Source organism: Schistocerca americana, chromosome 8, assembly GCF_021461395.2.
Source record: "Schistocerca americana isolate TAMUIC-IGC-003095 chromosome 8, iqSchAmer2.1, whole genome shotgun sequence".
NCBI classification, from domain to species: Eukaryota; Metazoa; Arthropoda; class Insecta; order Orthoptera; family Acrididae; genus Schistocerca; species Schistocerca americana.
In genome coordinates, this window is record NC_060126.1 from 127952793 (window position 1) to 128024881 (window position 72089).

Consider the following 72089-nt stretch of genomic DNA (forward strand, 5'->3'; position numbering starts at 1 on the left):
TACCAACAACATTGTGAATAATCAGGTTTATGCATAGATGATTGACTTTCATGGAAGCAGCAAGCTGATTACATCTGTAAAAAATTAACACCGTCTTTATTTTTTTTTAAGAAGATTATCACCATATCTTAATTCTCAAACCCTAAGGACTGTGTATTTTGGATTAGTGTACCCTTTCTTGTTTTATGGACTACTACTGTGGGCTGGAAGAGGCCTAACTAATATGAAAAGGGGTTTCATACTGCAGAAGCGAGCGTTGAGGATCATCGCAAAAGTAAAACCAGGAACTTCTAGCAAATTCCTATTCATTATACACAATAGTCTCATAGTTTGTGCCATTTATATACAACAACCTAGAACCTCTAATCCTAGTGAAAGCAGACACTAAGATTACAAAAAGGAACATAGATATTCCCAACTGTGAAATACGGCATAGAAAAGACTTTCGAATGGTTAACAAAAGATTTTTTGCTTTACCAGCAAAAAGCTCCTATGTCAAATATGTTTTTCATAATTTGTAACCAAATGAAGTTAATATATTGACAGGGGATACTTTCAAAAAGCGAGTCAAGCAGTGGCTTATCCAAAAATTCCCTCATAACTTGAATTTATCATGAATTATAATTTAATAAGAAATAATGTATTCACAATGAAATTTTCAGAGTGTGCACCGATATAAACTTTCTGGCAAATTAAAACTGTGTGCTGGACCAAGACTCAAACTCAGAACCTTCGCCTTTTGCAGGCAAGTGTGTACCATCTGAACTATCGAAGCACGACTCATGACCTGTCCTCATGGCTTTAATTCTATGAGTACCTCGTCTCCTATCTTCCAAACTTCACAGAAGCTTTCCTGCAGACCTTGCAGGACTAGCACTCCTGGAAGAAAGGATACTGCGAAGACATGGCTTAGTCACAGCCTGGGGGATGTTTTCAGAATGAGATTTTTCCTCTGTAGTGGAGTGTGCGCTCATATGAAACTTCCTGGCAGATTAAAACTGTGTGCTGGTCCAGTACTCGAACTTGAGATCTTTGCCTTTCGCAGGCAATGGCTCTATCGTCTGAGCAGCCCAAGCACAACTCACGACCCCCTGTGAGGATGGGTTGTGAGTTGTCCTTGGGTAGCACAGATGCAGGAGAGCTTATGTAAAGTTTGGAAGGTAGGAGACGAGGTACTGGGGGAATTAAAGCTGTGAGGACTGGTTGTGAGTCATGCTTGGGTAGCTCAGATAGGCCAGCACAGTAGCTCAGCATGTTCAGTTAGAGAGTTAGCTGCCATCTGCAACGAAAAAAAAAGTGAACGGATCAACGATGGGTGACATACGACACCTACCCCAAACAAATGCAGTGAACAATATCAAACAAAATGAGAATTACAGGGAAAAAAATGGTAGAGCAGTTGCCCATTAAAGGCAAAGACTCTGAGTTTGAGTCTCGATCTGGGACACAGTTTTAATCTGCTAGGAAGTTTCAGAAATAATGTAAACTAAAAGAAATTGTAATTGTAAAATCTTTATACTTACTTGAAAATGCACATGCATGTAAAACTACGGTACATGTTATGAACAATAAATTGAAATTTGCAGTTTAAGTTGATCAAGGTACTCAGTCTTCCCAGAATGTTTCCATTTCTTCCACTGTTTTATTCTGTCTGCAACTGCCTTTTTCACAGATTTCATTCCAGCAGACTTTCTTCTCATTTTTGTTGATTCAAATTCATTCTTCACTGCCCTGTTGATTTCTTTAGATAATTGTTCCAATTACTCTGATTTAGCTATTTTAATTTCTTCTTGAAAATGTTTCATTGCCACGTTTGTGTCGTTTGTGATGTTGAGCTTGTCTGCGTTATATTTAATCAATTTTTGCTGTCTCTTACCCTTTTTATTAGGGATAAATTTCAGTTTAATTTTAGTCAGGTAATGAACAGAGTAAAATTCCCTGTTTCTTGTTACATTTACGAGTTCTTTAACATTACTTTGAGAAATATCCACATGATCTAACTGGATATGTTTTTGCTTTACTTAGCAATTTTTTTTTAAGAAAGTTGACATTAACAACAAAAATGTTTTCCAAAGATTCATTAGTCTTGCATGTTTTTTCTTTTTTTGCTCATTCATGGGTCGGACTATGATTTTAAAATAGCTTTTTGCTTATCCTACATGTACGTTAAAATACCCCAGTAAAATCACAATATTTGATTTTGGAATTTTTTACATTTAGTCTGCCAAAAGTTGCCAGAATGCTTCTACTTAACTCAGATTTATCTTAACTGTCATCATTAAATACAGCTTGGACGTTAACAAAGATATACTGTTTATTTTTGCATTTCACTGTGAGAAGAGAGTGTTTCTGAACTGGATTTGAATTCTGTAACGTCATCTACTAAATTTTTATGAGTATAGAAGCTGATACCAAGTATTGGTATGCCTTTCATAATTTTTGCAGTTGGTTTACCCTTAAAAATTCTATGATTTTTGGTTTCTGTAGCAGTTTTGTCCAAAACTCGCGTTTCTTGTACTGCTGAAACTTGTATTTCATGTTTATCTTAGGGAATTTTCAGTTCTTATTGTTTACCAATTTTTACATTCAAGATGGCTGTAAAGATTTTCTTTTGAACGTAAGTTTGGAATGACACCGAGGTTTCTTAATCTCGTCCTTACTGCACATGTTGGGGCTTCCCAAACTCTAGATCCCTAAGCACTGCATAAAGCAAATGGTGGATACCTCTTTTGAGTTACCAACTGGCGTAGTGCTTACTTTTACCAGCCCTTCCATTCTGCAATTGAAATTGTATGTTGTACATGGCAGGAAATAAATTCCAAGATAAGAACGGATTGTTAGTCCAAAATGATTTCTCATGGTTTTCTCCATTAGGTTCTTCCGCTCTCTCTACTGTTGGGAATTAGGATTCCTTTCTGCCTTTGAGACTGTTGACCGGTTTCACCTGTAACCCTAGGTGGGGGCCTCAAAGGATACTACCATCCAGAGCCAGATGGATTCAAGTTTTTCTATGGGGTATATTCCTCACCCTCTTCTTTCCTCATAACTTGCGCGATGAGGCCTCGGGAATGGGAATGGCAGTCGCAGAGTTAGCCTGGTTTTCATGTTCATTAAAATTTTCACTAACATGGCTGAAAAATGGAATCAATGATCGCAACACATGATACCCGCTAATTAAATTCAGTCCAAGCCATTGTAAATATTTGTTAGTTTTGTCCACTCAAGACAACATGGCATCGCAGAAGACAGCTAGTACTGCTTGCTGTCTTCAGATTTTTCAAAAGCGATTCTGCCCCATTTCTTGTCGCTGCATTTTCTTGTTCTCAATAATTTCTTTAAAGAACACATAAACGGCATAGAAATTCTGTCGAATAGCTGATATTGCTTCCTCACAGCATGACCATCTAGTATCACACAATATCTTAAGTCACTCATTCTTCCTCACAAGCATGTGCCAATGGTGAGTACAAACTACAAAAAAACCATATAGTCATTGAATAACTTGGAAAAAAAAAAACAGCTGTTTCTGACGATTTCTCAGCACTGTTTGGAACACCAGGTTTAACAGGTATCAACACAAGGCACATAGAAAGCTAATTAATTCAGTTCCTTTATCTTTGCACTTAAACCTGAATATTTCCCACTCGTGTTACTGGCAACGACAATCTTCTGTCCTCATACGGTACTGTATTCCCAAAAGAGATCTAGGTAAACTTTCCTAAGACTTTCTCCTGTGTGTCTGTGTTGGGAACAAAACATAAAAATCTTCCTCATAAACTCTTCCCTCGAAACAATACCTTCTACAAGGGCTAGCTGATCTTCATGTGTTGTGTCTACTGTTGAATATACAGCTAACCTTTAGAATTTTGCTGTTTGAATTTCGGCAACTATTTTACTCAATACCTTGACTCCCACAAGACCAATGAATTCTTCACAATACCGGTAGCCTTGGAAAAATATGACTGATGGCAATGACCTTTAGAGCAACGCTCATGGATGTGTTGTTTCAAAAACGGGTCAAAATGAGCAATTAATTCAAGGAAACCTAAATAGTTACCATTATTTTTGGTCCAAAAAATTTTGTTATCACCATTAAAAGCAAATCCTCTTATTTCCAAATGCTTAACTACCTCTATCACGCAGGGAAGCACTTCTTGCCAATAATTTTCCTCGGTTTAAATCGTATGCTGCAGTTCACTGTCGATACAGCACGTCTCTCATTCTTCCAAGGTAGAAGCCGCGTCACTGAATTTTTGGGATGAATAGCATTGTTTTCATGAGATGTCACTTTTTCTACCTCTTTCTTCCAGACAGAAAGCCCACAAGTTGAAAATGGAGAACTCATATCATCTAAGTCAATGCTGTCACTGAATAATTTACGGAAAATACAAAACACATTTCTTGTAGATTCGGAATACTACAGCCATTTCCTTTCATTTTTCTCTCCATTTAGCAATTTTCTACAGAACAAGGTGTTGGGTGAGTACATTTTTTGTGATTTATAGACACGTTCAGATTTACTTAGATCATCTAAATTGTTCTTAACATAGTCTAAACCATTCGCTAAAATCAATTCCACCAATGATTTTTCACGTTTTTCTATTTCGCCGAATGTTTCTCCAATGTTGGGCACTTCACTAATTCACTGTAAGTTCTGTCTCCGATTTCGATTTTATGATCGCTTAGTTCAACATTCGCTTTCATTGCCACCTCAATTACAAAATACTGCCCGACTACAATTTCAGTTTCACCGGGATCTATAAAACACTCCTTAGAAGAAATATATACCAATGTAAAAGGTACCGGTTCAGTACAGACTTCACTAACGTTACCAGTGGGGCAATTTTTTGTTCGTATGACTATGCAGTCACTTGTGGCAGTTTCTTCATAAATGTAGCTCCTTCTTTCTGTGCTTTTCTTTTGCTCGAATTAACAATTCAGCTCTCCAACAATAGACGAGGAATATAAGCAACGAACAGAAGAAGGAAAGGGCGATGGGTGAATGGTGAGTGCATCACACAAAACACAAAAGTGTTTGAAGTAACTCGCCTATTGTTAAGGTCAAAAATTCTGCTCGAATACATGCATACGGAGTTTATAAATAGATGGAACTTGTTGACATGAAGGAATGTTGCGCAACTGCCCAGTAACTTAATTTTTTGCTGGATTTGGACTAGGTATTCTGTGACTACATGAGACTGCAGAACATTTCTGTTCAACGAGAAAATATGAATCATAATTATCATGTACTATATTCGACCTTTTGTTTTAAACTGATTTATGATAGTTTTTTAAGATGGTGGTTGTAACAAACAAAGAAATTTGTTTTATATTTTAGGGTCTTATTTTATCCCATGGTGATGGTTGTATCTTGAATGATTCTTATTAGAGAGCCAGATGAGGAAGATCAGAGTGGAGGCCCACCGTCCACATGGAGTCCTGGGTCTAGAGCCCCCCTTTTCCCTTCCCTTAATCTGGCACTGGAGGACATAAATTAGAATAACTCATTCAGCACAGAAGACTGTAACCATGACTTTACCAGTTGAAAGTTAGACTTTGAAATTTTTCTACGGAGCAGAGCTGGTGTAGCACCACTCAACGGGTCACCATTTCGTTTCCAGTTAAAAGTGATGAGCCCATGTTTCATTGCTTGCAATGATGTTCGAGAAAAACTGTCATGCCCAGCCTCATAACGTGCAAGTGACTTCACACAAATCGTCCTTCATTGCTCTTCATGGTCTTCTGCTAGGTAGCAAATAATCCACAGAGCACACACTTTTATGTACCCCAACTGGAGGACGAGAGTACTAGGCTACCAACAGAGCCATCCAGTTGTGCAGAGAGTTTGACTGTTATCCATTGATCACCTCAAATGAGTGTGTCTACACATTCCAACATTGCAGGAGTTGCAGCCGGCTGGCACGCAGGGGATTGGGCATGTTTGCGCAACCTTGTTATGATAACAGACTCAACACCCAATGACTCACTGTTCTTTTGTTCCAGGTCCCCATAGATATTCTGCATGCGACCATGAATATCTGCAGTGCTCTGGTTTTCCATAAAAAGAAATCAGTGACAGCTCTCTGCTTGGAATGCACATGCATTACAGACACTATTTCGAAGGCTATGTATAGTGCCACCACCATTCACAAATTCATGAAACTATAGGAGCTGAAGTGGAAATATTCGACGAAGTTGCACAACAAAATCCGCATTTTTTCAACCAAAACCGGCCGAAAGAATGTGTTGCATTACTTACCGAACGCACCTTCATCTCCGTTATATCAAGTGCCAAAGAAACTGATATAAGTATACATATTCAAATACAGAGATATGTAAATAGGCAGAATACGGCATTGCGGTCGGCAGCGCCTATCCAAGAGAACAAGTGTCTGGCGCAATTGTTAGATCGATTACTGCTGCTACAATGGCAGGTTATCAAGAGTTAATCGAGTTTGAATGTGGTGCTACAGTTGGCGGACGGGTGATGGGAAACACCATCTTCGAGGTAGCGATGAAGTGGGAATTTTCCCATATGACCGTTTCACGAGAGTACCATGAATATCAGGAATCCGGAAAACATCAAATCCCCAACATTGCTCCAACTGCAAAAAGGTCCTGCAAGAATAGGATCAATGACTGAAGAGAATCATTCGACATGATAGAAGTGCAACCCTTCCACAAACTGCTGCAGATTTCAGCGTTGGGCCATCAACAAGTGTCAGCGTGTGAACAATTCAATGAAACATCATCGATATGGGCTTTTGGAGCCAAAGGCACACTCATACACCCTTAATGACCGCATGACACAAAGCTTTACGCCTTGTCTTGGCCTGTCAACACTGACATTGGACTGTTGATGATTGTAAACATGTTGCCTGGTCGGACGAGTGTCGTTTGAAATTGTATCGAGAGGATGGACGTGTACAGGTATGGAGACAACCTCATGAATTAATGGGCCCAGCCTGTCAGCAGAGGCTGGTGGAGACCCTGTAACGGTGTGGGGAGTGTGCAGTTTGAGTTATATGTACCCTGATATGTCTAGATATGACTCAGATAGGTGACTCATACGTAAGCATCCTGTCTGATCACCTGCATCAACTCATGTCCATTGTGCATTCCGACACACTTTGGCGATTTCAGCAGGACGATGTGACACCCCACACTTCCAGAATCGCTACAGAGCTGCTCTCCTGAGTTTAAACACTTCCGCTGGCCGCCAAACTCCCCAGACATGAACATTACTGAGGAAATCTGCGATGCCTTATAACATGCTGTTCAGAAGAGTTCTCCAAGGCCTGCAGGATTCATGGTGTCAGTTCTCTCCAGCACTACTTCAGACATTAGTTAAGTTCATGCCCCATCGTGTTATGGCACTACTGTGGCGTGCTCTCGGGGGCCCTACACGATATTAGGCAGGTGTATCAGTTTCTTTGCCACTTCAGTGTAGAAGTTATGTACTGTTCTTATCCTAGTTTCTGCCAATCCCATAATATGAATTTTATATTCCATTTGGAAATAAACCAGATTTTTCCCTATTAGAGCAGGCCAAATGAATGTTCCATAACATAACTCTGTCCAAATGATTACTGTCCATTATTTTGTAGGAGATTAACGGAATGTGCCTCACTCACTCTCGCAACATGATGTTTCGAATCCTTTTGAACTGCACCCAACTGCACCATGCTAATGATAGACATACACTTGTGATATAAATTATCTATGATGTTTGCGCTAACAGATGACATGGGTCAGAATGGTTTATGTACAGTCAGGGATATAGGGACAGGCACATTGTAGTACAAACCTCTGAGCACTGACCGCTGATTGAGTTCTCTGGTTCTGACTTGTTGTTGAGTGGGACAAACTGTGGGGCTGGCTGAGTCTATGGTGCCTGCATTGCAGGGGCAAAAGTAGCATCTGGTACGCAAGCCAGACACGGTCATATGGGACAGTGTTTGAAGAAGTGGACTTGGATTAAGGCTGCAGTCGTAGCGGCTCCGATATCGCTGGATTCTGCCGACGACCGACATCGTCTGGAGACGGCCGATCTTTCCAAATCAGTACGTACGCCACTATGTGCACGACCACACTAAAACTGATCCCTTCTCCTGAATGTACACATTTCGAAGGGCAATCGGTGAAATTCAAATCAGTTTGTTTCCTTTGGTCAAATCGGCCGATATCCTCACACACGAGCTATGGAGCATGAGAAACCGCCAAAAGAGAATGACTTTGTGGCATCCTGAGGATGAAAATATCATAATCGGCACATAGTTCGGAATCTATGGACTAAAATCGCAGGTTTATTCGAATCCTCATATGCAAAATCGGTATTGGAAATTTTAGGAATAGATTATAACCTCAAAAATGTATTTTTTGACTTGAAGAGTGTGGCGTATGTTTTATGCGCATAGCTACCGTGCTGGATCTTTCTTGTGGTAGGATGTCATTAGTTGTCTACAAATTATTATTACTGCTTACTGGCGTTTCATGCCAGTAGGTTAGTGATGCTGTTAATATGAAGTGGTTTGAAAATGCAGTGTACGGTAAGTATTTCCACTTTTAAGTGCTTCAGTTTTTCAGAGTACTTTATGCTACACCTTTTACTTGTCTTTCACTCGTGTGTAAAACGACAATCACTAATTGATGTACGTCAGCACAACTTCAAATAAATACAGCGACACAGTGTGTTTATAACTAGCTTTTCAAGGTCACCACGAATTATCTCGAGTATAGAACAATGTTTCTCCCGTCATCTCATATATTCGTAAAACTTGTCTGGTTATTCCGATAACTGAGGACAGAAAGCATAGTACTTGCCACGTTCTTTACGATTCACGAAAGCTCATTCCCATGCATTCGGTGTCTCTTTAATAGCAGAAGCTGCTATGCAGCCCCTGTATCCACAACACAGAGGCGTCGTCGTATCCACCCCACCTTAAGAGATTAAAATCTAACCCACATCATACACAGAATAGATTCTAACCTAACCTTCTTGACCTTGACAAAAACAGACGGAGGAGATAAGACGCACTATGACCACACTGTCGGCCAATGTTATTGGGCAACATCTGGCGACCGTTGTCTGTGTCACTGTGATGCAGACTACGGCTGCTTTCACACTGGCGACTTCGTTGTGGCGTTTCAGCCACGCGGTTCAATCACAGCAATGGGCGACTACCGCACTTTTGAGCAGCGTGGTCGAATTGCCAGACATGCAACTGTACCACGCAGCAGAAGCTCTGTGGCAAGAGCTGTCTGTATGCTTCTGCTACCTACTTAGCGACGAAACGGACTCTGATGAGAAAGTGTTGCTTTTCGTTTTGTTATTGAAAAGAAAACACAGGCGTCAGAGACATCATCCAAAGTACCGGATTCATCCTATGTTAACTACTGGAGAAAAACATGGACTTTTTTTTATAATTTATAAGAAATTGAAAGAAAACTCTAAAAAATGCTTTAACTGCTGCAGAATGTCTGTGACGTCTTTTGATCAGTTATGTGCTGTGCTGAGGGCTAACAAAATAAAAGAAAGTACGTAAATGAGAAATAGTATATCATCAGATGAAAGACGAATGATTACTTCAAGGTAAATAAAATGCCTTTTTTACATATAAATTTATGTTTAAAGTAAATTCGACAATAATTTTTTTCGATGAAATACGTTAAAACAGCTTCCTAAAATCTACGCTACCCAGAGAATAAATCAGTGGTCACTGATGAATCAGGTGATATAGGTGAAAGTGATTTGATGTACTTGGACATGGATTGAAAGCATGAACAGTTATGGTGTATTTGAATATATAGGTACTGGTATGTGTGAAGTGATCTGAAACTTACAGTTTTCTAGTGAACTGTAAGACCTGCTGTATTACCACAAAACTGACATTATTTTAAAATTATTGTCCATCTTTAAACGCTTTGCCACAGATTTCAAATCATCTAATAATGACAGTAGAAAATGATTATCAGGGTAATCTCCTTCACGGTTTGATGAATTTTCTTTTTCTTGATGTTTGCTGCAAGTACCTGAAACAGTTTCTTCCCTTCTGTCATCCCTTGTCTCTTACGGGAACTGGAGGCAACTCCACCCTCTACATCAGAATCATTTGCCACGTCAGTACGAACAATACCTTCTTCCACCTCTGCTGGTTTGTTGGCAGTTACAGGTAATAAGAAAGTTATTGTTGTTGTTGTTGTGCTCTTTACTCCAGAGACTGGTTTGACGCAGCTCTCCATGCTACTCTATCCTGTACAAGCTTCATCATCTCCGAGTAACTACTGCAATCTACATCCTTCTGAATCTGCTTAATATAATCTCCTCTTGGTCTCCTCCTACAATTTTTACCTTCCACGGTTCCCTCCAATATTAAACTGGTGATCTCTTGATGCTTCAGAATTTGTCCTACCAACTGATCCCTTCTTCTAGTCAAGTTGTGCCATAAATTTCTCTTTTCCCCAGTTCTATTCAGTAGTATCTCCTCATTAGTTACATGATCTACCCATCTAATCTTCAGCATTCTTCTGTAGAACAACATTTCGAAAGCTTCTATTCTCTTCTTGTCTAAACTATTTGTCCTCCATGTTTCACTACCATACTAGGCTACACTCCATACAAATATTTTCGGAAAAGACTTCCTGACAGTTAAATCTGTACTCGATGTTAACAAATTTCTCTTATTCAGAAACGCTTTCCTTGCCATAGCCAGTCTACATTTTGTATCCTCTGTACCTTGACCGTCATCAATAATTACACTCCCCATATAGCAAAACTCATCTACGCTCATGCTTATAAATTAAGGATAATGCTGATACGCGGTGAAACAATGCTCTGGTGGGCGGTTTGCGGGTTTAAATCACCACGGGGTATGACAATACGGTGCATTTGACCTGCGGTCGTCGCACGATGGCGCTGGCAGCAGTCCACATAAGCAGAGGTGTGTTGGTGCATGTCAGAGTACGGTGCAGCGAATAAGTGCGCAGACGTTTTCAGACGTGCTAATGGTGACTGTGTGTTGAAAATAGCTCAAATAACTGATATTGATGATGTTATGAGGGGTAGAATACTAGGGCGACTGGAGGCTGATCAAACACAGCAGGTCGTAGCATGGGCCCTCCGTGTGCCACAAAGTGTGATATCAAGATTATGGCAACAACTCAAGCAGACAGGAATCGTGTCCAGGTGCTACAGTACGGGATGTCCACAGTATACGACACTACCACAAGGAGACCGATATCCCACCATCAGTGCCAGCAGATGGCCAAGGATTACTGCAGGTAGCCATGCTCGGGACCCTACTGCAGCCACTGGAACAGTTGTCTCCAGACACACAGTCTACAGACGACTGAACAGACATGGTTTATTCGCCCAGAGACCTGCAAGGTGCATTCCACTGACCCCTGGTCACAGGAGAGCCCATAAAACTTGGTTTCAAGAACACAGTACGTGGTCATTGGAACAGTGGTCCCAGGTTATATTCATAGACGAGTCCACGTACAGTGATTCTCGCCGGGTTTTCATCTGGCGTGAACCAGGGACCAGATACCAACCCCTTAACGTCCTTGAAAGGGACCTGTATGGAGGTCGTCTTTTGATGGTGTGGGGTGGGATTATGATTGGTGCACCTACACCTCTGCATGTCTTTGACAGAGGAACTGTAACAAGTCAGGTTTATTGGGACATCTTTTTGCGTGAGTATGTCAGCCTTTTCAGGGGTGCAGTGGGTCCCACCTTCCTCGTGATGGATGATAACGCACGGACCCACCGAGCTGCCATCGTGGAGGAGTACCTTGAAACAGAAGATACCAGGCGAATGGAGTGGCGTGCCTGTTCTCCAGACCTAAACCCCATCGAGCACGTCTGGGATGCTCTTAGTCGACTTATAGCTGCATGTCTTCAAAAACCTACGACACTTCGGGAACTCCGACAGGCACTGGTGCAAGAATGGGAGACTATACCCCAGCAGCTGCTCGACCACCTGATCCAGAGTATGCCGACCTGTTGTGCAGCCTGTGTACGTTTGCATGGTGATCATATTTCATATTGATGTCGGGGTACATACACAGGAAACAGTGGCGTTGTGTAGCATATGTAATTTGGGATAGTTTTCTCAACTTATCAGCAATACCTTGGACTTACAGATCTGTGTCGTGTGTGTGTGCCCTATGTGCCTATGCTATTAGCGTCAGTTTTGTGTAGTACCACGTTGTGTGACGCAAGATTCTGCAATTATCCTTAATTTATGAGCATGAGTGTACTACTTTAAGCATCTCATTTCCCAATCTGATACCTTCAGCATCACTCGATTTAATTCGACTATATTCCATTATTCTCGTTTTGCTTTTGCTTATGTCCATCTTGTATCTTCCGTTGACTTACGGCTTGCCATTACTGTAACACTGTTAGTCAACTGCGCCGAACTGTGATTTCTACCTTTCTCAGATACTGTATTTACGCGAATCTAATGCACACCTTTTTGTTTACCATATGCAGTAATCAAAACTGGGTTGTGCATAAGAATCGTCGGTGCATTACATTCGAGTACCAACCTGAATCCGTCGTTCAGGGACAAGATCATTGAAATTTACGTATGGTTCCTTACATCTCAATGCATTGTTGTAATTTTCAACTTACGTTTTTGTTGGGCTATTACTGCGTAGTGTGTTCGTATTAGGTAGTCACGAAATGGAAGGCAAGCACGGAAGAATATCGTATAATACTACTATAGAGCGTAAAGTAATTCCTTATGCTTAAAAATACGGTAACAGGAGGGCGGGACGAGAGTTCGATGTAGCTGAGAGTAACGTTTGCTTTTGGAAGAATTAGAAATTGGCATTATTTGCAACTACCAGTACTAGAAAGAAATTCACTGGTCCTCACAGTGGAAGACATCCTGACGTTGAACCAATATTTTTGGAATTCGTCCGTGGAAGGAGGAAAAATGGACAACCTGTAAACTAATTACGCTATAAGAAACAAAGCAAAAGGAGGTGGCTGCAGTTCCTATAATACCGAGGTGAGAGTTTCAGGCTAGTCGTGGATGGGTTGATCGCTTTATGAAAGGGGCGGGCTTATCTCTACGATGCCGTACAACAAAAGCTTCCACAAGATTTTGAGGGAAAAAAAATCAAGAATTTCAGCTCTATGTCACCACACTTCGGCAACGAAGGAATGTTTCGATGAGCCAAACAGGCGACTTTGTTGATACGCCAATTTGGTTTAATATGCCACATGATTACACGACTGATGAAAGGTGACAAAAGACGTTACCATCAAAGCATCGTGGTGTGAAAAACAGCACGTAACTATAACGCTGGCAGTCACAGCAGATGGGCGAAAACTTCCTCCTCTCTTAATCTACAAGCGGAAAACAAGTCCCAAGGCTTCTAAAAATGAAAAGCTGTTCCCTGTTGACGTCATTGTTCGAAATAAAGAGAAGGGACACGTGACAAATTCTAACGCTTGACTAGCTGTGAAGCGTATGAGAACTCCAAACTACAATTAATGCTATGTCTATACGCATTTCGTGGTCATCTTGCTGATGACGTAAAAAAGAAGATGCACAGTCTAGGCAGTGATCTGTTATTATTCCTGGAGGAATGACTTTTGTGTTAAAACCATTGAACGATAGTGTAAGTAAAGTTTTCTGAGGTTACTTTCAGGAAGAGTGCAAGACATGGTTTTGCGAACCAAACTGTAAACTGACTCCGATACGAAAAATTAAGATTGCTGCACTCCACATTATTACACGCTTGATTCCGGCCTCATGGAGAAAAATCGAAGCACCAATGATAGTAGAATCATTCGAGAAATGCTGCATTTTATATACTCTGGACGATCATGAAAATGGTGTGCTCTGGAACGAGGACGACGGGGGAAAGAGTAAATGAAACTGCTTCTGATGTAGACTCCTCCGAGAATACCGGAAATGATGACATTAGTGGATAATGATGAGTAACGACCGTGATTTATGATCTATTTATTTGTATGTCATGTAGGTAATCAATTTAGGACATATTTTTTAATAATGACTGTGTCACTTAAGAATGGGTGGTGGCTTAAAATTGTTGTTTTGATGCTTCATGTATACATCCACTGACGTGTAAATAAACAGAGCCTACTAGTGATAAGCCAACAAACTCTTTGTTTACAACTTTAACTTGGGGGGTGCATTACATTCCACGGTGCATTAGACTGGCGTAAGTACAGTATACTGATAATGGCATCCTGTATTCCGGGCATAGTCTCTCGGACTAGTTTGCCTACTGACATGGGGTGCAGTCGGGTTACGCTCGGAGTTACTCGGAGCTTGAGAGTTCTCTTGAGTGAATACATATTAGTGGGCGTCGTGTCGATTCCCAATTTCATTATTTTTGTGTATTCTTGTGGTATGTTCCTTCTTCAAGTTATCAAAACTCCTAGGATTGGTACATTGACTTTTTCCTTAACCCCCAAACTGTCTCGATGTTTTTGATCGTCAATGTTGACAGTTGTTTTTACACTGACAAAAAGATTGGTTTCTCGTACACGTGCTACAACAGAGTTAGTGCTCTCAATGTTGGTTACTTTAAGCTGCGACTTATTGTTGGCCCTGACGCCATTTCCTTAGTTTTTCTTACCACGGTATATGTAAGCACCTGTTTCGGGTCCACTGCTAGCCCACCTCGTTTCTTCGGTATTACACGCCAGTGTGCAAATGTTCACCGTCTTCATCCACATCTGTTCCCACACTGACATCTTTCAGTCCTGTATTGTCCTGGTGAACATAACACTCATTTATATCGTTCGAAATAATGTTGCCCATCGCTGATAACACATTGTCTTCTGTAACTATGTTTAGCACTAGTCTTCCAATGTCAGTTTCATGCTCCGACGTCGTCACAATAGATTGTAGGCACAGACGTGAAAATACACTACTGGCCATTAAAATTGCTACACCACGAGGATGACATGCTACAGAAGCGAAATTTAACCGACACGAAGAATGTGGTGTCACCGCCAGACACCACACTTGCTAGGTGGTAGCCTTTAAATCGGCCGCGGTCCGGTAGTATACGTCGGACTCGCGTGTCGCCACTATCAGTGATTGCAGACCGAGCGCCACCACACGGCAGGTCTAGAGAGACTCCCTAGTACTCGACCCAGTTATACAGCCGACTTTGCTAGCGATGGTTCACTGACTACAGACGCTCTCATTTGTAGAGACGACAGTTTAGCATAGCCTTCACCTACGTCATTTGCTACGACCTAGCAAGGCGCCAGATTCAGTTACTATGTCTTCTGAACAGATAATGTTGTGACTCATGTACTGTCAAAAGCGACGTTCATCATTAATGGACTAAAGTTAAGTATCAAACTAATTACGTCCGCTTTCTGAATTCTAATTCCTTATCATGTTCCAGACCTCACGTCAGTATAGTCCTTCCCTTTTCACGCCAGCCTGCGTGAGCTAAAACGGGTGCATTTCGGCCTCTACTAGTAACTCGGTGTTGGCTCTTCTGCCAACACAACAAAGAAGATGCTGTGATATGCAAATTATTAGCTTTTCAGAGCATTCATACAAGGTTGGCGCCGGTGGCGACACCTACATTGTGCTGTCATGAGGAAAGTTTCCAACCGATTTCTCATACACAAACAGCTGCTGACCGGCGTTGCCTGGTGAAACGTTGTTGTGATGCCTCGTGTAAGGAGGAGAAATGCGTACCATCACGTTTACGACTTTGATAAAGGTCGGATTGTAGCCTATTGCGATTGCGGTTTATCGTATCGCGACATTGCTGCTCGCGTCGGTCAAGATCCAATGGCTGTTAGCAGAATACGGAATCGTTGGGTTCAGGAGGGTAATACGGAACGCCGTGCTGGATCTCAACGGCCTCGTATCACTAGTAGTCGAGATGATTGGCATCTTATCCGCATCGCTGTAATGCATCATGCAGCCACGTCTCGATCCCTGAGTCCACAGATGGGGACGTTTGCAAGACAACAACCACCTGCACAAACAGTTCGACGACTTTTGCAGCAGCATGGACTATCAGCTTGGAGACCATGGCTGAGGTTACCCTTGATGCTGCATCACAGACAGTAGCGCCTGCGATGGTGTACTCAACGACGAACCTGGGTGCACGAATGGCAAAATGTCATTTTTTCGGATGAATCCAGGTTCTGTTTACAGCATCATGATGGTCGCATCTGTGTTTGGCGCACATTGGTGAACGCACATTGGAAGCTTGTATTCGTCATCACCATACTGGCATATCACCCGGCGTGATGGTATGGGGTGCCATTGGTTACACGTCTCGGTCACCTCTTGTTTACATTAATGGCACTTTGAACAGTGGACGTTACATTTCAGATGTGTTACAACCCGTGGCTCTACCCTTCATTCGATTCCCGCGAAACCCTACATTTCAGCAGGATAATGCACGACTGGATGTTGCAGGTCCTGTACGGGCCTTTCTGGATACAGAAAATGTTCGACTGCTGCCCTGGCCAGCACATTCTCCAGATCTCTCACCAATTGAAAACGTCAGGTCAGTGGTGGCCGAGCAACTGGCTCGTCACAATATGCCAGTCACTACTCTTGATGAAATGTGGTGTCGTGTTGAAGCTGCATGGGCAGCTGTACCTGTACACGCCATCCAAGCTCTGTTTGACTCAATGCCCCGGCGTATCAAGGCTGTTATTACGGCCAGAGGTGGTTGTTCTGGGTACTGATTTCTCAGGATCTCTGCACCCAAATTACGTGAAAATGTAATCACATGTAAGTTCTAGTATAATATATTTGTCCAATGAATACCCGTTTATCATCTGCATTTCTTCTTGGTGTAGCAATTTTAATGGCCAGTAGTGTATAAAAGCTCTGTACTTTACTATCGTATACATCCGGTCGCTGCATGAAGGATCCATGCGTAAAAGATGGAAAGTTGCTCAGGTCACAGGAAGGAAGTAAGAGTAATCCGACAGATTACAGACCCGTAACACTGACGTCGATTTGAAGTAGGATTTTATAACATGTACTGCATTCGAAAATCCGCCTCAGTAGCTGAGTGGAGGCCGGCACAGTAGCTCAGCGTGTTTGGTCAGAGAGCTACCTGCCCATTGTAATAAAAATATAGAGTGATTGGATCAACGAACAACCTGAACGAGTGTCATCGGACGTCCGCCACGAACAAATTCAACGAACAATACAGAACAAAATAAGGTCAAAGAATAAAAGTAGTGGCCAGCGCGGCCGAATGCTGTGCAAAGGGGCCCGGGTTCGATTCCCTGCTGCGCAAGTCGCTGAAGTGGCGTCAAATCAAAAGACTTGCACCAGGTGACCAATCTTCCCGGCAGGAGGCCTTAGCCACACGATATTTCATTTCATTTCCGTTCCAACATTATGAATTACCTTGAGGAAAACGATCTGTCAGAACAAATGCAGGAAATACCATTCTTGACAAGCACAACTAGATCTTTATTCTCATGAAATAGTGAGTGCTATCGACAGGGAGCCTCAAGTTGTTTATATGTTCCTAGATTCCCAAATGGCTTTTGACACAGTTCCTCACAAGCTGTTTTTAAACAAATTGCATGCCTGTAGAGTATCGTATCTGTTCTGTGACTGGATCCATCATTTATTATCAAAAATATCACAATTCGTAGTAATTGAAGGAAAGTTATCGAGTAAAACAGAAGTGATAACTGGCATCACCCAAGGAGGTCCTACTGGCCATCTGCTGTTCCTCATCTATATAAAAGGATTGAGAGACGATCTCAGCAGCCGTCTTAGATTGTTTGCAAATTGTGCTTCATTTAGTGTCTAATAAAGTAATCAGAAGATCAAAACTATTTGCAAAGTGATTTATACAAGATATGTGTATGCTGAAAAAAGTGGCAATTGATCCTAAATAAAGAAAAGTGTGAGGTCATCCACATGACTACCAAAATGAATCTGTTAAATTTTGGATGTATGAATTCAACTACCGGTCTAGGAATTGCAATTATGAAAAACTTAAATTGGAATGATCATATAGACAATGTAGTGGGGAAGGCAAACCAAAAACTGTGTTTTATTGACAGAACACTTAGAAGACGAAACAGGTCTAGTAAAGAGGCTGCATACACTGCACCTGTCCACTTCCTGTTCGAATATTGCTTTGCAGTATTGGATCCGTACTAGATAGCACTGATGGAGGATATCGAAAAAGTTAAAACAAGGGAACCTCATTTCGTATTATAGCAAAGTAGGGGAGAGAGTGTCATGGATATGATATTCGAGAGTAGTAGGAGAAGGGTGGCGTCAGTGCATTTGGTTAATGCGGGTTGTCTAAATCAGGGGCAAGGATGCACTCAGGGGCAAACCGATTGTTCTCCTATGACTAACAGGTCATTAACCTACTGTTCTGCTAACAGGCTCCTTCCTCTTGATTCACAGGCCCTTAACCTATTGTTTGCCGGCACCTCCACCGAGCCCTCCCCAAAAACCCTCAGGAAACCCCCAACCCATCCCCTCCCCCTCGCTGATGCAGGTACACTTTCAGCTCCCAGTTATTCGAATAGCCTCCTCTCATTCTTATCAATTGACTGACTACTTAATTAAATTTATCAATTAATTAACCTCTCCCCCTCTGGTAAACCCCCACATCCCTCCTTCCCCCTCTCCCTGCTCCACCCACAGCTGGAAATTGATGGCTCTGCGGCGGAGAGAAATGATCTCATAACAGGAAATTCAAGGGTATATTCTTTATTTATAAGAAATTCTGTTTGCGGGGTTGGATTTCTCTTGCTCATTGTTCTCTGCTGTTTGGGAACATGCAGGTCTTGTAGGAAGTATTTCATCAAATGCTTTCCTCATTTTTTTCCAATCGTGCAAGGAATACTGTCATGAAACACCTATGACATGTAATTACACTGGTAAAAAGTTTTCAAGCGCGAAGCATGAAGCATCCACTGGACCACGCAGAATGCCACCGCACGCACTGCCAGGAGTCAGGGTGCACTGGCAGCCCCTGCAAACGCGGCCATCAGCTGCCGAGCCACGTGCAGGAGTCCATTCATGACCCGCAAGCATGAGGCTGTGGCATCCCTTTCACGCTTGACACCTGAGAAATTCCTGTCAAAACAAGTGTTTTCCTAGCCACCAAAGCTGATGCATGGCTTTCATAGCTGTGGGTCCAGTACCGATCGAGATGTTTGCATAGAGGCTCACCCTCGCAGGATGCAGCTAACAGGTTGTCAGTGTTACACTGACGTCACACGTCTATGTAAATAACAGCCAAGTCTCCCTCTGGATGTACTCTAGAAATCTGATGCAATGTATTCACAAAACATTTACGAAAATATCCCAGAATAACAAAGGTTGCATTGTTGCTAGAGATCCTTACGGGATAGCCCATTCGTCATGCATTATGCTGTACTGCCTTCAACATACATCTCAGAAATGGTAAAAGTTCTCACCACTAAAAGCTTTCATCTTGTCTGTGCATGGTTGCGAAAACACCATTTATCATAAGAGCATTCTTGTTATTTGGGAAGAGAGCACTGTCTAAGCACAGATGGGAAATTAAGATGTGGATTTAACTTAATAATTAAAAATCAAATTGGACACCATTAAAACTACATCTAATAAAAATAAGGAAAGAGTTGTTTTCTGTATCTAAAAGTGTATGCTAAAGTTAATAAAGACTTAGTACAAGAATATCTGCTTCTCTTGTTTGCTAATCTACCAAAAATCCTAAGATATTTCCTAAATACAATGATCTGTGGGCATGAATTCAGATGTGGAAAGTGGGTAGCTGAAGACCTTGAAAAGTTGTTGAAACTAGGTAGCTGAAAGTATAGTGAGCCCCTTTTCGTACCTATATGAAGAATTTAGCTGTCAGTGCAATATGGCGACCGGTACAAAATAGGTTTGCCACTGAAAGTCTCGTCTGCAGAAGAGAATGGCAAACAGTGCTGCCACACCGGCAGTAATTTGGCGGTTGAATTCAGGAAGAGCTAACCAGAATGCTCCATTCATTCACAAGAATTCCTTTGTGCTGGGACACAATAGCCTCTACAGACTGGTTCAAACAAGATGGGGGCAAGGTATCTACTTAAAGTTCAGAGAGTAATGTGATGTCTTGTTTGTTCAAGTGTTCAAAGACAGGATGAAGCATACCATCCGTCCCTGGCAGGATTGTGGCATTAGGACATCTCCACTGTAGGTCAGAGCTTCGAATTCTGTTTGTGAAATTGTTCTGAATTTCCCATCTTTGCTTAGACAGTGCTCTCTTCCCAAACAACAAGAATGGGTTTATGATAAACGGAGTTTTCGCAACTACGCACAGCCATAATGAAGGCTTTTAGTGATGAGAACGTTTACCATGTCTGAGACGTATTTTGAAGGCAGGACAGCGTAACACGTGATGAACAGGCTGTCCCACTAGGATCGGTAGAAAGAATGCAACTTGTGTTATTCTGGGATATTTTCATAAGCAGAGGGAGACTTGGCTGTTATTTACATAGACATGTGACATCAGTATAACACTGTCAGCCTTTTAGCTGCACCTACAAGGGTGAGCCGCACCTATGAGAGCTATGCGTCAGCCATGGTGGGTAGGAAAGCAATTGCTTCGACAGGGATTTCTCATGTGTCAAGTATAAAAGGGCTGCCACCATCTCATGCTTGTGGGACCTAAACAGACACCAGCACATGGCCCGGCAGCTGATAGCCACATCGTTGCTTTGTGGGGCTGCCAGTACACCCTGACTCCTGGCAGTGTGTGTGGTGGCGTTGTGTGCAGTCCAGTGGAGAGCACATGGTTCGTGTTTGAAAGATTTTTACCAGTATAATTACATGTCATAAGTGTTTGATGACGACATTCCTCGCACAATCGGAATAAAAAAAGTAAATCAATCAATGTGATTACTCCAGAATGAGATTTTCACTCTGCAGTGGAGTGTGCGCTGATATGAAACTTCCTGGTAGATTGAAACTGTGTGCCGGACCGAGACTCGAACTCGGGAGTTCGAGTCTCGGTCCGGAACACAGTTTTAATCTGCCAGAAAGTTTCAATGTGATTACTTCTTGCATGGCCTGCATCTTTCCTAACAGCAGAGAACAACGAACGAGAGAAATCCAACCGCACAAACTGAATTTTTTATAAATAAACAATATACCCTTGAATTTCCTGTTATGAGGTCCTTCCTCTCCATCGCAGAGCCACCAATTTTCAGGTAGGGAAAGGGTGGGGAGGGGGGGGGGGGGCTGGAGGGATGGGGATGTTTACCAGAGAGGTAGGACTAATTGATCAGTTTAACTAAGTAGTCAATGATATTGAGAAGAATGAGAGGGGATTATTGGTTCAAAAATGGCTCTGAGCACTATGGGACTCAAGAGGGGATTATTCAAATAACTCAGAGCTGCAAGTGTACCTACATCAGTGAGGGGAGGGGGTGGGTTGGAGGTTTCCTGAAGGCTCAGAGGGGAGGAGAAGGAGAGGTAGAGGTGGGGGAACAATCTGTTAAGGAACTGTCAATCAAAAGGAAGGATCATGTTAGCAAAACAATAGGTTAATGACCTGTCACCACAACAGGTTGACCCTGAGTGCCTACTAGCCCCTGATGTAGGCAACCCACACTAACAAAATGCACAGACACGGCCCTTGGCCTACAGCTTTTGAGTTGGGGTGACAACCAGTAAAACAATGGCATTTTTCATTGCAGTGAAAATTTCCCATGACATTTCAATAAACTGTGTTCTGCTCCGAGTGCAAGAATATTTTGTGAACACCCACACTGATAGGGAGAAATGATCATTGTAATAAAATAAGGACGTCAGAGCTTGCACAGAAAGATTGAAATGTTTGTTTTTACCATGTGCTGTTAGTGAGTGGAACGGTAGAGAAATAGTGTGAAGGAGGTTCGATGAACCATCTGTCAAGCACCTCAGTGTGAATTGGAGAGCAGTTATATAGATATATATGTCGGATATCATTTGAGGTGAATGGAGGGTTAAGGTTCTAGCAAACAATGATAGTTTACTTCTTCTTTTCTGCTTAGTGAAGAAAGTGTTCCGACTCTAAATATCGTTCAGTCGACCAAACTTCAGTCTATAGTCTTCCTTCCTTGAAGCAACAATGGAAGGATCGTTGATATTGCGCATCCCTGAAAGTGCTGTCCAAATAATCAATCTCCCTTATTTATTTCCACGCATCGGAAAAAGAGATACTGACTGGGATTCATTTCACATGTGGCGAAGTATCAGATGCTAAGGGGAACTGTTCCTACAAAAACTGTTGAATAAAGAAATAAAGACACTTAACCTAAGTCCCACTGACTGCTGTGGCTTGAATTGTTACCTTGAGTAAAATAAATATTTGTCTCCAAGATCAAATCTTTTCCCAAACTGGTTCCTCTGAGGCTACTGACAAAAATTTATTTAAAATAACGTTTGTCTGGGGGAGATGAACAAGTCACATAAGACTCATCCCTGGGGAAATGAGATCTACATAAATGTTAATTATTTTGCCATAGGTATCTTAGGAAGTAGGTAGGTGCTTGAATATACAAATATACAGTATGCTGAACTGTTTATAGATTTTTCTCATGCACAGTATTGATGTGTCTCACATATAGGCCAACTTCTACAGCTTTTACAATTAAATTTTACTTTCATTTTCAAATCTTCTGTTAATTACTAAATGCCCTTAATATATGTAAACGTTTATAAATCAGAAGGGATGATGGTTAAGGTACAGCTGGAAGGGTGGTTTGAGTTTTGTACTTGACAAAACAGTTAGAGGTGTGGAAGTCCTTCCCAGTGTATGAACAGGCGCCGACAAGAGAGGTGGCAGCCTCTTTGCTGCAGGAGCTCCTCATAACACAGACGGCAGACAGCAGAAGCAGATAGCAGGGCCGTACAGAACAAGGCTGGCCACACAGCCTGCTCACACACACAGTGACACGGAAATACTTGTCGCACCCACTGCAACACACTCTGACTGTCTTGTGCTTACTGCAGTATACAGTCTAATATTTAAACTTCTCATGTTTCAGGTTCCTCTGGTGGACCTGTATCGTCCTGGATCGGTAAGACCCATTTTAGCTTTTTACTTTTACTTTACATTATCCATAGATATTTCTAAGTACTTTGCCTGGTCACAGGTAAAGTACATTTCTTTTGATTACATTCCTTTCATCATCAAAATTAAACGAGTATGTGGACTTACTCTGGGGCCCCAAGTCCCTGACTGTACCAGATGTCAAAGAAATGATGATATGTCCCAGGATGATGTAGGCTTCAGGACTCCAGAATGTGGTTAGGCCACTACTGGGAAGGGATATCTTCTTCACATACATTTGCAGCAATCCTTGTGTATGTGCTGTATCATATGAATTTGTCTAGTGCAGAGGGTTGTAATGAAGCTGTGTAGAGTGTAGAGGTGACTTTGTGTCCTTGATGGTGAAAGAGGAAGTGACAGCAGATATCACAGCTAACTTATTCTTCTCCAGTATCAAACCAGAGGGCAATAAACATGAGGTCACAATATGACCAACGAACCACAACTGACACTTTTGTACCCAGTAATTCAACATGTCTCTGCAGAATGCCTGGGCATTGAAACCAGGGTGCAGACATATAGTTTGGTGACCAGAGAGTATGTCTGAACATCAGTCTGATGGAAACCTATGGAAACATCTTGTATCATTAGGAATTATACGGAAAAGTCATAGACTGAACGCCTACACATCCTGTTCATCGCTACAGCCGCAGAGGCTGGTTCAAAAGGCGTGTCAAAATTCTCTGAATCTTCATGTATGTAACGTCTATATAGGCAACATTTATAAAATTATTAACAACTTTTTGCCTTTTTGGCCCCGGTTTATTTTCCAGAGAAACACAAATACGTCATACAGTTTTATTTGGAATGAGAAGCTCTTACGTGGAAATGAGCTATACAGATCTCTACCTGCCCTGTGGTCCTCCAGCCCACTGCTGGATGGAGTGTCATTGTATCTTTAAAAACAATGCTTCGTCTAACAGAGAGAAGGTTCTGTGAAGTCGAACTGCTACCACAACTGGAGTAGATCAGCTGGAGTTTTCTCCAAGACATAGACATCTCGCTCGATGCTCTCCCAGGTGTACTTAATAGGACCAGTGTCATATGATATGAAAACTTACACAAGTGGCCTCATGTGTGTGGAGTGTTCCTCAAAGCATTCACACTTAACTGACAAAAGTAATGAATTGGACTCCTGAAACTACAAGTCAACACTGGGCGCTAAAGGTGGTGAAACAGATTTACGCAGTTATAATCAAACAGTACGTTAAGGTACTGATGGCCGGGAGAAGATGATAGCAGTGCATCAAACACCTCATTTCATCCTGCGTACTGAACATGTGGCTTGAACAAATTTGATCACTGCCATTGGTGTGCACCAACTTATATCGTGACACGTTACTCCTGATGTGTATTTTCCAAGCTTATAGGGCAAATATTCTTCCAATCTCCAACACTTCGACCACTGTCGGCAATTCAGAGTACACTACACACCTCTCGATAAGATAGTTGGGACTGAATGAGCTGGTGCTGTGGTCAGACACTGGACTTGCATTTCACAATACAGAAGTTCCAGCTCCATCCCTCACAAACCTGTCTTGGGGTTTCCGTGATGTCCCTAAATAGCTTACGGTAAATTTCTAGATGATTCCCTCAGAAAGAAAGCAACCAGTTTCCTTACCTGTCCATCCCCATCCTTTCCCAATCCAGCCTTGTGCCCAACCTGCAGCACTCTTAGCATCAAGGGGACATAGAACCATAACATTTTTCTTGTGCCCACAGCAATTTCAGTGCTTGTTTTGTGCAGCGAGTGTAGGTACACATGTGGAGCGATGAATTGTCTGTCACAGGTATATGGCAATATGGCTGTTGGCAGGATGCTGTCGTCCAGCATTAAAATGGGTAATAGTCGCTGCATTATTATCCATCAATCCACAGCCACAAGCCACGACAGTTGACAATAACAAATTACAGTATAAATACAGTGTTCACATGTCGACGAAAGGCTGTAGAGGTAGTGATTTTCCTTGAATCGGTGCTGTGTCCTCACAACATTGGCTAAATGGTGACATATGTACTGATATCACAGATCCTATGCCATGTATGCTCTTCTGTTCAGTGTATCCCAACCATGGGTGCCAAGTCGAGTGGTATGATTTATTTTGCTGTGTCCAGAGAGTAAGTTTGAATGGAGTGTCATTCTGTGGACCCGACATGGCAGACAGCCCATATATGTGACTGCTGTGAGTGCCACTGTGGTCGAGCTAGTATCAAGCATGTATGGTGGTATAATGAGTCAGCTGCAACTAGAGGAACCAGCAATGTCTTCCAGCACGATCACCAATTTTTAAGAGGCGAACAAGCCTACAGAGAAGAACCAGTGGCCAAAATGTCATGGTGGCCAATGTGTCCATACTGTGGGGCGGACCTGAAGATGTTGGAGTTACTGGGCAGCTACATGGAGACGAATGTGCAGGTTCTGGGCAGAATTGTTCCTGAGGGCCTCAAGAATTTGATGCACTACACTTCTGTCACCTGAATGTCACAACAGTCTGTGAGGGGCATGGCCACTGTGTGGACATAACAACTTGGTGGAGTGGTTGGTGCCTGTTCACAGCCAGATGGACAGTGATCCCAGTTGAGGCAGAGAACCTGGCTTCAGCATATCAAGAGGAGCACTAACTGAGAACTTTTGCAGCTGACAGTTGCATGCTGGTGACTTTATGGTTGGTACAGTGTATCATGTGGTATACTAGCTGTACATTTGGTACATCTGATAGCAAAAGCATTCCACTTGCAAGTTTTTGGTTGTTGTGTGACAAGGTGTGGTTGGTTATTGATTGCACATGGATGTGTGGGTGTGTGTGCAGTGAATGAGAGCACTTCAGTTTGTTAAATACATGATGTGAGTGTGATTAATTGTATTGATCCTAAAATGTTAGCTTAAATTATGCTGTGAACATAACTCTCTTGTTGAGACTATTCTGCTTGAAATTCATCTTGTTACCTGTTCTATGTCAAAAATCAATTCGTTGCATTATTAGATAAATTGTTTCTGAAAAAAAAAAAAAAAAAAACCACTAGCAGCTGCAAATGAACTTTTACAGAGCATAATGTGTAGTTCGTTGTGGTATTATATGGTGACAGTGGTGGTAGTAAACAAATACGCAGTTTTGTGTTATGATCCTAGTTAGGTCCTAGAGTGTTTTTATATTCTGTCTTTTGCTACTGAAGTTGTCTCACATATTATTACTCGTTATGTGCCAAGCATTGTAAATTTTTGTCATTGTTAGCTGTGTACGATTGTCCTAAGGTAAGGTTATTTGATGGAAGATACTTTTTATTGGTTGTTTGGAGCCCAGTGTTGGGATCTTTATAGGCTACAGAAATATCTTACTTAAGGAAACTGTATTTCTAATCTGTTGATGTTAAACAAAATAAATTGAGTCCCTCATGTACACAGCTCTCAGTCCAAACGCCACTTCATCTAAATCCTAGGCCACACATGTGACTCACTTTTTTCTTCAATAGCATGTGTCAACACAAGTAATCTGGAAGGCAAGCGTTAAAAATTCCAACCACTGTTAAGGAATGGTTCCTCAAGATATAACGCCAGCAAACAGTCCTGGAACTAGAGTGGAAGAACCTTAGGGAAACTCAGAACAAGCTAGGCCAAAGACATTCTTCAAAATTGGGCAGAGCACTAAGAGCTTTTGTTAGCTGTGCTAATCTAATGAGTATGACTCTCTTTTTTATTACCAGGGTGTCCATAGTAGTGGAAGTTGTAGAAACGTTAGTCAATGTGCAGTCTGGTCATATACTGAAGCATGTTTCTCGTCCTTGCAGCAAGTCTGATGAACGGGTAGCGAAGAACGAAGATTGGTCTGGGCCACCTGCTGCACCACCACCACCACCACCACCAGCAGCAGCAGCAGCAGAGGAGGGTGCTGCAAGAGAGATGTCCGTGGACAGCCTGAGCCTTGTCGCTGGTAAGTGGGGCAACTTCTTGTATGCAATTTAGTAGGCGCCGCTACTTCCTGCGCACCTGTACCACACCCTGGAAATGTCACAAACGTTCATGTGAGGCAAGCACTGTATGTACTGTTTGGGCCCAATCCTGTGACCTAGCCTTTGCTTCAATCCGCAGAATTTTGCCAGGGAATGCAAAAATTATGGAACCCGTTTTGAGGAACTTCAGAAGTTTCATCCAAAGTCTATGATCGTATATAGCTATAGGTCTCAGAACTCTAGTTGGCTTCATGGAGCTGTGAAGGTTCGATAGATTCTTACACTTTTCTGTGCCGAATAAGTTTAAATGTGGATGAAACATGTCATTTGACTGTAGCAAACGCTTCTGATGAGATTTCCTCGATACCTCTTTCTGAGTAAAGATATTGTTTGGCAGATGATAAAATTGTCGCAGGTTCTTTTTTTGCACTCCGGTTTTGACCCAAGCACATAGTGAATTAAATCAGAAACGAGCTTTGGTTAATGCGGTAGCAAAAGTATAGTCAACCGCCCCACATTAAGTAGCATATGATTTTTGTGTCAACCTTAATGAAGTTCTGCCACTTCAATCATTAGCAAAACGGTATTCACCATTTTCACAAAACTACTGTTTTAAGTTCACTTTTTTTTTTCTCCAGGGAGTAATGATTGATCCATGACTAACCTACAGAAATTCAACAATGCTGAGAGACCTTTGAACTGACTTTGAGCTTTTTAAATGCACTTTTGAAGTTTCTCCTTAGGGCATTTCGCTTCTACATTGACAACATTGAACACCCATTTCGAAACTGGTTCTTAAGACAAAAATTCATTTCCTGCGAGATGTCTACCTTTTTTCATTCTTTATTTATTTCTTCCCTTATTGTATTTTGATCCCCCCCCCCAGAAGGGGGGCAGGCTGGCAGCAGCATAATACGCCACTCTGCAGCCTACAGATAAATTTAAAAAACATAATAAGAAGATATAACAGTATAAAGAGGTGATAAAATGGTGACTGTTTAAAACTTGTACATGGCAAAAAAGTTGTGAAGAAAAATAAAAAACAAAGAGGTCAGTGATGCTGATTAAAAACGCTTAGGAAACAGACAGGCACAATTAAAAAACATGGTGACAGTCTGGTTTCTGTTCGCAACACTTTAAAAAGGGGACGTACAACACTGAACACTCACGGAAAATACTGTAATATAGAGTACAATGGCATATGGGTATGGAGTGGCGGGGGTGGGGGGGTGGGGCAAATAAGGGGGAGGGGGAAGCCAATAGAGGAAGGGGGCACAGAAAAATGGGGGGGGGGGGGGTGCAGGGCGGGCGCGACAAAGGAGTTGGGAAGACAGTGATGTCTACCATTCCATCAAACTGTAGAATCTTAATGCAGTACTCTTCCACTGTGATATCAACAGTTAGGTCGACAGATAGCTGATAAAGCACATATTTAACAAAATCACTTCCAAACTGACTACAAATTATATTGCCTGAAAATAAATAAATTAATTAATGAAGCACCCAGAAGACTTGGCTGGATGTCAAGTGTGACTTTGTATACCTGTACACCATCGATGGTAAGTAAACGATTAGAGTGGCAGTTCTCTGTGACTGGTAGAATGGCCCACCAGAGTGCTCTAGTGTTAGAAATCTTACAGACACAGCTACATACAGGCATTGTATTAAATCCCATGGCGACATGTGAAAATTTGTGTTGGACCAGAACTCGAATCCGGATGCTCCACTTCTCTATAGCAGTTCCTTTAATCACTTAAGGCACCTGAGCACAGCTCCTGCCCTGCCCAAATTCCTACATGCCACACACTACAGATGTAGTGTCCTCTGTCCATTATCTCCCATCACATGAGTCGCACAAGGATTCAGACAAGTAAGTGCATCCCCACAGAAGATATTATTTTGAGGTGTCTGTTCTTTTGGACATGTTAGAAAGAACAGACACCATACATACATACATGCATTACTGTTGTTCATATTTAGTGTTGTTACTAGGCCTGGTAAAATTATAAGAGGCAAAACAGTGTCAACATTAAGTGATGACTGTGAAGGGCACAGAGACTCTGTGAACTGATGTGAAACGGAGTTATAGCGCCTGACAGAGATTCAAAGAGTCCTCATGGCAGGTGTAAGTTTTTGAAACATTCAGATGTGACAGTGGCCCGATGGTGGACTGCAAGGGAATATGAATGTGAGTAAAATGTGTGTGAAATCTTATGGGACTTAACTGCTAAGGTCACCAGTCCCTAAGATTACACACTACTTAACCTAAATTATCCTAAGGAGAAACACACACACCCATGCCCGAGGGAGGACTCCACCAGGACCAGCTGCACAGTCCATGACTGCAGCACCTTAGACCGCTCGGCTAATCCTGCATGGCAGGGAATATGAGGGCAGGCATACTCATCGTCATGGTTCCAATGAAACTCTTATGATTACACCACAAGGGAGATTCTCCTTATTGTGCATGAAACATATTGTAACCCTTAGATATCCTTGTCTGCTATCTGAGAACAATTAATGGACTCCCTCTACATTCTGTGTCATCCTGCAACATTGGTCAGAGACAACCAGCAGCCAGACTAGGGGATTACTACGCCAGGTGTGGGCTGGCATCAACACCACAACACAAAAGGCTGCATTTAGAGTATTGCTGTGTTATTCTTCCAGTGGAGGGAAAAATCGGGTATCACTTCCGGTCGTGGCTGGTATTGACCAAGGTAACTCTGACAGCACAATAGTACGTCACTTACATCCTGCATCTTCATGTGGTGCCTTCTATGAGACAGTACCATGGCGCCATTTTTCAAGAGGACAACGATCATCCACATGCAACATGCGTCCCTATCAGCGCTCTGTGTTATGTTTAGCTATTAGCTCTGTACCCAATAGAATATATGAGACATCAGCTCGTATGCCATCTCCATCCCAGTGAAACGATCCAGGATATCAAGGACCAGTTAGATCAGCTGTGGACCAGCTAGCTTGTGTCAGGACTGGATCAACAGTTTTATGACACAATTCTGTACTGAACCAATACATGCACCCAGACCAGTAATCTGGCAACCCCTTAAAATTAACCCACAAGAGGTGCACTCCTTTGTCTAGAATTGAAATATTTACGATGAAGTTTTAGGATGCTCTTGCTTGCACTGTTTCATGGTTTATTCACGTCGCAGGCAGCTGGGGTACACTGATTCCATCCCGGAGGGGGGACGGGGGTTATGGGGTGGTGGCAGGAAAGTAATCCAGCCATCCCATAAAATTAACAATGCCAGTTCTGTACTAAACACTGCTGACCCTGTGCATGATGCAGAACAAAGCCAGTCTCAAAAGAAGAAGAAGTAATTAATGAATAAAAGTGAAAAATTCATATTCATGAAAAGTCAGTTTTCAAAATGCAAAGATGTAAGGAGAGAAATGTCTTCTGAAATGTTACTGTCACTGTCAATTGATGCTGCAAGAAGCCAATTGCATTTACACATGCAAATACTTTCATTTCCAAATAAGTTCTTGTTAGTTCCCTTTCTATAAATATTCGTCACAGAGGAACTAACACCACTGATAAAATTTACTGTTTCAGATATACTTCCTCCAATGGCCTGAAACAATATTTTTGTTCCTTTTTGCAGATAGGATAAATAGTCATCCTAATTGGCCTAACATGGTTGAGAGGTTAGCGAAATAAGAGATTACCAGGAGCAGTCAAGAGTACGATGAGATCCACAACATGTCATCTGTAATCGAAATAAAATGAAGCATTAAGACACAAACGGATAACATCTTCCTCTATCAGAGGACATCGCTGTAGTGGAGTCCGAGTTGCAATGTTTAACTAAAATAGAGAAATGCCCAGAAAAGGTGGAGGAGACAAAATGAAATTTCATGAGTTGAGAGGATACATGATGCTATTTCAGTGATTAACACACTGAGTCAAAATTACTTCATTTATCAGCAAGATGCTGAAATCCCTCCTGCCTGGATGCATGATCTAAATTGGTTAGAAAGGGTTTCTCCTGAGGCATCCCAACCCACAATGATTGTAATCGTACTTGATATTCTGGATACAGGAATGACGACGTCGTTGATGTTCGAACTGGTCTAAATCATGCACCATCAGAGATAGATCTAGGGATCTTGCAGGCCATAGGGGTATCTCAGTTACGCAGACGGGATATACGTCCATGTGTGGATAGGCATTGTGCTGTTAAAAAAATGCAACATGATAATGTCACATGAGAGATAACGCATGATGGTGCAGCATGTCCATGTCAAACCAGTGTACTATCACAGTTCAGTTAATCTCTACCAGCCATGACCCGAAATGATATCTGATAGCTCCTCTCAATATGAGACCAGGTGCAAACAAATTGTGTCTATCCAAACCAGTGGATGAATGGGAGTGTGTGTGTGTGTGTGTGTGTGTGTGTGTGTGTGTGTGTGTGTGTGTGTGTGTGTTCAATTTTAAACCAATGTGACATCTTGACACTGCATTATTTGACCATCCAACCCAATGGACGCCCATTGTGAGGCTACTTTCAGTACAGTCAGGAGCTGGTAATGCTGTCTCTCATGTGTACGCAGCATATCAATGTCATTTACAGTGAGCACTCAACATTTGAAGCTGTTCACGTTCCTTATATATCCTACCAGTTCTGGTACAACACCAAACATGAACACCACTAACACAGTTTGGTGACCATTCTGTCTTAGAGAATTGCTACACTAATTTTTTAGAAATATGTGGATCCCGAATGAGATTTTCACTCTGAAGAGGGGTGTGCGCTAATATGAAACTTCAAGACTTCGAGTCTTGGTCCGGCACGCAGTTTTAATCTGTCAGGAAGTTTTAAATGCATGGATTGTGTGAACATAGACGCAGTTACATTGTTATCTGACCGTGGTTTCTGGGAGTTTCACTCTTTTTTTACAAGGCAGTGGATATACGACAACTCCACATGTATACTAGGTGAACTATACTGCAAGGTGCTTATGAAGCATTGGCACTTCTAAAATTCAAGCAATAACAATTTAAACCACATGTTTACATAAGTAGGAGAGTGGGCTCACTATATTGCAATACAGAGTGTGAGATGACGTTAACCACATCGTGTTTGCCTACCAGCGACGGAAATACGGAACATGCATACTACTTCATCAGATTCTGTATGTGGGATACAGGAGACCTTCCACCATCCCGCCGCTTCTGCCTGATACCAATGTAATTGCCTTGAACCTATTATTGAGCATCCTCATTGCAGACAATATGGAAATAAGACAGTTATTCCTAAAAAAAATAAACCCACTGTGATGACCTATGCAGTCAGCAACTCTGAAATTAATGTGTGTTTGTTTGTTTGTGTGTGTGTGTGTGTGTGTGTGTGTGTGTGTGTGTTTGTGTGTGTGTGTGTGTGTGTGTGTGTGTGTGAGAGATAGTGTAGTCGAGGGATGAAAATTTTCTGAACTTATGCTGCAAAGATAGAACTGCTTGAATGGTGTGTTGGATGGCTGAATGACTGTCTTAACCAGCATTAAATAAAAGAAAATTTACAGCAATGGATAAAATGCTTACAATCCACTCTCCAAAACACTACAAAATTGCTCCACCACTGCTCAGCATGTAACACAAGAACTAAGCTATTTGCTGTAGATACTCACGCGACATTTGTGTTTTGATCATAATAACATTTTACCTGATGTTTTCTACACTGTAAACTTACAGCTCTCTTGGTGTAAACAGTTGAGATTAAATTTACTGCACAACTAACTAATCAGTTTTGTAAATTTTATTGTGTTCTTACACCAGTTTATATTTCTTACCTTTGTAAACAAGGGTGCATTTTCATGAAAGTTAATCTTTTTCTTTACAGTGCACTCAGGCATGTCAGATATACAGGAATTTGTTTTGCCCCATGCGGAGCCAGCATTCTGCTCGCTAGAGGTTGAGCATGAGAAGTAGACTGGTTAGTATACAATCAACACTGCTGTGATGTTGCATTCATAAACTTGTTTATATTGTTTTAGCTCTGTCAATTTGGGTACATTTTGATAAACTTTATCCCTTTTGTTCACAGTCTTCTCAAGCATGGTAGCCAGGAGTGTGCCAATTTTGGCCCCAAGGAACACCTGTTCTGCACACTCCACAATACGGCCCTCAGGGCCAGCACTACTCAGACCTGTAGGCTGGGAAGAAGCTGGATTTAGTCCAGAGCAGAAAGAATTCCGCTCACCACACGAAACGCCATTCAGACTAGAGCACAATAAGTAGGATGGTGAGTATATGATCCAGTCTGCTTGATATTTTGTACACACACTTGTTTATATTTTTTACCCCTATCGATATGGGTACATCTTGATAACATGTAACCTTTTTGCTCACAGTCTACGCATTCCTGCTGGACAGAAGAGTGACTATACTGGCCCAGAGCAGCAAGTGTTGTGCTGTCTAAACAAAATACCCTTCAGGACCAAGCACTGGTCAGGGCTGTTGGCCGTAAAGGATCTGATTATAGCGTGGAGCAGCAAGAATTCTGCTCGCCATGCAAAACGGCCTTCGAACTCGACCAAAGGAGCTAAAATGGTGAGTACACAATCCAGTGTCCTGTGATAATGTCTTCTTACACTGGTTTATATTTTTCACATTGATCAACTGGGGTTTATTTTAATGAAACATAGTTCTTTTGTTCACAGTTACTCAGGCCTGCTTGCTGGCAGTGTGCTGATTTTGGCCCAAAGCAGAAACTGTTCTGAACACTTGACAAAACGGCATTCAGAGCCAACCACTACTCAGATCTATTGTCCGTGAAGAAGCTGATTTCAGCCCACAGCAGGAAGCATTCCGGTCACCAGGCAAGATGGTGTTCAGACTCGACAACAGGAAGTAGAATGGTGAGTACATGATCCAGTCTGCTTGATATTTTGTTCACACACTTGTTTATATTTTTTACCTCTAACGATTTGGGTACATTTTGATAAAAAGTAACCGATTTTGTTCACAGCCTACTCAAAGCTGCTGGCTGGAGGGCGACTATATTGGTCCAGGGCAGCAGGTATTCTGCTCGCTAACAAAACAGCCTTCACAGCCAAGTACTACTCAGGCCTGGTGACTAGAAAGGAGCTGAATTTGGCGCAGAGTAGCAACCATTCTGCTAACTAGATAAAACAGTCTTCAAACTCGAGCGCAAGAGATGGGACTGTGAGTACATGTTTCAGTCCGTTGTGATACTGTGTTCTTATATTCTTTTACAATTTTACCATGATCTATAAATATACACTTTGATGAAATGTAACCAGTTTCTTCACTGTCTAATCAGGTCTACTTGGCGGTGAGGAGCATTTTGGTCCAGAACAGCAACTACCCTTCTAGCTAGACAAATTGGCCTTCGGTGTCTAGTACTACTCAGAAATGTTGGCCAGGAAGGAGCTAATTTTACCTTGGAGAAATCAGCATTCCACACACCATGCAGAACAGCCTTCAGCCTCGAGAACAAGGAGAATGGTGAGTATATGTTCCAATCTACTACTTTTTTGTGATCTTACACTTGGTTATTTATTTACCTTCATCGACAACAGTGCAGTTTGATGAAACTTAATGCTTTCATTCACAGTGTACTTACACGTGTTGGGTGGGAAAGACTTTTTGTTGACTCCAGAGCACACACAGATTAGTGTCAAACGTCTTCCCAACTATGTTGGACTATTCTTATTTCCTCCCATATCACCATTCTACATTTCTAACACTAACATGCGATCACACATCTTAGTAAGCACCTGCAGACCATTCCGTTTTTTGTTTCTCATTGCTTAACTTTTCAGTTCGGGCTAAAACTAGAGAGTTGCTCATTCACAAATTTGGTCCGTTTTTCACCACAGTTAGCGATGTTACAGATAGAAATATTTCGTTACAACCTTTTCTCTCTCAGATTGTCACTTTGTGAAAGCCACACTAATAGACACAAACCATTATTTACCGGTAACTTCCGACTGTTGTTTGTGTTAGCTACCTGTGTTCTACTGATCAACAACATTCATTGAAATTTCAACTTAAACTGTAACATAGTTGACCTTCTCTCGGTTATTTTGTGAACATAGTTTATCAATTTGATGTTAATACAAATAAATACATTGGACTGCACTGAGAGAAAGAACCAAGGCAATACACAGCACGATAACATAATTCGGAACAACTTGCATGTGACGGTAATCGACGATCTAACAGGAGTGCAGGATTTCATTTTGTCGTAGAACTACGTTGAGTGACTGCATGCCTTAAGTCCAGCCACACAATCCCTACCTATGATGCAGTTCTTTTTATGCTGCACTCCGGTCTGCACACATTACTGAATCTTGGATGACTACAATAACACTTGGAAAAGGGTCAGTGCACCAACAGAGAAAGAACAAACTGTCTGGTAAAATCAACTATTTTGTCGAGGCCCCTTACTTGCCAATGAAGTTGACGGTAAGAATGCAAAACATTTGTGCAAAATTGACAACAGTACTTACCTGAGTTCAGGGAGTTTGGGAGACAAACTAATGTGGATACAAAACAATCCCGTTGTGTCATATTTATTTACTCATAGATAACCTTAAAATCTCTTTGATGTTGTGCCATGTAGCTCTTAGGAAAGTTTTGGACTTTGCCTTCAATAAAATCACACGATTTCTTCAGAATAAAAATCACACCAACAACCTAGACTCAACCACACAGCGATCTTCAACATCTTGTTACAACAATGAGCCAGTATACCAATGAAGCCCTCAACCCACTGACCGACAGTTGGTTGAGTCACGATGTATGACCTCCCATATGCTTTGTTCACTTAAACTACCTCCATCTAAGTCTGTAGATATTGCCACCAGGAAAAATAAATACTGAAACGGCAACTAAAAAGATTGCCTATGTGATTGTATCTATTTAGTCTTATTTAATATGAAATGAACAAATAGAAAGCATATGATGTAACCATGGCGGATTACAGTTCCAAGTAGGTCTGACATCAGCCAGGCCCCAAGACTTTTCTTCCATTCAATGGCCTGTCTGTCTTACCTAGAACTTTTGAGGCTGCTGTGACATCAGGCAAGCCACTTTATCAATTATTTGTCTATCAAAACTGCAGTGTCCTATATTGGTTTCTCCAGTGGATACTCTTTAGCAGCACTCTCTGAAAAATTTTCACTTCATTTTTATTGCCTTAAAATGCTTTTTTCGGAAGTAGTATTTTTTTTCCTTGGTCGTCCATTCCTTGGACTCGTCCGTTCGCTGATTTCCAAGGGATATCTGCCCTCAAAAATTCAATCTTACGAATTGTTTGTGCCTTAGCGAAACCTTATGTCAGCTCTCCGAAACTTTCTGCAACTATGTTCTCCTGCCTGCCCTAATGACATGGTGCCCTTGTCCCGCCCTTTCGTCCCTATGCAACAATGGTAGCTTCCTCCCTTCAGGTGGTCCTACAAATTCTAATTTCAGTGCTTAGTTGCAACTGATATATCTTGAGATCTAACACTCAAATCACAAAGCATGTTTTCACAGGGCCCTCTCTAATCAAATTGTATGTACATCATCCTGTGATTGCATATACTAATCACTCTCCTTCATTATTTTAATTTATCTACAGATTAGCTATGAGTGTGCTGAGCATGCAAGAATCTACCTCTGCCATGTCTCAACCTTCTCATATTGTTTTTGAAACATTCATGAGCACTGAATATCGGTACATGATAAACTTCACTTTCTTTATTTCTACGTCATGCAGGTATATTTCATTTTCTCACATTTTCTCCTGCCCCCAACTGGTCACAGTATTCAATTCTGGCCTTTTCATGTCCTTTGCAAGTCTTACCAGTTTTTAGAACTTCCCCCCCCCCCCCCCCCCCCCCCGTCCCCCAACTTTTAACACTATATATTTTAAAGAAAATATGCACTGATAGTTACATCATTTTATTTGTCATGAGGATACATATATAAAATTTTTAAGTTAATTCTAATACAACAAATTTCAGTAAGAGTATCTATGCTATGTATGTAGTGTTATCACAGTTACTTTGTCGTACCACTTAACACTTCACATCTAACTTCACCACACAGTTTCACATGCTAGTGCTGGTGTGTTAACCTATAAGATATGAGGTAAGTGATTATGATCCTCCACCTTGAGATCTAACCCTAGGCATGGGACAAAAGAGAGTATTGCTGTCCACCATGTCTCCCATGACACCTTCTTCCTCATCAACGCCATGGTCCACTCCAATCCCTACTCCAGAGCCATCTTTCTCTAATGTGAGATAGGTTCATAAATCTCAGAATAAAAGCCTCACAATAACACCTGAAGGCCACCATTTTCCACACCATGTAACAAAGTTTGTATTCTAACTACACACAGATTAATTTGTTACACTACTTTTTCCAAATATTTTCAGAATAATTTTAGTCATGACTTCAGTGATGGAAGCTTACCATTATTACTCATTATGATTTACTCTGTCCAAGGAATACCACTCATGACTCCATAGACTTTTCCCTGTCCATTATTGTACTTTTTTGGTTTTCATACACTGAAAATCATACTTTCTTGATTGCATTTGCTACATTTACTAAATCATTGGACCTTTTTATATTTATACTTCTAAGTCCACCTGTTCTGGTGCTCCACACTGCTCAGTCTCTTATTTCCTTAGCCAAATACATAAAATATGCAGATCACACACCTGTTTGTGACACGAATCACTAATCTTCTTAACATCAGATTCTTGCCCTCGTGTATATTACACATTCCGCACTGTTACTTTAGTTCCAAGTTACATTTCTATTAGATTTATTCCTCTTGTAACCTATTTAACTTAAAACATAAAAACACTGTTCATACTTGTATATCACAGAGCGTTACATCCAATATCATGGTTTACCCAGAATTTTGTCTTGTTTTCACTTCATGTCCCCCTTGTTATTTTCTCTGTATTTCAAAACCCTATTCACACTGTTCTACTTTCGGGATTTTACGTTTATCATGATATCTTCATGACATCCTGTATCCAACCATTGACTTACTTCACATATTCTCTTGCATTTCAATAACTTCCTCACTTCTCAGTTGTCTATATGTACATACTGAAGACTACCAACAATAGATTAAACAAAAGGGGAAGAGAATAGAACAAGGAAAGAATGCATTGTTCTACCCGGCTCAAGTACGCACAGTCGCCTCGCTGTGAAGTTTCCCATAGAGCAGGAACCCTCGTACCCTTTTTAATGTGCCTCATCTACCATCCCTTCATCAACTTTCCATGCATCTGTTTCTGGTCCTCCTTCCAGAGGATAACTCTTACATCCTTTTTCTGCTTCCCTTTGAACTCTAAAACGATATAAACTTATATTTCATATTTCTTTTTCGTTAGAACCTTTGGTCCTACTTGGAAGTTCAAAATTGCCCAGAAATGGCTCCTTTTGCTACAAAAATTGTGTTACTACTGCCTTTTCCTAACTAAACTCTGCGTGGACAGGCACCATGAAGTTCTAGCGGTACCGACTGGGCGCCATGTCATCCTCAGCCCACAGGCGTCAATGGGGATGTGGAGGGGCATGTGGTCAGAACATCACACCACTGACCGTTGGTCAGTTTACATGACTGGAACTGCCACCTCCATCGAGTAGCTCCTCAGTTTACCTCACAAGGGCTGAGTACAGCCCACTTACCAACAGCGCTCGGTAGACCGAATGGTCACCCATTCAAGTCATAGCCCTGTCTGACAGCGTTTAACTTCGCTGATCTGATGACTGCCTTTTACTGCATGCTGAGATTTTGTTAGAAAACGAATATTTGCATACTTGGAAATACACATGGTTTATTAGGTACTGGTTCAACACAAAGCACATACAACAACAACAACATACAGAGAAACCACACACAGGTGCGTATTACCAACCACTGAACATGAAATACTGACTTTAGTTATTTAGTTATTAAAGAACACCAAAGATGTGAAACACATTAACGATCTTCCTTATTTAATAACTTGGAAAGTCTAATCTTATTACATAAATACTGATATCTAATGTAAAACAGTGGCTTTTTTAGTATATCAGCATGTTGTTCTATAGTGTCTACTTTTGCAACTGTGATTTCATAAGCGTTGACTAGTTCACAGACAAAGAAATGCCTTATATGAATATGCTTCATTCTTCAGTGAAACTCAGGTTTCTGGGGAAGCCAGATAGCAGTTTTGTTGTCAGCCTGCAGAACTGGTGTTGCCTCCAATTGGTCCATTTCTGTCAGAAGCTTCTTGATCCAGACAATTTCCCAAGCAGCGTCACTGGCAGCCACAACCTCAGCTTCAGTTGTGGCTATGGCAACAGAAGATTGCCTTTTGACTAATCCAGGAAATAGGTGCCCCAAAGTACAGACAAAGGACACCATATGTTGAGAGCCCAGAGCCAAGATCACCTCCAATGTGGTCAGCATCACTAGAACACTCTAAAACCTGCTTCTTAGAATTGTTTTTATATAAAAGTCCATAATTTGTTGTGCCTCTCAGGTATTGTAAGATTCTTTTAACTTTCACTACATCACAATCCGTTGATTTCATGATACAACACTGACAGCATATGCAATGTCAGGGCGTCTCCCACACATCAGAAACATCAGTGCTCCAACAGCTTGGCTGTATGGAAAATCAGAGTTGCGAGGACTTTCTTCTGTATCATTGTCATTTATAATGGGTGTAGTTACAGCCTTGCAGTTCTTCATGTTGAAACGCTCTGGTATTTTCCTGTGTAATGAGTCTGACTTACACATACAGTTCCACGTTCTTGTTGGTCAATTTCCAGACCTAAGAAAAATGATGCAGGCACTGAAGTAATTTTAAATTCTTCTCTTAAATCACTGACAATGTCTTCAAGTTCCTGTTCACTGTGAGCTGCGATCAGACCATCATCAACATAAAGCACAAGGAATATTTTCTTACAGCCTTACTGTCTCACGAAAAGACAAGGATCAGCTTCACTCCTCAGAAAGCCCAATTTAGTGAGATGATTACTGAACTTCTCATTCCAGCAATGTGGAGCCTGTTTCAGTCCGTATAGACTTTTCTTCAAGTGACATGCTCTCCCAGACCCATCGTCACATCCTTGAGGTTGTTGCATATAAATTGTTTCTTTTAAATCACCATAAAGAAAAGCCGTTGAAACATCAATTTGTAAAAGTTTCATGCTCTCACTTGCAGCAACACTTAGTAATGCTAAAATGGTAGACACTCTAGCTACAGAACTGAAAGTCTGGCCATAGTCAGCTCCTTTCTGCTGCGAATAACCCTTAATCACCAATCTTGCCTTGAATTTATTGACTGGGCCTTCAGCATTTGTTTTGACTTTATACACCCGTCTATTAGGAATGGACCTCTTTAGATATGGTAGGTCAACCACAACCCACATTCTATTTTCTTGAAGAGCTTTTATTTCAGAATCCATAGCTTCCTTCTAGAAATCGTGTTGAACAAACTTCATGGCATCGCTGTCTGTTTCTGGTTCTTGGAAAGATAGTGAGAGGTTCATTACATAATCATTAAATTTTTGTGGACGTCTGAGGGTTAACCAATCACGCAGACATGGTAAAGCTTCTCCACTTGTGACTTCCTGATCTTCCTCCTAAGCGTCTTCATCTACATCCAAGGAACTGCCATCCTCTTCACTCTCACTATCAATACCATTGGTGTTCAGTCTGAGGTGCTGGATCCTGATGATTGAAAACACTCACTGGAAGAGTTGAACTTTTCTCACTCTTCAGTGGCCTCTCCTCGAAGATGACATCTCGTGACCTAATGAGTTTGCACACCTCTCCACAATAAATTCTGTAACCCTCATTGTGATCATATCCAATGAGGACACCTTTCAGTGGTTTTCGGTCCATCTTCCTTCTCTGTTGTTTTGGAACATGAGCATAGCAAGTGGAGCCTATCACCTGCGGATGTTTCAGTCTTGGCTTCTTTCCATACCACAATTCATATGGAGATGTTCCTGGAATACTGGAAGGCCCTGTTCAGATAGAATGTAGGTTGTGGTGTTCACCATCTCTGCCCAAAGTTCCTGTGGAGTGTTTGCATGTGCATGCATTATGGCTCTGGCAGTTTCCACAACTGTGCAGTTCTCTCCTTCACTGCACCCATTTTGTTCTGGAGTGTAAGGCATTGTGAGGCGTTGAATTACACCCTCTTTGTGAAGAATCTCTTTTGCTTGTTTGTTGTCAAATTCTTTCCCATTATCACTCAGAAGTTCCTTGATGGTATGTCCAGCAGCTTTTGCTTCAGCTATGAACTGCCTTAACTTTTCTGCAACTCCAGACTTTTCTTGTATGAAATGTGTTGCCCTAAACTTTGTATAATCATCTTTGAAAAGAAAAAATACCAGTGCCCTGACACAGAACGTACGTGAAACGGAACACATACATCAGCGTGAATAAGCTCACCTAGTTCTGCTGTCCTCTTTCTGTTGCCAAATGGTAAACGATTAGCCTTGCCATAAATACAGCCTTCACAAAGTTCACTGTCCATTTCCACCTCAATATTTAATTCGCTACAAAGTACAGACTTCACATCGCGCTTGTATGGTTTCCAAATCTTTCGTGATAAAGCTGCAACGTATTGTCTCTGCTAGTGGTGTTAACTTCGCTGAGGGAGCTAGGTTTCACATTTCTTACAGCAAGTTTAAAAAGGCCTACAAAGCAATCACTGTCACCTACCAATCTAGTGACATTATCAATCTTAAGGTGACAAAATTCTGCGCTTGATGTGAATTTACTTTCTGGATGTTTATCCTGTGCTGCAAGAACAGAGAATAAATTCTTGTGAATCTGGGGTACATACCATACATCTGTCAAGGTAATTCTGTTCCATTTTCCTCCAACTGCTGCTTCAGAGTCTACTGAGCCTTTTCCAATTGCTTCAATTATGTCCCCATTAGCTGTAGTAACTGAGTGTTTTGTTAGAAAAGGCTGAAATGTTTTGAAACAATTCCTGTCATTTGTAATATGACTTGTTGCACCATTGTCTGTATACCAGTCCTCATTTCTACATTCAGAGTTCATCACAGAAGATGTCACAGAAAGAAGTAGTATATTTGTATCTGTTGTAGCTGGTTTTGGAGGTTTGCCATCTGCTGCCCACTTTCTGCACACTTTAATTGTATGGTTCGGTTTCTTGCAGTAATTACATATTAATTTCTTATACTTCTTTTTCTCCATTGGATTTACTTGCTGAATGACAGCCTTGATGAGTCTGTAGTGAGGACTTCTTGTTTACTAAAATCACCCTCCATTGTACTCAGAGCTTTTTCATGTGCACACAATTGATTTGTTAAATTATCAATTGTTCTGTATTCTCTAGATGTTAGCGTCCAACTAGATTTAAACAAAAAATAGTCTTCTGGTAGTGTACCTAATATTTTACAAATCAAAAACAAATAAGGCATTTCTGAATTATTTACGATATCTTAAGTAATTTCCTGTTTCAATTAACTCCACAAATTTTTCAGTTTGGAAATGTGTGTCACAATATCATCTTCAGGAGCCTTTTTGTAACTAAAGAACTGCAAACAAAGGTTGTACATTTTGTCCTCAGAAACACCTTCAAATATTTTGTGTAATTCTGTCCACACTTCACATGCTGTATTTAGACGCATTATGTTCTGCAAAGTTTTTTCCGACATATTTGTAGTCAAAACAAGTAGAGCATTGCTGTCTGCTTTGTTAAAAGTTTCTAAAGCACTTTTGTAGATCGCTCTTTGTTCAACCGTAGCACTTTCTGAAATAATACTAGGTTTCACTAAACTGCCTTCCACAAGATCAAGTGCACCAGGAATTCCTTGTAGACAAATACTTATTTTGTATTTCCAAGTGCTCCAATTTGTTTTGCCTTCCACAACTCCGATGTTGATAATTCTCATTGAATCCATCATTGGTTGCGTGGAATTAACAACTTCAAAGACGTCTTCTTGGAGATAACTTTACAAACCTTTCACACAGAGCTACGTTATTATTTTCGTACAAGTGTCCTTTTAACATGCACCTGGGCCCATAACCTGCTGAGATTTTGTTAGAAAATAAATATTTTCCTATTTGGAAATACACATGGAGGTACCGGTTGAACACAAAGCACATACAACAACAACAACAATATACAGAAAAACCACACACAGGTGTGTATTACCAACCACTGAACATAAAATACTGACTTTAATTATTTAGTTGTTAAAGAGCACCAAAGATGTAAAATACATTAACACTGCACGTACATTATTATACAACACCACTTGAAATTTACATCACAACAATTCATATTAAAAAATCAATACCTGTGATCATGTTGACACTGAGTTTCTGAATTCTCTAATGTGTGTAATTCTGTGACCACAACTTTGAACTGCAAGAGTAGTTTGACTTCATGTTGGATCGTTTTTGGACACCATCCCTGTAGCATCATAAATTTTAACGTTACAGATCAGCAGTAGTACTTTGTCCATTTTTCTGGGTGAAGTCACTGAAATCTGTGAACAGCTGTCAACCAATACCTCATTTTCTAAGCCACCTACTGCTACTCTTACAATTGGATTGACATCAGCTGAAATGGGCACCAACTCTCCTCCACAAAACAACTCTTTTATTTGGCTTTTTTTTACCAAACTCAGTCACAGGCATGAATTTCTATCTTTGCTCTTCCTATTCACCATTGAGCCTGGGAGTCGAAAATCACACTGCATGAGCACTGTCCAACCTAGATGGCAGTTCATATTTGGAATCTCCATCAAATACGAATTTATAAATCATACGAATTTATAAATCATATTACTTCCGTCCGGAGGCACTCTTGCGTTTTGTAATGAACATGCTTGTTTGAATTCTCTCACTTGCAGTTCAGAAGTGCTTGCTTCCTTGCAGTCTTTTATATACTGTTCTGCAGCCTGAAGTTCCCAGACTTGCCACATCAATGAATTTTTACTTCTTATTGTTCCAGTTCCAGTCAATTGCTTTTTGTCAAACTGTCACACCATCCCTATAGTACCAGCAGTGTTTAATTCGTCACTTGTGTCATAATAATAACTGGTGTGTAAGTCCGGTGGCTCTTCACACACACACACTCGGTGGTGCAGGAATGTCTCCCCCACTCATCAGTGTCTCCATTCCTACCAAGTTCACTAGAACTTCCTATCAACTGCCCAACCAAGCTATTCAGCAATCTTGTTCCCTCACTGAGTGCACCTCCTTGCCACCAAGGTAATCTGTGGCAGCTGCTATCCACACTCTATTTATGTTCTTCACTATTACTTAAAACTGGTCATCACAATGATTGATATTCTGTTGCCTGTCGTGCACATCATCATAAGGGGCACCAGTCTTCCACCTTCCCGCATTTGCTGTGGTATATTTTGCACTATACTGTAAGGGCCATGAGAATATTAGACTCTTTCGAGAAAACGTTCATAATTCTCATAATTGTCATGGAGTGGTGCTACAAGATCTCACCAAACACAGTATGGTAACAAAAGTTTTATACCCTCAGCAACAACTGTACAGCCACCCCCACATCAGTGCTTACAGAATGACTTCATTGTGCCCTGACCAGGTTGATACTAGTCTTCGGTCCAGAAATCTATGAGCAGTTCTTGCTGAATTGCTGTAGACCAATATTCTTTCAAAAATTGGAGCTTGATAACTTGTAAATGATTCACCTGTCTAAAGACATCATCTTTGAACTGCTCTGCTGTAAAAGAAGCAGACAGTGAATGAGTTGTAGAAAAGGTAGTAAGAGCAACTTGACTTTCTGCAAGTTGTATCCCAGGCTGTATCCTCAAAGTCTTATGTGGATGGCCTTAGCAGCAGCTGGTTCCATGGCTAAATAAAGATGAGGACAGCAACCAGGCAACAGTCGGTTACCACTTCACAGGGGGCTAGTAGCACTTGTCCAGAAACACATGGAAGTATGACTTCTTGACATGGCTGGAAGTACGAGAAGGTTGTACTGAAAGATGTTAGGCGATTAGCCAGTTTCATCCATAACTAGTTTCACACTCTTGGGTATTATGGTGCAACTTAATGGTATAAACAGTAACAAACATTATGAGCACATTGAAACAAACAAAAATTAACAAAATATAGGCACTAGTAACTTCACTAGGCAAAAATTACATCATATCATTACCTTTGTCAAAGTATCATTAACCACTAAGCCACATGGCAAGACTAAAATGTGAGTATGTCCCTCATATAACTATGAAACGTAGAAACTGTAGCTCATATGTTTGAAATCTGTGGTAACAGCTAAAGAGGCGAAACTTCTAAAACGTAATAATTGTTTCCAGTTTAAAATTTGTTTCAGACTTGGAAACTGACTCCTTTTTATGAACTTTCCCTTGTGATATGCACCTCCATCTTCTCATTATGTGTAAGATCTATGTGTTTTGGCATACAACTTGAAATTTGAGATTTCTCTCGTGTGGCATAGGCACCAGCACTTAAATCAGCATCATTGTTGTCCACAGGTGTGCTCGGTTGTCTTGGACAGGCCTAATGTCCCCTGTGACAGGTCAGCCAGCAGTGAGAAAGTCATTAGTATTGGGGTGGACACCCACCTTCCAGGCAACGGGGACAGCTCATCACCGCCGAGGATTTTTTTCCTATTGTGGTGGGCATCCGCCTACTATAAGTGCAGCCAACACACTAGCAGCACCAGGTGCCAACGTCATGGACACTGACAAGACACCACCTGTTGGATGGAGACGCTGTGGCTCTGCTGCTACCACAACAGAAGCGTTACGTCATTGTGAGGCTAAAATCAGTACAGTCAGTAATGTTTGCCTGGCATTTAAAACTGATTTTTGTTTACAATAAACAAATTATTTGAGCAACATGAGAATACTCATTGAGTGTAACTATTGTTTTTTAATAGTTCTCATAAAAAACCTTCACTGGGATCAGTGTAGGGCATCTGTTTTACCTTTGTACTAGAGCGTTACTTACACAGTGGTACATGCATTGGCCTATTCTCTTTCATTCAGCATCTTGTTTCATCAGAAATCTGTCAGCATTGTTGAACGCATTCACTGCCAACTACTAAGCCTATCTGTAGCAATGTATGTTATGCGTCACCAACCTTGCAATTTCTTCATGGCAGAACTCTCAATAGAGATCAGGTTTCCAGAGCTTCATATTTCCGAAGCTATCTTCAGAGAATAACAGTCCCAGATCGAGAGATTATGCCTGAGAAAACAAACTTATAATAGAGAAGAATTTATCTGTGGTTGTCACAGACACAGCTACAAACTAATAATCCTGACTTTTTTCCCATGGAAATCTTAACACTTAAACATCTCTCATGACATACTCTGCCTGAGAAATGGCCACACCAATTTAGTTACTGCAATATGTTCATTCATTTCATGACAGATATTTCTCATGAAAAGTCATAATAAGAAGGAAATAATTTCATGCTTGGCAGAGCTAGTGCACCAGCATACATCATTGGTTCAGGAAATGACGTGTTGCAGTCACCTGAATGGACATCTATCCCTATCAGCCGACTTCCATGATTGGTGGCTGGAGTCTGGTGTGACAAAGTAAACTCTAGAGCACAGTGTTTTGAGCTGGACCACAGCCAACAGCTCTTTTGCACAACATTTTTGGATCTTTTTCTGTTACTAAAAGTCAGAAAGTGAAATACATCATTTTTACTCTTCCATTGCAGCAAATTGATACTTTCAGCTTACAGGGGAATGTAAATACATGTCAGGTATTGCACATCACATAGTAGATATCCACTGCTGTACCAGAACACTATTTCTGGGAAGTTGAATCTTCCCCAATGTGGCAAGAGGTAGTAATAGGTAATGCATCCAGGAACATTGTTGAACATGATTGTTTTTGTGGTGCAGGTGTTAATGGTGGGCAAACACATAATGTTACTTGATCGAACTGACCTCCACGCCCACCTGTCAATGTTATTGCGACACTGTACTTGTTTCCCTCGTTTGCCTTTCTGGAGGTGCATTTGGCACTGGCTTCGGTTTCATTCATATATATTATTTCTCAAGTCAACATCCCTCTTCTTCAAGACATTCTTATCGTACAGAGATGAATGAGGCATCATTAGAAAATCTTGAGCTATCATAGGCAAAAGGGCATCATGGATGCCCAGCATCATACCTGTATTTTGTGAAGCTAACCTCTTACTCAGGAACAAGAGACTCGGTTTTCATATTTTCTTATTACAAATAACTTCTTATTAACTGGATAATTTGTAAACAGCAGTGTGACAGATAATAACGGTGACCACTGCAGTAGTCCATTATCTCTGCCCATCGTACAGTTGACTTTTCTAAATGAATATACGTTTCAAAACGACAAAGATATTAGTCATAATCATCATAAATTGTGATTTACGTATTGTTGCTTCGCCCCAACTTGCTTACGTGAAGTAATAAATGCAATCAAAATCCCAAAATACAGTTAGAATTTATTGAGGTCTTAGTGAATACCAGATAAGAAGCGAATTAAAATTGCATTCGCTGTCACTACAAGCAAATTACAGGCACAAAAGTTTAAAAACACAGGATCGTATTTACCATATCCATTCTTCACTTAGAGGCAGTTGCATGCTGCCATTTCAGGACTAACTAAACCAACTAACATTTTCGTATCCCTTAAGGAAAATCAAAAATATAAAGTTCATGAAGCTCTAATTCTTATATGACATATCGTTTACAACGAGGTATTCTAAAGCCCTGGAAGGAATTTCATTCAAATTTTCTGTGTGGAAATATGTAGAAAATGGTGCGTCATAAATTTATGATTATTATTTCGCTTTTTCAGTTTATTTTTAAAGAATTTTTTTTTTTCAGTTCACACAACTATTCTTATCCCAACTACATTCTTATCCCAAATACTGTCATTATTTAAAATTATGAAAGTGCTAAAGTTTTGTACAGGGCCCCTGATGAATAATAATGTCCAGCTGCATCGAACAGCACAGTTGGAGGTTCTCTTGCAGTGAGAGGATATTTGGCGAATGGGCTGGCCTGTCCGTTCTCGTGACGTAAATCCCATCGAGCACGTGTGAGATCCATTAGGGAAATGTATTGCAGCATATCCACATTCACCAAGGACCATCCAACAGCTGTCAATCCTGCTGGCAGATGAATCAAACACCCTGCCACAAAAACTTATTACCAACCTTGCTGTCATCAGTGGTGATCACACATTCCTTTAAGAACCATGTCCCGCTATTTGTAAACCTGGGGACCATCATGAAACGCAGACACTTTAGTGTAATTCTACTTTGAATGAAATTGTTATTTCTGTTCTTCTCATTGCACACTTGTTTCAGTGACCTTCTTCAACACACTGCAGCAATTCTTTCTATGAGTGGCCCACATTTCATTGAACCATATTACTTGGCAGAGACATATCTAGCAAAAATTATGAACTTTTTGTCCATAGGGTTTGCACAACAGCTATATTGCCATGATTTGATACACAAATAACCATGATATTGAAGATACTGCAAAACATGATTCACAATAAGATTCTACGCAGCTATTATGTTTCTCTACTCAATCGCAATCATAAGGCCATCTGCAATTATCTAACACAACACCGAGAATAGCCCACACACAGTCATATAGTGATGATAGCTCTACGTACAAGTCCTGTTGTGAGACATGACACAGGAGTATGACATAATTTTTGTTCATCTCATCACATCTTGATCTGCAGTTATTATCACCATTCAAAATTAATTTTTGTACATAAAATACCTCCTACATGATAGTACATAATTTTATTTAGCAATGTCAGTTGAAGCCACAATAAATCTCATTGCATCTCTTGAGGTAGTGTCACCTCGAGCTACACCTACATGAATACTGTGTAAGCCACCTTTAGGTGCCTGGCAGAGGGTTCATCAAAGCACTTTCACTATTCCTCTACCATTCCACTCTGTAACAGTGAAAGGGAAAAACGAACTTAGCTGAAAAGAGATCACTGCTCTGAAAAACAGTTTTGTTTGAATGAATGGAATCATTAGTCATGTATCATGTCCATCTCTCTCTCCCATAATTTTTGATAATACCAAATGAGCTGCCCTTCTCTGAACTTTTTCGATGTCCTCTTGTCAATCCCATCTGGTAAGGGAACCATACGGCACAATCATACCCTAGCAGAGGATGGGCAAGCATAATGCAGGCAATCTACTTAGTAGACCTGTTGCATATTTTAAGTGCTCTACCAGTAAGATGAAGTCTTTGGTTTGCCTCCCCCAAAATATTATCTATGTGATCGTTCCGATTTCAGGAACATTGCAGCATAATTATGAACAACACAGGCACTTCAATATTGTAACCATCCATCGACACTTAGCAAGCGACTTTCAGTTAAAAATGTCACCCCTGTATGGCAATATACATAATTAACATACGAATGCCGGTTGTAGATGCATGGTTGACAACATATGGAAATTTGGGTCTGGCTGTGTGTGGCATAATGACAACATATGGAAATTTGGGTCTGGCTGTGGGTCACACTCAGATAGCCTAATGGTAAAGTGATCACTCCCGATAAGTGGGAAATGCTCGGGTAACCTAATGGTAAACTGACAGCTATTAGTAAGACAGAAATCTGCCGCAAGTCTAGGTCCAGCACAAAAAAATTTCATTGTCACTCCATTATACAGCTAATGTTTGTCCATATTTGCAACTACAAATACATTTCATGTACTTGTCTGACTCAGTTCTGTCCTATGGTATAATCTGCAATTTGTTGAAGTTTAAATGAAAAGAAATATTATTGCCACAGAAGTTGAAATAAGAACATTTTGACAAGTTGACAAGTAAATATCTTGAAGAAGCCTCTTCAGGGAGCTAGGAATTCATATACTTACATAACAGTACATGTACTCCATACTGGTATTTCTGGTTCATGATAAAAGTGAATTTATGGTGAATTCATAAATTCACTAACACAATTTAGAAAAAAATGGTTCAAATGGCTCTGAGCACTATGGGACTTAACATGTGAGGTCATCAATCCCCTAGAACTTAGACCTACTTAAACCTAACTAACCTAACGACATCACACATATCCATGCCCGAGGCGGATTCGAACCTGCGACCGTAGCGGTTGCACGGTCCCAGACTGAAGCACCTAGAAACGCTCAGCCACACCGGCCGGCAACACAATTTAGAATTAAATATAATTTTAATATAGATTACATACCACCTCGAGTATTCAGAATGGAGCTTATTTATTCTGGTGCAAAAAGTTATAATTGTTTATAAATTGGCTTATGACTGGAAACTAAAAATATCCAAATATTTAAAGTCAAAATAAAAGAATTTAGTAGCCATTCTATGTGCAGTGTACTCAAGGGTACTGAGTAATATAAATTGTGTTTATGTTTGCAAATATGTAGGCAGCTGGTTGTGGTCTGCATAAAGTTGCTGAAATACTCTGTTTGAAGTGTTAAAACACCAGCTAATTAATGTATGGGAAACGTAGTTCCCCCTTTTTTTTCTTTTTTCAAAATAGTTGTTTCCCTCCTAACAAAAGAAGAAGAGCATAATATTCTAATTCCAAAGAAAGCAGATGTTGATAGGTATGGATATTATCAAACAGTACATTTAATGAGTGAAATACTAACATGAATTATTTGTCAAAGAATGAAAAAACTGGTAGAAGCTGACCTTGGGGAAGATCTGTTTGAATCCCAGACAAATGTAGGGACATGTGAGGCAATATTGACTCTGTGATATTTCTTAGAAGATAAATTAAGGAAAAGCAAACCCACTTTTACAGCATTTATAAACTTAAAGAAAGCTTTTGACACTGCTGACTGGAATAAAATTTTGATAGTAGCACAGCTAAAAAACAGGGAGCCAAAGGTTATTTACAACTTGTACAGAAACCATATGTCGATTATGAGTCAAGGGGCATGAAAGGGAAGCAGTGGTTGAGAAGAGAGAGAGATGTGGTTGTAGCCTATCCCTGATATTGTTCAATCTGTGCATTTAGTAATCAGTAAAGAAACCAAAGAAAAATGAGGAGTAGGATTAAAGACCAAGGAGAAGAAATAAAAACTTTGAGGTTTACTAGTGAGATTGTAAATCTGTCAGAGACAGCAAAGAACTTGGAAGAGCAGTTGAATAGAATGGACAGTGTCTTGAAAGGAGGTTAAAAGATGAACATTAACAAAAGCAAAACAAGGATGAGGGAATGTAGTCAGGTGATGCAGATGGAATCAGATTAGGAAATGAGGCATTTAAAGTATTACATGAGTTTTGCTGTTTGAGCAGCAAAATAACTAATGGTGGTCAAAGAGAGAGGATGTAAAAATGTGGATTGGCAGTGGCAAGAAAAGTGTTTCTAAAGAAGAGAAATTTATTAATGTTGAATAAAGATTTAAATTTTAGGAAGTATTTTTCTGGAAGTATTTCTATGGAGTGTAGTTCTGTATGTATGTGGATGATAAACACTTTAGACAGGAAGAAACAGAGGCTTTTGAAATGTGGTGCTACAGAAGAATACTCAAAACTGGATGGGTAGGTCATGTAACCAATGAGGAATTACTGAATAAAATTGGAGAAAAAAGAAGTTTGTGGCACTGCATGACTAGAAGAAGGGATTGGCTGATGGGACACATTCTGACACATCAGAGTATCACTAATTTAATATTAGAGGGAAGTGCGAGGGGTACCTTATAGAGGGAGGCCAAGAGATGAACACAGTACTCAGGTTCGAAAGGATGCGAGTACAGTAGCTATTTAGAGATGCAGAGCCTTGTGTGAGATAGAGTAATGTGGAGAGCTGCATCAAGCCAGTCTTCAGGCTGTGTGTGGCAGAATGCAATAGATTTTCATGGTTTAACCATTTACCATGGACTGTGGTGTTCCTCAGCAGGCCAGAGGCCACAGGCGATGGATTTCGGGAATTGCAACTGTCTCAATGCAAGTACATTGAACAGTGCAGCATTTTATAGACTTTTTATTTATTCTAGTACATTTTGGCACTTCTAAAGCAGTTTATATTTTAGAAAGTATGGATGATAAGACAAAGAAAATTGTGGCAGTCACTGCAGTTTGTATTCTATGTACCCATCTATTTCTTGAAAAAAAAAAAAGAAGAAGAAGAAATCACACAATACCTCTGGAATAATGGACATAACACAGTGGATAATAACCGACAATAACAAACTTAGTAGAAGCAACATTTTATTGGCAGGCACTTATAATGTTGGTTTACACAACTCTTCCCCACCTTACATATTTTCTTCAAGAGGTTTACTTTTTTCTGAGGTTATTTCGGGAAATAGAGAAGGTATTTTAAATCTGTCTTGCGACTCCAGCAAAGTGCCTATTGTTGTCATCAAATGTGTTTTGCTTTATTGAAGTAAAATAACATCAGTGGTCTTAATGAAACATATATACCATTTTGCTTGCTTTCTCCATCTAAAAACAGTTCATCACAAAAGATGTTGATGTTAGTACTTAACATTTTTGTTCAGAAGTTTAGAAATGCAAAAGTCCTTACATTTTTTATCAACTTACATCTGTCCTTACTCTTGAGATCAAAATTTGTCAGGGAAAAATGCAAAACCTATCTGGAAATCAGAGAAATATCAGGGAATTTCACTTGAGGAAACTTGTGGCAACCCTGGAGAGATATTAAGAAACAGTTGCCTTGATAATTCGACAGTCTACAAATGATTAAAATCCACATAATTCAAACCCCCTTGGACAAAATAGGATATGGGAGGGTGATCGCTTGAGTGGGTCAGACTTCAATATAGGAGGATTCTTTTTTGAATAGATGATTAATTATGTAACATAACAATTATTTTACCATTGTCATTACACACATGCCTTGACCTTTCAGAATCATCCCCAATAACTTGGATCTTCTATCTGTCTTTAAAATGCTTAAAACAACTCACTCCAGTTTTGTAAAGCAAAACTTTACAATCCAGCAAAACAGTGGTAAAATAATCAAAATTTTAAATACCCTTGTGTGGTTTGCAATGATTAGGCTCATAAATTTCAATAATACATTAAGCAAACACAGTGTTATAATTTCTGCCCCAAGTAAGTTATCCAAAAACATCTCGTCAGAAAATACCTTCATTTACTTCCAAGTTGCAAGCATAATAGATTCAAAAACCAAGAACATAATGAAACACTTAAACTAGAACACTTTGACACCAACAAACAGAATTAATTTCTTCGCCCTCCTAGGCATACGACTTAAATTGCAGTGCTCTGGAGCTTCCTTGGAGCTCAATCAACATGGCCACTGCTTTATACGTGAAATGTTGCACAACACCACAGGCTCAAAACCCAGCCCACTCCTTCACAGTCCATCATTGAGACCAGTGTTACATCAACACTGATTTATAAACTTCTGCAACAGTGCACCGTCATGGAATAGGGCTCCCGACGATGGGGGGAGGGACCCAGGAGCGGCACAATTGAGGGGGCGGACAGCTGAATTGCAGGGATGGCTTCCCACGTGCATCCTTGAATTGCTTGTGAGGGGCAGAGGAAAATATCCTTTGCAAAACCTGCCTGTGACGCGCACCACCATTGGGTATGCTCAGACAAAGAGTCAGAGCAACAACTTCCATGGGCGACAGTGGCGGCATGACGTAAGCCTCAGCATCCATCGACTCAGGCACCACGAAGTAAGACGACAGCGATGGCAGCTGGAGGGGGGGCCATGGCGGTGATGAGAGGCACCCGCCCAGTGCCGCAGACCAGACCAGTGGTGCAGTCAGGGGTGCCAGCACCATAGGCAGGAGCAGCGGAGCCGCTGTTGGTTGAGTTGTGGGCTGTTGCAACGGAAGCTGCAGAGCATCCAATTCTGCTGGAAAAGAACCAGCAGCAAAAAACCGAGGACGTCACAAATGGATCTGGTTATGGCGTTGCTTGACAGTGCCAGAGGGACCAGAAATCACACACAAGGCATGGCCAAGCTGACGAAGAACGCGCCCCTGCTCCCAGTGCTGCCTGACAGAGAAAACATGATAGAAAACCAAATCATGTGGCGCCCAGCCATAACAAGGCGAAGCAATCGGAGCGTGCAGCGGTGGGTGCAACACCTGCAATAGCAACCGATGTGTGCAGCCATACAGTGGTTCCACTGGGGAACAGGTGCCATGCAGCTGGGAGAGATATCAATCAAAGGAAGTCCATAGCGCAGGCTTGCAAGAGCGTGTGGCACGCAACTTGTTCATCTGTGACATAAACGTATGCACAAAGTGTTCAACCTTGCCATTCAACTGGGGGTGGAATGGGGCTGAGGTCAGATGGCGAATGCCATTAGCAGCGCAGAACACTTAAAACTCAGAGGACACAAATTGCGGGCCAATGTCGGAGACAATGACTTCAGGAAGGCCCTCAATGGAAGAAATAGACGTCAAGGTCTGAATAGTACTGGCAGATGTGGTACAAGACATAGGTACAACAAAAGCAACGTTGCTGTAAGCATCAATGACTAGCAACCAGTGGGTGCCCCAGAAAGGACCCGCAAAATCAATATGCACATGCTGCCAAGGTGCAGTAGGAGTCGGCCCTGCAAAGAAGCACTGGCGAGGAGCACACTGGTTCTCTGTGCAAGAGCGACAATTAGCAAGCAAATTCTCAATTTGGTTATCAACACCGACGGAAGTGCAGTGATGATACACTAATTGCTTCGTCCGCACTATACCTCAATGACGTATAGTAAGCACAGGATTTCCGACTGCAATCACTAATCCGCATAGCAGACAGAGGCCATTGAGTTCGAATATACTGCAAAACAATCTGCAGAGAAGCATCAGCAGCTGTCATGGAAGCAATGCGACGAAAATCCACTGGAAAACCATCATTGAAATCCTGCGAATCAATGAACATGCTTGGCAATTCCGAAGAATCAAACACTTCGTCAGGACGGACAGGTAGATGAGACAGAGCATTGGCCATAGGCCAAAACAAAATTTCATAATTGCAGTTTGACAAAAACAAAGACCAACGTTGCAACTTTTGTGCAGTATGGGCTGGAACTGCCTTTGACAGGTGAAACAACGATTGCAAAGGCTTATGGTCGGTGACCAAATAGAACATCGTACAATAAATCGTGAAACTTGGTCACTCCATATACAATAGCTAAAGCCTCTTTCTCGATATGACAATAGTTTTGCTGGGCAGAACTGAGCAATTTAGACGCAAAAGTGACCGGGCGATCAACAGAAGTAATATGGTGCAACAGAACTGCTCCGATGCCATGAGAAGATGCATCGGCAGCCAAAACAACTGGTTAGCAGGGATCGGAAGGAATCAAACAGCGATCACTCAACAGAGCAGATTTGAGGTTGTGGAAAGCAGCATCACAGTCTGAAGACCAAACAAAAAGAATGTTCTTACCCCGAAGGCAATGCAAAGGTGCTGCAATGTGCACTGCATTTGGTACAAACCAAACATAATATGTAATTCTGCCTAACACAGACAAGTTCTTTCAAGTTCCTGGGTACTGGAAAGTCCCTAATCGCATGGAGATGTGATGGTGAGTGGTGGATACCCTGTCCGTTAATCATATGTCCTAAATACCGAATCTCGGTTTTAAAAAAATTGCACTTGTTTCTGTTACACTAGAGTCCTGCCTGCAAAAGTACAGTAAATAAGGCCACAAATTCTGCAGATGTTCGTCACGGGTGTGACCTGATACGACAATATCGTCCACATAATTGTAACAACCAGGGACACTGGTGCACAACTGCTGCAAGTACAACTGAAAAAAAGCAGGACCTGAAGTACAACTGAACGGAAGGCGGCGAAACCTGAACTATCCGAGGTGGGTGTTGATCACAAAATATTGGCATGACTGTTCATAGAGCGGAATTTGAAAGTATGCGTCCCGCAAGTCAATCGCGGAAAAGAATTTACCTGCACCAAGCTTAACAAAAATGTCTTCAGGGCATGATAAGGGAACTGTAGCTACCACCGTCTGGGGATTGACTGTAGACTTAAAGTCAGAACAAGTACTGAGATGACCATTTGGTTTTTTGACACACACACTATAGGCAAAGCCCATTGCAAAGCAGAAACTGGTTCAAGGACACCACTGCCTTGCAAATGCTGAAGTTTAGCAGCCACAGCGTCGCATTGTGCATGTGGTACCGGACGTGCACGCCAGAAAACAGGCATGGCATTGTCTCTAACTACAATATGCACTGCAAAGTCTGTGGCATAACTAAGGCCCTCAGAAAAGAATTCAGAAAAATCATCGCATAGTGTAGCCACACTGTCTGCATGGTCACAAGCTTTGATGCAAAGTACATTGTCCTGAAATGCAAGGCCAAAAAGTTCAAATGTGTCCATGCCAAACATGTTCGGAGCATTACTAGAGTGGAGAACATAAAAAGACACAGTTATTGTCATCGCACAATACATGGCTTGCAAACTACACACACCTAGCATTGAGATTTCCTGTTCAGGAAATGCAGTCAGTGTGGAACGCGAACGACGAAGTCGGGACAAACCAAGCAGGTCATACATTGATCAGTTGAGTATAGAAACACACACACCAGTGTCCAGCTATATACAAACAGAACGTCCACAAATGTTCAAAGCCACAAAAAGTTTATTCGCATCATGCTGAATGCGAGAGGAAGTGTCTGGCAAAACTTGTTCATGCACACTACGAGCTTTAGAAGCATGTGAAGCAGAAGACTGATGATGGGAACTATGATCACGGCAGTTTCCATTGCAGTGATGCCCACATGAGTCACGCGAACATGAAACATTCTGAGATTTTGTGTGTCTCTTACTACACACACCTTGCACATGTCCTTTCTTATTGCAAAAATAACACTGTGAATGATAGGATGGGCAACTGTCCTGAGGGTGGGCCAGAAAGCAATTCAGATAAGATTTCAGTTGCTTAGTGGGTGCCTGGTTGGAAAATTGTTTACTTGTGCACAAGCAGCGCGGCGTGGCTCCCTGTGCCGGGGCAGGGCGGGAGGACGTGTGTTGTACCTCACTAACAGTACACACACCTGAGGTCATGTCGAATGTGGAAGTAGCCCTATGTAGTGTATCTTGTCTGTCTAACAAGTCTACTACTTCCTGCAAAGATGGGTTTTTAAATCTTAGGAGTTTTTCGTGGATGCGGTGATCCGCCACATTCTGCACTATAGCATCCCGAATCATGATATTCACATAGGAGAGTCCACAGGAGCAATTAAAGTCACAGCTAACCGTGAATTATTTGACTGAGTAGGACCATGCAGGGGTCGGAAAAATTTGTAGAGTGCAGCCACCACATTTACACTGTTACAGAAGTGGGAGTTTAAAGCTGCTATCACTTTGGCGAAATTTTTAGTTTCTGGGAGGGTGGTGGGAAACAATTTTATGAGTGCAGGGTATTACATAACACCAACATTGGCAATGAAAAAGGCAAGCTGCTCTGTACCTGGTATGTTGTATGCGGCAAGTTAAGCCTCGAGCTGGGCAATGTATTCTGGCCAGCGTCCAGAGTTCGGATTGATGGCACAGAATGGCGGCACCGAAGGTATCACCTGTGGCACAGGCAGGGGCATCAGAGGTGCCAAGGCAGCTGCAGTTTGTAGTGTGACAAGTCCATTCACAGCAGCAAGCAGTGGCGTCATTTGCTGAGCCTGAAACCATACAATATCGGACAGTGAAGCCTGTTCCTGTTGCGAAGCCATCATTGACACAAAATCATTTCTTAGAGCGAAGAGTGGGACTGCACATTCACTCAGTCACACAGAGATAGCACAAAAAAGATAAAGCAGTGCCAAACAAAAACATAGGTAAGAGGAGAAAAAAAAAAATCCCATACTCATCGACACTTTTTTGTATCCCTCCTGGATAGGCGATGCATGGGTCTGCTCCTGTGAACTGCTTCTGTAATATAAGCTGAGAGTGAAGGAAGCGAGTAGGAGCAGGAGAGCTGAAGCACTTCGGTACTGCATGTAACTTTAACACTTTTAATAGAGTCAAAAACACAAGTAAATATCAAATGCATACATAACTTTGGACAGGGTGAGCACGTAGGTGTGAAGCCATAGTCCATGTCTAATCCTGTGAAGTTAGGATGACTGTTCTATATAATCTCAAAACTAACAAATACTCATTGCTGTCCAAACTCTAATTGAATGTAACTAATACAAAGTCTCAATAGCAAGCTAGCCCATTTGGTAGTAGATGCGATATTTCCAGCCCATCTGCTCTTGATGAAAAAGGGCCAGAAATCAAGATGGCACTCACTGAGCTGCACAGCATCTGCCAGATGGCGCTGTGGTCAGCATAGTTAGTTTCTCTCATAGTGCCAACTTACGAGAGCGTGCACCTATGTTGTTACGTCGTAACTATCGACGCCACATTACATAACGTCCAAAACATTGAGAATATTTGTAGTACAATACCACAATATTTTCTCATCAGTATACTAAAACTACATGATACTGTACTGTTTTGTAGACAAACATATATATTAACATAATAGAAATTTTGTAGCAAAGATGATTTATTTTATAACTATTTTCCTTAAATTCTTGCTGACTTTTTTTTAAATTTTATATGGCTTACTGTTCAGCTGAAAGCTCTTCACATGTACACTTAATTGTGAACTATGTCCACTCATTTTGAAGGCCCAAACTTTGGCTGAGGTACTGCTGTCAGTGTCCTCAGTTTCACTTTCTCTCAGCACACATATACCTGGAGAACATATCTCATACTTTGAGGTGAAGAAGACATAAGGCCACACAGCCACCTACTTCAGTGAAGTCCTTCATCTCAAAACTGTACCAGCCTGTACAAAAGACTTGTAGTGGCAACCAGACACTGACAGCTGAACAGAGCCCAACCTACAGTTATATATGTACCCTCGAAGCTTCCACTTACAACTGAAACAATGGTGGCTGCAGAACATATTGTGGGAAGAATAATACACCTTCGTGGCAGAGAGAAACAGAAAAAAATCTGTTAAAACAGCCTTACCAATTTCCCAAAACTTGAAACTGAGGATTAAAAACAACAGGCCGGAAAAAACAGGTCCAAAACCATCAGGCTATGTGATTTTCATCCTATCTGACGGATCAGATGATGACCATGTCATAGGTGGTATCAATGTCGATGTCTGCCTTGGAGATCAGCAAGTCCTCTCACCCTCCCTCGTTGCAGACTCCCCACAAAGGAGGAATAACAATGGGAAAACAGCTAGGTGGTATCAATGTCGATGTCTGCCTTGGAGATCAGCAAGTTCCTCTCACCAAACCTCGTTGCAGACTACCCACCAAGGAGGAATAACAGTGGGAAAACAGCAGAAAAACCTCACTGCTAAGGCAGCTCTCACACTAAAGTGGAAAATCAATTGCTTTTGGGCACATGTGGTGGGTCCATGACCATTAGCTCAGGAAAGACCAAAGTGTGTAAGATTTCAACAGGTACATTTTAAGCTATATTTCACCATTGGACTACATGGTTGTGGCTACCACAAAAAATATGATCTTAGGACAGAGAAGGCTGAAGAAGGAGTGAGTATTTTCGTAAACAACACAGCCCTGAACAGAGGGTGGAGCATTCACTGCAGCAATGCAAGAGGGTGGAGCATTCACTACAGCAATTCATTAGTGTCGTTGATTCCTCTTTGTCTTTCTGTTTGCTCTCCATCCCACATGCACACTGCTCAGTGGAAAGTGGTTGATGACTTTTACTGGTGATCACTTCTTGCTCTAGATTCACCTTCCAGACAGAGTGGTGCCTGGAATAAAACTAGGATAACAGGTGCTATGTAAGGCAAACAGGAAAGGCGTCGAGTTTACAAAAGTCAACCAGAACTAGGTTTCTGGATGACTTTTCTAAACTGTACCCCTTTCCCTAAATCTCTCCAGTCCTTTCCCTTCACCCCTCTTTCTTCCCCTTCAACTCTTCTGCCAGAAGAAGGAGCCACTACCTCAAAAAGCTCATGAAAGTTAAATCTTTTTGTGCATGTATTTCCCTGCCACTGCTTGGAGAGTAGATTTTTTGTCTGTCCATTTACATTTTAATATAATATAATCTTGACAGTAGTAATATAATATTACCTTGCCCTGTGTTCTTCTTTGTTTGGAGACAACTTCGTCATCTTTTGTGCCTCCTCCATCATTGCAACGACATTTATAGCTCTCCAGTTGCCAGTAATGTTCTTAATTTATTTCACAACTGATTTTGGAGCTTAAAATTTTATCTTCAGGTGCCACCAAATAATTATCATAGCACCACCAACCAGCACCCATCTGAACAGCATCTCACACACACATGATCATGAACCCTAGCTGCTGAAGCTGACAGTCTGGATTCAGTAACCAGACTGTGGTCATATGTGTGTGAGAGTTGGATTTGTATGATTGTCTGTGTGCATATATGTTGTCTGTTTCTGATGAAGGCCATTTTGGCTGAAAGATTACTTGCTGTCAGTCTTTTTGTTGAGCACTGGATGACGAGAAACACATGACAAACAGTGTATAATTGTGCAGTAATATTGACTTGTTGTGGATTATGTCAAGGGGGGACAGCACCTTGAGCGAGGGCACGTTCAAGACGTAGGGGGGGGGGGGGGGGCATGAGAAACCTCGACAGGGTGAGACAGGCGACGGTGGAGATGTCCAAGGGCCCAGTGGCGAGGGCATGATCATAGGTAAGTTCACGTGGGGAGCATGTGGTCACTCGGCGGAGTGCGTGAGACACGAGTATAGGGTGAGGTTGGAGGAGAGCTCAACAATTGGAGCTGGAAGCCACTCGATGGAGTGTGTAAGTCCAACGTGGAGGGAGTGGTTGGAGCGTTGTGAGCCACAACAGTGATTGGTGTGGTCGTGGCCTGAAGGGGGTTAGAAGAAGGCTCGGGAGCATGTGGTCACTCGGCGGAGTGCGTGAGACACGAGTATAGGGTGAGGTTGGAGGAGAACTCGACAATTGGAGCTGGAAGCCACTCGATGGAGTGTGTAAGTCCAACGTGGAGGGAGTGGTTGGAGTGTTGTGAGCCACGACAGTGATTGGTGTGGTCGTGGCCTGAAGGGGGTTAGAAGAAGGCTCAACATGAGCAGGCTTAAGTCTGCTGAGAGAGACTGTAACAGCTGGATCTTTCATCTGGATGTCATAGGTGTTGGCTGAGTGCCGGAGGACTCGGTACAGGCTGGTATATGGAGGTTGGAGGGGAGCACAGACAGTGTCATCTCAGAGCATGATGTACTCGCAATTGTCCACAGATTTCAGGACGTGAACCTTAGGGCAGGAATGGCTGGTGGGCAGAGGAATATGGAGATTGAATAAGTGGCGTGTGACGCAGTCCACAAAGGAAGGTAAGTCAGACTGAGGGAGAGAAGCAGAAGGGCTCACAAGTTCGCCAGGGAGAACAATGTTCTGGCCATATATGAACTCAGCTATTGCTGAGTAGCACAAGGGGAAGGGCCTCTGTCCATAGAGAGTTGTGGCATCGAAGAGCCGCCTTGAAAGTGCGGTGCCAGTGCTTGACTAGCCCGTTACTTTGCGGGTGATACGCTGTGGTACGGATGTGCTGGATGCCGCAAATGTTACAAATCCCGTTGAACAGGGCCGACTCAAATAGTCTGCCCTGGTCAGTCGTGATGATAGCTGGACATCCGAAACGTGATACTCATGACTTGACGAAATCTCAAGCAACAGTTTCTGCCATAATATTGGGGAGGGGAACAGCCTCGACCCAGTGAGTTGTTTGGTCGATAGACGAGAGAACATAATGAAAGCCATTAGAGGAGGAGAGAGGGCCGACAATGTCAATATGAATATGCTGGAAACGCCCAGGAGGGATCGAAAAGGCGCCAAGGGAGGGTGAAGTGTGCTTGTGTACTTTGCAGTGTTGGCAGGTGATGCAGGAGCGTGGCCATTGCTGGCAGTCCTTGTTGTCATTTCCCCACACAAAGCGCTCCGCTACGAGGCAGGCAGACGCACGAACATTGGGGTGGGCTAAATTATGCAATGCGTTGAAGACAGCTCAACGGAACGTGGTTGGGATGAGGGGGCATAACTAGCCCGTACTGTCGTCGCACCACATCTCACCAGGAATGCCAGGGAAGGTGGTGCGGATGAAGTGTAGTGAGGAAGTAGAGTCTGAAATCAGGTTTTGTGTTTCCTCGTCGGCGGGTTGGAGGTTAGGCAGTTCACAGAAAGGACGGCATCGACTCGTGAAAGGAAATCAGCAACTATATTGTCAGCACCCTTTATGTGTCTGACATCAGTGGTGAACTGGGATATGAAGTCCATGTATCTGAAGCGGCGAGGAGGCGGGTCAGCTGGCGGGTTTGCAATGGCCGCAGCCAGGGGTTTGTGGTCCGTTAAAACATAGAAAGGGCGTCCTTTAATGTCAGTCTTAAAAGGTTTAATCATTTCGTAGACCATGAGCAACTCCCTGTCAAATGCGGAATATTTCCATTGTGCATTGGTGAGCTTGCACGAGAAGAACTGCAGAGGCAAAGTCTGGCCGTTGATTGTCTGGCTAAGGACAGCTCCAATGACAGTATCGCTTGCGTCTGTGGTGATGAAAAGCTGTGCATTGGGATGAGGATGCGCGATGGTGCAGGCCTCAGCAAGAAGATTTTTGAGGGCAGTGAAAGAGTCAGTCATAGCTGGGGTCCATGGAACGGGCCGAAATCCAGAAGTGTTGGTGCCTGCCAAGGTGTCCGTCAGTGGAGCCTGAATCTCCACAGCCCAAGGTAGATGTTGGCGATAATAATTAACTGACCCCAGAAAGTGTAGGAGCTCTTTGAATGACGAAGGTCTCACTCAGTAGGTTTAGTATTGTTTGCACTTTCTCAGGGGGCAGTGAAATGCTGTCAGGAGAGACCCGAAAACCAAGAAAAGTGACAGCAGGTTGATGTAGCTGCAATTTGTCCTGGTTGGTCTCGATGCCTGCTGGTGTGGGAGTGTTCATAACAGTGTGCACATGTCGAATGTTGTCCTCAACGGAGGAGCTGAACACAAGAATGTCATCAAGATACGCAAAGCAGAATTTTAGGTCGAATAGCACTTCTTTGATGAAACATTGCCAGGTCTGGGTTGCGTTTTTCAGACCGAAGGACATGAATCAAAACTGAAATAAACCGATTGGGGTGATGATTGCTGTCTTCTTGATGTCTTCAGGTGCCATGGGGATCTGGTGGTAGGCCCATTTGCAATCAATGACAGAGAATGTGGTCGCACCTGCGAGGGAACTGGTAAAGTTGGCAATGTTGGGTATGGGGTAGGTGTCCATAATTGTTCATGCGTTTAGTCGACGGTAGTCTCTGCACATGCGCCAGAACCCGTCTTTCTCGGGTGTCATATGTATGGGCGTAGACCAGCTACTGGCAGAGGGTTCAATGACGCCAGAGGTTAGTAGTTCAGAAATATGTTTTTTAAGGTCGGAGTGGGGCTCGGGACAAAGTCAACATGGGTTACTGGAGATCGGGGGCCTGGCATGAGGCGAAGCTTGTGAACCGTGCCGTTGGTGATGACGGAAATGTTGCCGGTGGCACGGAAGGCGGTTTGTTTACAATGTGTGGCGGGCGGGGCAGGCGAGGCGTGATCGGGGTGTTCGGAGCCACTCGGCGGATCTGACGGGAGACGAGGCAGCGAAGTGTCCCATGAGTCAACGTGACAAGATGGCCGCTGGCCCGAGGCAGTGGCACGATGGTTGGGTGAGCTCGGTAGAGCTCGTGGGCCGTTAGTGAGTCCATTGCCATGGGTGCGGCCTGTGGCAGCACAGTCGCGGGCGAAATGCTTGGCACGAGTGCACTGTTTGTGTTGTCAGTGGTGGTTGCATGGTGGCGCGCAGGAGCCAAAGTTGCATAGTTTGAGGTGCTGTCCACAAGGGGCGGGGTAGGGGCCGTCGGTTTGGGAACACGTGACGTTCGTCGCGCATGTGCACTTATGTCTGGCCGAGTGTCAAACGCTGCCGTGTTAGGAGGGTGTGGCCCTGCGGAACTGGCAGTACATGTTATGGCAGTCTTGATAGCACAGTTGCAAGGGTAGGGGGGGGGGGGGGGGGTAAACCCACGGAGGCTCGATTGCTGGGATTGCAAGCAGATTCGGCGGACTTACTGACCTTGCTTTGTCCTTGCTGTAGTGTCTGTAATTCCTTTGCCACATCAGAGATATGGAGCTGTGTTTCGTGGAGCCGGAGGGAGAGCTCAAAGTTTTCCTTGCATAGGCGAGTGACATGTTCAAGCTCGACAAGGCACTTGTGGGTGGTTTCTTGTAATGTCGTCGACAGAGACGAGCATGTACAGATGAGATGAGGCCGGACCGATGTGTCAAGGGGGTGGGGGGGGGGGGGGGCATTGCTCAACGGAGCACAGGGGAAGTGAGTCTTGGACGGATGATGAAACACGGTGTTTCACACTAGGTATGGTGAAAGTTTGTGGTGTTGCAAGAAGTCAATGCCCAGTATAGGTTCATCAATTTCACACACTAAAAAAGTCCACTCAAGTTTGCAGTTTGTGGAGAGTGAGACGACGTGGGAAGTTGAACCCGAGCATTGTAGTTTAGTTGAATTCATGGCTTGCAGTGAAGTATGATGGGGGCAGATGTTCGACGACACTAAGGATGTAGGCAGCAGCGAAACATCGGTGCCTGTGTCCACTAGGAAAAGGTATCCCGATGAAATGTCTTTAATGTAAAGTCATCCACAATTATCTGGTCGTTCCTGGACAGAATGGAGCACCAGGGGGTGCATGTCATGTTGTGCGCAGGAGGTGGCACCTGGACCTACCTGCAATTGGCGTTTGGGAAGTAGCAGGGTAGTTTGCAGTTCCATGCCGCCTCACCAAACCGTGTGTGGAAGTAACAGTACGGGTAGTGAGGTTGCATTTCCTGTGGAAAGTTCATTGCCAGTGGCAGTGGCGGAGGTTAGGTGGCAGCGGCAGTTCAGTTGCAGGAGGGGGCGTGACCGTGGGCAGAGCCAGTGACGTCCCAGTTGCTTGTTTACTGCTTCCCGGAGCGAGTGGAATGGTCGGCTCAGTACGGCCCCAGCTGCATCCGGCCGCAGGGCGATGAGCGTGAACCTGAGACTTGTCAGGTAGGCAGTGGCTGGTGAAATAGAACAGAGATGCATCATGTAGCTTGCGGCAATTGTCATTCTTTGCTCGACAGGTTCAGGAGACCTTTGAGCCAGAGCAAAGGGGATGTGAGGAAATAGTTTACCTGACCAGATGGTGAGGAGAGCTGTGTCAGAGTGTAGATCGGCGCTGACCATGGCACGCAGCCATCTCCAGAGCTGGGAAGGTTTGTCATTGCCTAGTTGCTCGACGTGGAGCACTTGCCGTATTGCTGCCTCAGTTGAGTGTGCAAGCCGACGTAGAACTGTCTTTTTGGCTAGAGTGTACCAAGTAGATGAGTCCGGGGCGTCGACCAGGTCAGCAATCTAGTCCTCCTGGTCATGCAGATGGGTGATGAGGCACAGAAGCATGGTTGACTCGTTGAGTTTGTAATGGTCGAACACTTTGTCCACAATTTTGAACCAGGTTGTTGCTCTGTTGGGATTAAATGGCGGCAGCATTGGTAAGTGTTGTAGAATTTTCGGAAGAACAGGTTGCATTGAATTTGTCGGGGCACTGCCTGAATTGAGCTGTTGTTGCTGTAGTATTCCAGGAGAGTGTGCCTCCAGGGGATGTGACGACGATGGCTGGTCACGTGGCAGCGTGAAGGTGACGCATTGTGGTTGAGCGTGATCCGTCACAATGCGGAACGCCGACATGGGTGAGACACTGTAATGTGTCAATTGCAGTTGCGGAAGCTCAAAACGTTGCGGGTGTGTTTGGATTGACGCATCGTGGAAGACTGGTGCAGATGAGGCACCGAGATGTGCCGAGAACGGTAGTGGAAGCTCGACTGGAGTCGGCGCGGGGGTGACAGGTGAGAAAAAGTTCAAAGTTTGAGAACACGTGTTAGTCCACGGAAAGGTCGACGTATGATCAGAGCCGGGGCCACCTGTGTTGCAGGGAGGCTGCGGAGGTGCAGGCTGTCCAGAAGCACAGTGTGGGAAATGATGTCGAACGTGGGACGGAATGTGTGAATGTTCACTGTTCATAGTCACTCCACTCAAAACGGTGTGCGGATAAGGTGAATGTCGTGGCACAAAACACTGATGCGTAGCAGTGGGACGGAGGTGGAGGTCAGGCACAGATAACAAGTTATTGTTCCTGTTGCAGGCCGAGGTATTGAAGTAGGATGGCATGTGCTGACGCTGAACCAAGGCAGGCGCGGGCGTGGTCAGATGCTGAGGAGATACACTTGTGAACGAAGCAGTTCCGGCCACATAGCAGGTATTCATGTGGTACTGCACAGATTGCGGCATGGCAAATCGTTGTCTTGGTGGTAGTAAGTTGTCCGTCGAAGCATTTGCAGAAATTGGCATTGGTCCCGCACTGCACGGAGATCCATAAGAGGTAACTGCACAGTCGATGAGGGAGGGCACATGAGGTGGGAACAAAGGCGTTTGATGGCTGGAGTCATGTGCACTCCTAACCTCACCTATTGTTGCAGGCTCAAAAACGTCTGGTGAAATCGGCGGAATCATTGAGTGAAAGGCATCGCGTTGCAGTCCTGGTGGGTGTACATCACTCGCAACACGATGCATGTTGATCACAAAATCCGGCGTTAGGCGCTGGGCCGAAGTCATTGTTCGAATGCTGTGTCGATGTAATACACGTGAAAATAATGGACGCGGAGCTTGCAGACACAGTAAAATGGCGAAAACAGAAGACGTTGCAACTCGGGGTCACCAGTGAGGAGGATTACCGGGTTGGTTGCACGAATAATCACACCCTTTTAGCAATAGTTCATTTATTAACCTTAACACATACAAGGATCACAAATAACTGAACTGAACATGGCAGAACAGCCAAAGATAATGCTTAGAGTCCAAAGATGAATGCATATTGATGTTGGTGTTAATTTCATTGGTGCCACAAATAGTTTACAACACATGACCTGGGATAAAAATTATAGTGAATTAAATGCTGAAGTAAAATTTAATTTATTCCATGATAAAGTCATATAGTTGTTTGAAAACAGCTTTCCTCGTAAAATAATCAGAAAGGACATTAAACATCCAAGTAAAGAAACTTGGATTACTAGACAAATTAAAGCATAATGTGAAAGGAAAAGGGAAATGTATCTGTTGGCAAGAACAGGTAAAGATCCTGCAGTAGTTGCATACTCCAAAAATGACGCAAGGTGACTAAGAAAGTCGTTTCAAATAATAAATGTGCACCTTACATCAAAAATCATTCCAACAACAGACATAAGCCATATGGAATGTAGTCCTATATGGAACATAGTGAAATGAGGGACAGGACAGCAGGCCACAGAACAGGATAACATCATTGTTGGTTCAAATGGAGGGTTTATGCATGATCAGTCCCAGGTAGCAGGTATGTTTTTAATCTATGTATGTTTGCAGATGGTGATATTCAGCTGGAAAATAATTGTTAAAATTCATTGTGGACCTTCATCTGCACAATTCGCTTCACTACTAGTTTCAGTCAAATGAACATTATGAAGCATAAGCTGCCATAAGCAGCTGGAAAGTTATACCCTAATAAGGAGTAATTTGAGTCCACCATAGTAGTGAAACAATTTCTTTTCAATAATGGCTGTGTACAATAGTTATTTTTGGAGAAGCAGAGCTCACAACAGAAAGTAACACACTGACCTATTTACATTATACAACATAACATCACAGGTTGGCATTTTCCGTGATCTGTCTAAGATGTTTGATTGTGTACATCACAGTATCCTCCTAGATAAAATAAGGTTTTGTGGAACTGGTAGTATCAGTCAACTGATGGATAAAAAGTTCCAACACCAAGAAATAATAACTGTAGAGTAATGAAATTTCAGGAATACACTTTTCTAGGAAACATATTTAAGTGATTATGTTGCAGGATCACAGGTTAATATAAACATGAGAAAAACCAATGCAAATATGAAATGTTGATACAGTAATAACTGACATAACTGCCAGAATGTTGAATGCAAACATGCAAACGTGCATTCATTTTGTTGTGTAGCTTCTGGATATCAGTTTGTTGAATGGAGTTCCATGTCTGTTGTACTTGGTCAGAGTCAATACAGGGATAATTAATGCTGGTTGTGGATAAAGCTGGTTGTCATCTGATTATCTCCCATAGATGCTCGATTGGAGATATACGTGGTGATTGAGCAGGCCAAGGCTACATGTCAACATTGTTTGATGTTTAGAATATTCCTATCTCCCAATTGTGGTGACAGGCACTGCACACATATGAGATTTTATTTCAGTTAACAGCACCCTGTCCAACTCTTTGCTCACTTGTTTCACAGCAGTGTTGACTCAGTGCTGGTCATGATATTGCAGGACTTCCACAAAACTCATGCTTGCGTCTGCAGTTGCTACTCATAGTCATTCATTGATTCTGTCATGAAGTACAAAGCAAGTGTATACTCAAAATCTGAGTTTTAGGCTTGGTGCGTGGGGGGGGGGGGGGGGGGGGGGGGGGGGGGGGGCAGAAAGATAGTAAATGTTAATTTTTGGACAAATGATGAAATAGTTTTGAGATATCACAGTAAATGATTCTGGGAACACTTTCTGTTAATGAATATTCATGACATATTGTGGCATCTGTCTGCCAGGTTAGGAATGGTGCAGGTTTCATTTGTGGCGATTTTTTGTAGGCAAGAAGAGAGGGGCAACTACTCTCCCCTGCCCCTTAATGGCTACATCATTGATACAAACTATTGCATACACCTGATATTTAGCCTTTCATAATCTAATATGTTTTGCTAGAATCTAGCCTCCAAGACATTCTCTTGTAACCATAATTTTCAGACCTTTAAGTGCACTTATGAGCAGATTATATTGTCACTACCAGAAACTGGATACAGTCAGGCCAGTTCACATTAACCACAGTTCTTTACTTTCCCCCAGTTGTGAAATAAACTGAGCTGCTGGGAAATGGCCTTCTGTTATTAGTTATTCAGATTTATTGGTGTACCTTCAGTGTAATTTATTTACAAAAAAGTATTACCCATAGACCATGTGGTATGAACATTTATGCATTCAGGGTGTAAATTTGCTATCACATGCTCATTAGAGGCATTAAAAACATATTTATAGTAAAAAATCGCGTTCTAAATTCAGTGAACTTAGGCATTAATCCATTGTAATCAAACCTGAATGTCTTATGGAGCAGAAACTTTAATTTTAAATAGAAAGATGGATATTGAAGAAATTTAAAAGAAAGAAGAAAGGTTATTAGGAAAATATTAGGCCCCCAATATTACTGATGGAGAAACTCATAGGCTGGGAAGTAATAAGGAAATAGAAGAATACGCGGACATAAATAGTGACATGAGAAAATGAAGATTTAAATTTTATGGGCACATTAATGGAATGAGATGCACTAGGATGACAAAACAAATAGTAAAACTCAACAAAAACAGAAGTAAGGGCAAAACTGAGCAAATTAAATGGATCACTGCAATTAAGGATGATCTTAAAGTAGTCAGTATAACTCAGGCAGATGTTACAGATAGAAAAAATTCAGACAAAAGATATTCCATAGGAAAGTTTGTCAGAGGGAAATTAGAAAATGGAATGGAACACCATGGTCTGACGAAAGAAAAAGACTTCATTCTGAAAGGATGAAACAAACTTGGACACAAAGAAAGTCCAACCATCAAAAGTGACATTGATTGATTCTACCTCGCATGGTCCTATTAGGTCCATATATGAATAATAATAAATAATAATATTGCTCTTATTAATGTATACTCTTTCATCTGGCATGTTATCATACAACATGAAATTCCCATCCTGTACAGCTTGTGAGTTCAGTAAAAACACACTTATATCCAACTCACAAAAGTTACCTCACTTGCATTTTAATAATTTTTCAGTACACATAGTGGAAAGATATTGTTACAAGCTACTCAAAACTATTTTTTATACTGCATATCATTTTATCAAGTAGATTCTTCAAATTCCAGTTTCTGTGATTCTCAACACATTGTTCATTGACATTTTCTGACACAAAAAAGCCATATATATTCTGCTGGTGTCTCAAAAGGCAGCTGCTGGATTGCAGTCGCATGGCACTAACTTGTCATGGCCGAAAGTTAGTGGCACCAAAACGTTTGAACAAATTCAACTTTTAGTGACACCATTGAAATCTGATAATTTCTCTTGTAGTATTTGTGATTCACTTCAAGTAACACCACTTTAATTACATGTGGAACCCATCTTCAGCCACTGCACACATAATTTGCATTCTTCTCTTAGTTTGCAGTCCATCACTGTTTCTCCTGTGTGTCCATCTGTCAGTGCACAAGTTGTTGGATCAATTTCCTACTTTGTCTGCCAAGATTATCCTTCCTCTGAGCTCTAATGGACATCCTGTCAGGGTACTAGTGCATGGGAAAAAGGAGTTTTGAAATCTTTCAGAGCAAGCTATGATTTTTCTGATTTTATTATGGCAATCACTTCTCTGTAGGTGGGTACCAACAGAATATCTTCTCAATTGGAGGAGAAAGTTGGTGATTGAAATTTCATGAGAAGATCCTGCCACAATGAAAAATGCCCTTTTTTTAAAGATAAGCACCCCAATTCACATATCATGCCCATAGCACTCTCTCCTCTATTTTGCAATAATACAGAATCAACTGCCCTTCTTGAATTTTTTGATGTCTTCCATGAGTCCCAGCTGAGTAGATCCCACACCACACAGCAGTTCTCCAGAACAGGACAGGCAAGCATGTGTAAACAATCTCTTTTGTAGACTTGTTGCACTTCCTAAGTGTTCTGCCAATAAACTGCTGTTCTTGGTTTGCTTTCCTCAAATGTTAAAATGTGTGTGAAATCTTGTGGGACTTAACTGCTAAGGTCATCAGTCCCTAAGCTTACACACTACTTAAACTAAATTATCCTAAGGACAAACACACACACCCATGCCCGAGGAAGGACTTGAACCTCCACCGGGACCAGCCGCACAATCCATGACTGTAGGGCCTTAGAACGCTTGGCTAAACCCGCGCAGCGGTTTGCTTTCCTTAAAACATTATCTACGTGATTGTTCCAATTTAAGTTATTTATAATTCTGATCGCTAAGTATCAGGTTGGATTTATGGTCTTTAGATTATGCTGACTTATTGTGTAACCAAACTTTAGCGGACTTCTTTTAGTACCCATGTGGATGACTTCATACTTTTTAATTATTTAGAGTCAGTTACCACATTTTACATGATATATATTGTATAAATCATTACACATTTGGTTTTCATCAGCTGAAGACCTTACCTGATGGTAAATGATGGCTTCTTCTGCAAAAAATGTAAAAGGGCTGCTCAGATTGACTCATAAGTCATTTATGTAGATCAGGAACAGCAGGTGATGTATCACATTTCCTTGGGAAATGCCAGTTATTACTTCTGTTTTACTCAATGACTTTCTGTCAGTCACTATGAACTGTTGTCTATCTGACTGGAACTCAAGAATCCAGTCACACAACTGAAGCAATACTCAATAGGCACACAATTTGTTTAGAAGTCACTTGTGAGGAATGGTGTCAAAAGCCTTCTGGAAATCTAAAATATATGTAATCAATCTGACATCTGCTGTTGATAGCACTCATTACTTCATGAGAATAAAGAGCTAATTATATTTTACAAGAACAGTATTTTCTGAATATATTGTAGCTATCTGTTAATAAGTCATGTTCTTTGAGGCAATTCATAATGTTCAAACGTATTTTAAATTGGTTCTCCTCAAATGGTTTCTCACTCAATGCAAATAAAACTCATTATATGAGGTTCTGTACATCACAAAGTAATCTCAATGAAATTAACATAAAATGTAGAGATCAACCAATACAGAAAGTTGAAGATACAAAATTCCTGGGTGCTTATATAGACAGCAAATGTAATTGCTCAGTTCACATTCTCCATCTATGTAAAAAACTTAGCTCAGCAACATCTGCATTACGGGTAATTTCTTCAGTGG

The 72089-nt window shown here is 41.8% G+C and overlaps 1 long non-coding RNA gene across 1 annotated transcript; it reads left to right on the forward strand.

The window, feature by feature from the left end:
- Positions 1–33288: 33288 nt before the first annotated feature.
- Positions 33289–45835, forward strand: LOC124545992. The gene is made up of 6 exons (XR_006967650.1): positions 33289–33308; positions 33418–33616; positions 33727–33924; positions 34035–34231; positions 34350–34534; positions 45560–45835. It is a non-coding gene; the product is annotated as an uncharacterized LOC124545992 (long non-coding RNA).
- The last annotated feature ends 26254 nt before the right edge of the window (positions 45836–72089 follow it).